This window comes from Falco biarmicus, chromosome 12 (genome assembly GCF_023638135.1).
Source record: "Falco biarmicus isolate bFalBia1 chromosome 12, bFalBia1.pri, whole genome shotgun sequence".
NCBI classification, from domain to species: domain Eukaryota; kingdom Metazoa; phylum Chordata; class Aves; order Falconiformes; family Falconidae; genus Falco; species Falco biarmicus.
In genome coordinates, this window is record NC_079299.1 from 4,244,655 (window position 1) to 4,313,237 (window position 68,583).

The 68,583-nt window shown below is 45.8% G+C and overlaps 4 protein-coding genes and 4 non-coding genes across 8 annotated transcripts in view; 7 read left to right on the top strand and 1 right to left on the bottom strand.

Moving 5' to 3' along the window:
• The first annotated feature begins 365 nt into the window (after nucleotides 1-365).
• Nucleotides 366-7,821, top strand: SPDYA (speedy/RINGO cell cycle regulator family member A). The gene is made up of 6 exons (XM_056357133.1): nucleotides 366-1,229; nucleotides 2,263-2,321; nucleotides 2,576-2,661; nucleotides 4,178-4,349; nucleotides 5,451-5,748; nucleotides 7,255-7,821. The coding sequence occupies exons 1-6, from the start codon at nucleotides 1,001-1,003 to the stop codon at nucleotides 7,341-7,343; spliced, it is 933 nt and encodes a 310-aa protein (XP_056213108.1). The 5' UTR covers nucleotides 366-1,000; the 3' UTR covers nucleotides 7,344-7,821.
• Nucleotides 7,526-14,203, bottom strand: TRMT61B (tRNA methyltransferase 61B). Its single transcript, XM_056357131.1, has 7 exons — nucleotides 13,647-14,203; nucleotides 13,450-13,552; nucleotides 10,325-10,515; nucleotides 9,195-9,286; nucleotides 8,545-8,780; nucleotides 7,828-7,908; nucleotides 7,526-7,642 (listed from the first exon to the last, which is right to left on the bottom strand). The coding sequence occupies exons 1-7, from the start codon at nucleotides 14,157-14,159 to the stop codon at nucleotides 7,599-7,601; spliced, it is 1,260 nt and encodes a 419-aa protein (XP_056213106.1). The 5' UTR covers nucleotides 14,160-14,203; the 3' UTR covers nucleotides 7,526-7,598.
• A 73-nt stretch (nucleotides 14,204-14,276) lies between these two features.
• WDR43 (WD repeat domain 43) lies at nucleotides 14,277-38,723 on the top strand. The gene is made up of 18 exons (XM_056357297.1): nucleotides 14,277-14,528; nucleotides 19,033-19,167; nucleotides 20,826-20,947; nucleotides 26,054-26,174; nucleotides 27,385-27,524; nucleotides 28,036-28,138; nucleotides 29,201-29,265; nucleotides 29,636-29,807; nucleotides 30,284-30,370; nucleotides 32,162-32,293; nucleotides 32,748-32,885; nucleotides 33,705-33,791; nucleotides 35,116-35,147; nucleotides 35,953-36,016; nucleotides 36,920-37,033; nucleotides 37,482-37,551; nucleotides 38,138-38,193; nucleotides 38,286-38,723. The coding sequence occupies exons 1-18, from the start codon at nucleotides 14,322-14,324 to the stop codon at nucleotides 38,403-38,405; spliced, it is 1,965 nt and encodes a 654-aa protein (XP_056213272.1). The 5' UTR covers nucleotides 14,277-14,321; the 3' UTR covers nucleotides 38,406-38,723.
• On the top strand, nucleotides 21,375-21,451 carry LOC130157867 (small nucleolar RNA SNORD53/SNORD92). The gene has a single exon (XR_008825073.1). It is a non-coding gene; the product is annotated as a small nucleolar RNA SNORD53/SNORD92 (small nucleolar RNA).
• On the top strand, nucleotides 26,314-26,397 carry LOC130157868 (small nucleolar RNA SNORD53/SNORD92). The gene has a single exon (XR_008825074.1). It is a non-coding gene; the product is annotated as a small nucleolar RNA SNORD53/SNORD92 (small nucleolar RNA).
• On the top strand, nucleotides 27,644-27,727 carry LOC130157864 (small nucleolar RNA SNORD53/SNORD92). The gene has a single exon (XR_008825070.1). It is a non-coding gene; the product is annotated as a small nucleolar RNA SNORD53/SNORD92 (small nucleolar RNA).
• On the top strand, nucleotides 31,152-31,230 carry LOC130157866 (small nucleolar RNA SNORD53/SNORD92). The gene has a single exon (XR_008825072.1). It is a non-coding gene; the product is annotated as a small nucleolar RNA SNORD53/SNORD92 (small nucleolar RNA).
• Nucleotides 38,724-67,352: 28,629 nt separating the features above from the next.
• Nucleotides 67,353-68,583, top strand: part of LOC130157654 (ribosome-binding protein 1-like) — a 4,207-nt gene continuing 2,976 nt past the window's right edge. The window contains exons 1-2 of the mRNA XM_056357534.1: nucleotides 67,353-67,751; nucleotides 68,300-68,448. Of these exons, the coding sequence (XP_056213509.1) occupies nucleotides 67,367-67,751; nucleotides 68,300-68,448 (534 nt within the window). The 5' untranslated portion in view covers nucleotides 67,353-67,366. The remainder of the gene's footprint in view (nucleotides 67,752-68,299; nucleotides 68,449-68,583) is intronic.

The window sequence follows — 68,583 nt, forward strand, 5'->3', positions numbered from 1 at the left end:
GTCGGGAGGGTAGGGGAGGTAAGAGGGTCCTGCCGCCTGATTGGCTGGGGTGGCTACCTCGCGCTCTGATTGGCTGCGAGGGGCGCCATGTCGCCCTGCGCGGCAAGGGCTGAGGCGTGAGGGAGAGGCTGCTGAGGAGAGTGCGGGGCGGTGCTGCGCCGTGCTGGGTCACCGCGGCGGGCCACCGCGGCCCTGCCGGCTTACCTGCGGGGGGCCAACACAGCGGAACCGTACCCACCAGGGAAGGGCTGTTTTGTTGTTTGTATGGCAGCAGGCTAAAAGCTGGAGAGTTAGGGAGGCTGCGGTGAGCTGGTCTCCGGCAGCCCCGTGCTCTGTGGAGGGACCTACTGGTGAAGTAAGTGCATTTGCTCCTGTCTCAAAATACCTTTCCTCGTGCTCCATTTGGTATCTCTTGATTTTTACAGTTACAAACACCTCAGGTTTGTTTCCTTGGTTATACCTTCAGGGTATGTCCTACTTGAGGGGTAAGTTTTATTCCCAACGGCTATAATCAAGCGTTAGAAAAATTAAGAGCTTGATGATTTTAATTTTCATCTTATGTGCCTTAATTATGGTTCTGTGCTTCTTAATGATCTTTTTAAAAATACACAATCACAAATTGGAGGGGAGGAATGAAGATTTTTTGGTAAATCTAAGTAAAGTATGTAGGACTATGAGGATCTGACAAATGGCTTTTTCCGGAGAGGATTTTTCCCCCATTTTTCAAAATTCTGAATGGAAAAAGGAGGGCTGAAGGCTCCTTCCACTGAAAACAAGAGATTGATCAAATTATCAAATTAGAACTAAATTAAGTTTACATAGCTATCTTAGGGCACAAGGCTTAGGACACTGGTACTGAGAGAATTTTTTTTTACCACCTGACATACAAGCTCTACTGAAATGCTTCATTTAAACAAAAGAAATACAGAGGGCTGCTGCTGAAATTGACTATTTTTGTAATTGATTTCTTCTTTTTTAACAGGAATCTTTACTTACCAAAATGAGACATAATCCGGTGTGTCAGACACCTGCCACTGTCACTGTTCATGTAAAATCCAGTGCATCCAGATCATATCAGCAAAAAAAGCTAATTAGACTAAAGCGGCCTACTTTTAAAGACCATGAAGAAAACTGTGAAAACAAGACTTCTAGACATAAATATAAATGTCCAAAGGGACCATGTCTAGTTATTCAGCGTCAGGAAATGACAGCTTTCTTTAAATTATTTGGTAGGTTAATAATGACAGATATCAATGTATTGACCGAACAACAGAAAACTATTTAAGCAAGTATATTTTCTAAACTCTGTAATTTTGGGAGTGCTTTTTATATTGATACTGATGGCCATGTCTTTGTCTAAATGTATTTTGGTGTTATGTTTTAGTGTATAAATGTTTAATGGATAAACTAAAAATACAAGAAGGGCTACCAAACTGATGAAAAGTGTATTTTTAAATTACAAATGAAACCAAGGTGGTATGATACTTCCTTTTATGATTATTTCTCTTTCCTTTCTATTTGCTCTTATATTTCAACAAATACTTGTAAAACAATGTACTTCTTTTTACATAAAGCTTAAAAAAGGCTGGAATCCCAGTCTTATAAACATGTTACTTACTATGGGAATAAACATTTAGGGTGAGAAGTGGAATGTGAAGAGAATCAGAGGAGTTGTAGCGTATCTTTTGCATCTGCGTCTCTTTTGTATAAGGTTTTGTATTTATTTTAGTGAAGAGAGTAAGTAATAGTAGAAGATTACACATTGTTTTTATTTGAACCTTGAATACAGAAGTGAATCAGAGTCTGCAGTAGTCCTATTGTAGTACATGTTCACAGAGACTGAAATGCCAACCACAAAATAAAGTATTGCCTTATAAAGGCTGTCAGGTAATCAAGGTGCAGAGATCTTAACGTTCTGCAGTTCACTAGAAGTAATAGTGTGCTATTAGATGGAACAACTTAACGCAGGAAGAAGTTACATAAATAGAAAAAATAGTGGTGATTTTTCATCTTCAGTTGTTATTCCTGAGAGTGAAATGCAGTCACCAGATTTTCCACCTTGCCTTTCTGGTAGTTTGTCTTCTTTTGTCACTTTTCACACCTAATCTCTTTCGCCCCTCAGTTTTTCTGTTCTCTGCTGGTGGGTCTTGTTTCTTTCCTTCTGTTTGGTTTAATAAAAGGACTACTTGTTATTTATTTACAAATAGTTTCTAACAAAACCAATTTTGGCCTTTGAAATGCTATAGCTTGCTTTTGTTGCAGATGATGATCTAATCCAAGACTTCCTTTGGATGGACAGTTGTTGCAAAATCGCAGACAAGGTAAGAGTATTTCCATCTTAGTTAACGGCGTATCAGTTGAGTGGAAAGTCTGCCCATAATCACTTGATACTGTAATGCAAATACAGACCATAATTTCTTTCTAATGTGTTTATATTAGAAGCTTCGAGAAACCCAATTCATGCTTTCTTCATTGATAAAAGTGATCCAAATATCTTGATACAAGATTAATGTGCATTTTTTGAAATTATATACTGAGACAATACATTGATACTTCATTTTATGTTTTAAAACAGTATCTCTTGGCAATGACTTTCGTTTATTTCAAGAGGGCTAACCTCACGATAAATGAGCATACCAGAATCAATTTCTTTGTCGCTTTGTAAGTACTTTTAAATCATCTGGTTTTATTAGCATAAACATTGTATTATTTTATTCCTTGGTTCATGCCACTGATAATTATGATATATGATGAGACTTCTTTTACTCTCTGTGTAGTGGTTTGGGTTCTATCTGAAGTATAGAAACATAATCTACATACTATGTACAAATAGTGCAAATTTGGCATTCCTCCCCTGATGACCGCTTGTGCGGAACAAGCTTGAGCAGCAGTGAGGGTACGTTTGTATTGGTGTAGTGATCCATAGTGTGGCATTCTGCCTACCCAACTAAATCTGTGAACTTTTTTTAGTGTTACAAGAAATATGTGCAGGACAATACATGGCAACATATACGTGGCTTACACTCCTTGTTTTAAGACCCTATTTTATATCTTTGTCAGCATTTAAGTAATTTGTACTGAAATGTTTCATCATGATACGCACCTCAGGAGTAAGTTTTTATGATGATTTAAGTCAACAGTAAAAATGTAGCTAGAGAATTTTTGAGAACTTTTTTGAGCAGTTCTGAGATTTCTGTACCTTGAAACAGAGGTGCAATCGGTAGTCTGTTTTTACCAAGCCTGTATACTCTCTCAGTATTTGGCTATAACAACAGAGTGTTTTCTTTCATAGTGTTACGGTGCCCAGGTCACCGTTCTCCGTAATAGCGCTTCTCAGATACTCTGATTTACCCATTAGTGCGGGGAGAAAGATGGCTGTTCTGCTCTAAATGGTATTCTGGGTAGCATCCATAAGAGCACAGAGGAGGAAGCCAGGCCAGAAGAGTGAGAGGATTAGAAGGGGACAAAGGGTCTGGTGTGACTGGGACTAGAGGGAATACTGGTGAGTTAGGAGCAAGTGAGAAAAAGGGGGAGGAGACTTAAAAGTCATAGCATTTTCAGGTATGATTTACAGGAGTTTAGGTGGATCCAGAGGAGGTATTTTCCTGCTGTGTGAAAAGACAACCCAGAAGCCAAAGTAGCACATGGTGAGGGAAGGGAGAAATATGGACATGAAAAATTAAGGTTTTCATTTATATATGAAAGTAGACCTGTATTTAGTTGTTTGCTACTAATTTAATGTGAGCAACATAATTTTCCAAGAATAGCTAAAATCCATAAAGTAGAAAATGTGAAGTTTAAGATTTCGTAAGATAGGTTTTAACCTTTATTTAGAGATGCCACTCAGAAACTGTTCATTTTAGTGCAAGGCTATCTTGCCAGTTTGGAGAAGGCTATCAGGATATGTTACGTCTTGCGTTATCAACTCATTTAGGAGACTCTAGGTTAAAGCAGTTTTTATAAGAGCTGAAGTTAAATTTTTATTTACCCAAATGATGCATATGGAAATTTCTGATTAAGAAAATGCTGTGCTCCAGGCTGTATTTGGCTAATTTTTCTCACAATACTAGGAAAAAACCCTACTTCAGTATTATGCCTTTTAACATTAGAAATAATACTAATACAGTGATTTAAGTTTGAATAATACTTACGAACAGGAGCATATGTATGTTTGAAGGTATCTGGCAAATACAGTGGAAGAAGACGATGAAGAATCAAAGTATGACATTTTCCCATGGGCTTTGGGAAAAGCCTGGAGAAAGCTCTTCCCTGATTTCTTAAAATTAAGAGATCAACTGTGGAGCAGAATTGACTACAGGGCTATTGTAAGCAGACGCTGCTGTGAAGAGGTAGGGAGGGTTTTATTATTGTAGATGCTGAAACTAGCTGAAAACGGCAATTAATACCAGCTAGCGATTTCTTCCCTGAAGTACATAGGCAAGCCATAGCAAAGAAAAGATGCAGCTAAAATGTAATGGTTCATTTGCCCTCCGTGATTATTTTTTTCTTCTGCATTCTAAATACATTCTTTGAAACTATGCTTTTAAGGTAGACTAGAATATTTTACACTGCACTACTGTTAAAAGTGAAGTTTTTATTGACACAAATCTTTCTGCTTTATGCAGATACTTTTCTTTAAAATTTACCACATTGGTTGTGCACTTCATTTACCTTAGAAATATTTTTTTGTGTTTGCTTTACAGATTATAAGTTTCTACACAAGAAAAACCTTTAAATAAAATTGAGCACCTCAGGTGAAATTTTAATCCCTTCAAAATTAATAACTTCAGTTGGCTTTTTCAGTTAACGGTTTTTCACTGCATTTTAAAAAAAAATCTCCAAAGGACACACTTTTAACATTCTCTACTATTAATGCAGTGTTACAACCTACATTTTTCAAACATATACTAAGAGGGAAAACAGACATTCCTCACTTTTCAGGTGGAATGTATCTGGAAAAAGCCCTGTCATCTTCTAAGAACATGTTTACTACAGCTGGTGGAAAAGAAAATCTCATTTATTCTAGAATCCCATCTCTGAGGATGGGATTAGATACTTACGGGAAAAGTACAAGAAGCCAGGCAAATGTATACTGGTTTTCCCAGCTTCCAACGATCATTAGTTCAGTCATGGTGTGAACCAAGACTATCCATCTACTTGATCTTCAGTAGTTGGTAAATGTCCAACATACGAAGCATAAGCTGGTATTTGTGATGATTGACGTGAATATACTAAGCTGTAAACTGTTGTTTCCACATCTGATTCATAACTGATTTACTTACTCATTCCTAAGGCAGCAAACTTCCTAGTGAGCAGCAGATGAATCACAGGTGATGCCCGTTCCACCTACATAGTATTAATTTTCTGCTGTACATGAATTGGATCCCTTGTTTTCAGCTGCATGTCTTCCCGTTATTTTTACAGTTTCTGATCTAATGGCTGTTTGACAGGTGATGGCTATTGCTCCAACACATTACATATGGCAGCGAGAACGTTCGCCGCACCACAGCGGAGCTTTGAGAAGCTACAATGATGACGAAGTACAGCTCCCCCGAGGACCTAATGCTACTCCTACAGACTGCCTGCTTTGTGGTAAGAAAGGAAGATCTGTACGACTAGGATTGTCATCATCTTCTTCCTCATCTACCAGCACTTTGGAGATGATGGAATTACATTCATCGCAGAGTTCAAAGGACAGCTTTCCAAATGAAGAAATGCTTGTTGACTCTCCTTTTTATGATGCTCAAGGTATGGTTCAATATTGCAAATAATTTTCAGTTAGGGCCATATTTGCCCTTTGGACTGCTGTGGGGACTACTGTGTCCTTCTTGGTCTGGCAAGAGACGACTTCTCTGTGTGGGCAGACATCCCCATTACAAATACAGAACTTGGCAGCACTCTGCTTCCAGTGTGAAAATGAACCATGGTTTCATTTTCGTTTTCCCATCTTGTCTCTTGACTTCCTGGAACGACCAACTGCTTTATTTGGAGTCTCTTCAGATTGCTACTACAGTAGATTTTGGGCTGTGTTTCAGTCTACTTAGGCATTTATTACTATTCTGGCATTATAAATTAAATTGAGAATCCAATTTTAAACACTTGGGATTGGTTAGAAGAAACAATTAAAAACACTGGTGTGTGTCATGTCAGTTAAAAAGAGTGTGTGTTACACTAAAAGCGTTTAAGAGTTAAAAGTGTTCCTGTTGAGAGCACTGTTTTTAGAAAGGACAGACTGCTCAGCTGCTGTCATCAGTTTGGACATACATTAAAGCACAATTCACATTTTCCTTTAAGTGTATCTCAATTGTTGACAGAATTTATAAAAAATTTCCTTTGGGATACAAGTAGAAAACAATACATGAGTCTGCTGTGAAAATTGTTTTATGTAATTGAACCTTTGCACGATAATCTACTCAAAACAGTGTCCTGAGCCTTTGTATGAGAAGCCTGCATTACAGCAGTTAAGGGGCAAAGGCTTATCATTTAATGTACCGAGTGGAACACACTTGAGATGCAGACTGCCTGGGGGAACTGTGTAAGGTCTGTTCCACAAAGACACCTTCATGTGCTCAACCACTGCAGTTTTTAGTATACTTTAAATTTAGAGTTATTATAGCTCTGTTTTTTATTTGCATATGTTCTCACTAATATCCAAAATTTCACTATTATAGCAGGATTATATTACTCCTTTTGACAACTTCAGAACAACTGTGATTCTCAAAGGATCCCATAACTTTGAAAAATTTGGCAATTGAATCTTCCTTGAGATACAGAACAAATCAGGTGTCTACAATATGTCATTTATTAAAATTGAATGTGTTAAACATCACCACATGCTTATGTGTAAACCTTAAATGAGACCCAAAAAGACTTAATTCTAAATCTATTTTTACTTGAGAGGTCTTCCTTTTCATATCTGACTGTCAGATCGGACAGGTCAGAAAAAACTCTGGTTATTTTGACCTTTTGAGAACACTTTATATACAGCAAACTCCACAGGCAACTTTCAGCATGGGTGCTAAAAATGAACCTAAGCTATACATGTCAGCAACTGGTCTTTTTCTTTATCAAGAGAACAAATTCAGTGAATTTCAGTTTCTTTAAGAACAGTATTCTTAAAGCACAACTGTAAGATAAAGCGATAGCCACCTGTTGGTAGTCAGTGAAGTCAGAAGCTGCTGCACTTGCATTTGGAAGGGCAGACATCAATCCATTATTTTCTTACTATATTTTTTTCCTCTTTATTTCTGGTAGACTGTCAGACCCTGTCCAGCAATAGGAGACCAGATGGCACCTTGAACCAAGACAAATCCATGGACTGGTTTACCAGCAATGAAGAATGAAATACACCCCATGAGACAGAAGCAGACACTGTGCTTTGCGGACCAGTCTGTGATGCATCGCACCACCACACCCAATGATTCTGTTAAGGATTTTCCCTTCAAATAGTAGGTGGGATTTCAAATTTTATATGCAGAAGAAATCAAAGCAGTCCTTACTTAAAAGTTACACAACTTGCAAAATGTGGCAGCTACTTTGTAACATTTTATTTTATTGTGATACCCATACTCAAATTAGCAGCTAACATCTCAGTAGCATCAAGAAAGCAGTGGTTGAATCTTTCTCAGCTTGGTAAGGAATGCTAATTAAAAAAAACAAAACAAGGTATTACTTTAGTATTTCAATATGCAATAGTTATTTTATTATTACAAGTTGTATGATTTCATGATATAGTAACATGCCAAATGCTAGTAAAAAAAATGGTATTTTTGAAAATAAAACACTACTAAACATTTAAGGTAAAAGAACATTTTCCAGGTGTCTTACCTGAGTGAGCATCCTGCCAATAAGATGGTCTAGCAACATAAGGCACAGAGCAGTATGTTTCAGCATTGTCAGAAAGTGATTCTGTGAGAAATAATTTCTTTTAATTCTTTCCCACAATTTTAAGACATACACACAGACCAGAGTTGCCAATGCACATTGATTATTTTTCCTTGACATATTTTTACTTTCTTTTTGGTTCTGTTAAAGTGCTCTGCTGTCACCTATCAGTATATTCAGACCTCTTTGCTTTACTATGGATTTTGCAAATCTATACCAGCATGAGGCATCTTTTTTGGATTTGCCAGAACAGCATGACTGAAAAACAGAGCACACTGGTAACGTTTCTTCTACAGAATCCTTAAGCCCATGAGGGTCCTTTAAAGCAGCTACAGCACTAGTATAAAGGACTGAATTTTATTAAAAAGTAAAAATTTGAAAGCAGTAGTACAAGGGCAGTCATTCTTTACGTTTGAAGACTGCAATTTATTTTCTAGTTAGTCTAGATTTCCAAAAAGATACTTAAACTTAAATCTTTAATATATCCTTTTTCAAACCTGCCAAGGTCTAGGCTGTCCTAACAGCTTGTCTGTTCTTCATAACTATCTCAGCTGATCTAAGAAAAAAAAAAAAGTGCCTCTTCCTACAAACTTTGCCTTCATTATATCCTTGGATTATCAAATTGCAGTAACAGGATATCTCATCAGCAATAATTCTTACCATAGTCTTCACGTTCTTTAAGAACTACTTGATCCTGAGTGTGGATTTCTTCATATTCCTTTTGAGGTGGTTCTTCAGAATTTTCCTGCATTTCAACTGTTTGGCTTGATTTGCAATTCTTGATTTTAGCAGGGAGTACCAACCAATTTCTATGAGTTACCTCAATGATCCTTTCACACAAAAAAGGGATTTTGCAGGTCCGTATTCTGTCTAAAAGGTCAATAACCTGTGTGATGCTTTTGAAGAAATGCAAAGGATAAAGTAGTATTTTGAAAACTCAAATCCTACACTGTTAGTCTCAATTCTACTGCCTTTGTCACATTCTTTACCTTTGAGGTCCTTCAGGTTTAGGGTAAATGAGCTAACAGCCTGACTACTGAATTGGGAAACAGTACAGTTATTCTGAGGATGTCATTAAGTAGAAACTTCTGCTGTGCATAATGAGAACATTCCCAAACTAAAGGCGAAGGTATTTGGCCAACTTTAATTTATACTGCATGCAACTCCCCCCAAAAAATTACATGAGGGAAAAAAAATAATTTCATTAAACATTTCATTAATGGTGGATGTGTATTTTAAAAGATGTTTGGTTTCGTAATGATGTTGATGATACCTGTGTGAATGCCTGAGTACCAGAAGTAAATACTTACTTTGCTAAATAGACAGCACACACCCCACCCTGTTTCAGTCTTGGGTGTACAACAGGCAGAGCAGACTGAGGGTTAAGCATATCCAGAACTACCTGCAAGACAAAGATATATATATGTTCTCCCAGTAAATATTAATATATATGATTTGTTTCCTATAGCAACAATGCTTGAAAAAACAAGGTTTATCTATGGAAAACAAATGCATACAACAGCATTTTGTAATCACAAGCCAGTTTTGTTACTGCCTCTCAAAGTCTTAGAGAAACCCAAGGTTTTTACATTTACAAAACCCAGTCCTTGCTACTTCTAGATGAATTTCTATTAAAACAGCGAGTAGCGTTTCACAAATAAAGTAGTCTTGTATTAACATTAAACCTCCTACTAATTATATTCCATAATGTTGACGTTAATAAAAACTTTTAGACAACTACTTTTACTAACACCTTTGGGTATCTAGTTTTCAAATGTAAAAAACCCCACAAACGTTGAAGTGCATCTTTATCATGAAAAGATCCTACTACAGTCTCGATGTCTTAGCTTGCTGTTTGTTACAAGATTTAGAAAACTGTTTAAAGTGTTAATGCAAGTAGTTTGCTTTACGTGGAAGAGTGATTACCATCTAGCTCTCTTCCCCAGCACAGCTCCCTTTACAAAAATCTGGCTACAAAAAGCAGGCCAGGAGAGCAAGCAATAGCATTCCTTACTCTGACTTAGGCCTTAGTTACATGGTGCATTCTGTATAGCTGATAGCAAAGTGTTTATCTATTTGTATTTTCAATAAGCTTACGTATTTTTCTTAAGTTTAATGTTTGAAGTACATGCCTTAGATGCAAATATATCCCTTTTTCCAAAATACAAGAAAGTAAGTTTGCCTTTCCTGCAAGACAGCAGTGCTTAAGTGTAATGTTTCTGTACTACAGTGTATCACCTTTCATTTGGGAACCTGTAATGAAAACCTTGAAAATACTTGTAATCTGACCAAAAAAATCACAATGTTTTTCATTGATGAAGGTCTAACTTTTTTTTTCATGTTAAACTAGATATGGGAATCCTATTGTGTGTGTGAGCGCTAGAGGCTTTAATATATGCCGAAAAGGTAAATGTCAAATGGGATGATTTTTTTGACTTACTGCATCAAGTGTTACAGATTTCATATCCGCAGCAGCTGTTGAAATGTCTTTAAGAATGAATTCTACATTATCTGGCCACTCTTCCATATGCCCTATTTTCCATGCAGCACGCCAGTGGTTATAATTCTTCTTAGCTAAATTATGATGATCATCTCTGATTTCATAACTTATAACATGTCCTTTGGGCCCAACTGAAAACAAACAAAAGACACTAGACTTACCGCTTTTCCCCCTGCAATAAACAATTTTTAAAAAAGTGGTGTAGTAAATAACAGAAGTACACCTTTAAGTCTCAACTTCACTTCAGGATATAATCCCATATGATCTAATCAATTGCCATTTTTTTTCCTTTTACCTTTAAAATAAACATATTCAGATAAAAGGGCAGAGTTAGTTCTTTTACAGACTGAAATTCATCAATCCACAGATGAAACTAAGCATGTTTATAGTAGTACAAACTGTTCCTAGCATCCTCCTGAAGTAACTCCTGCAGCAAGGGAGGACCTGAGCATCCGTGGCCCTGTCCACCTACGATTCTCCTGCTAAAGCTACCAGCTGAGAAAGCTGCAACACCGGTCACTACTCACAGGTGCTATAAAGCTGACAGACTGTGACTGCTTCTGTTGTAAGATTTGAAACTGTTGGGTTTGAGTGTTTTTGACAGTACTGGTTTTTTACAAGAGTTTGTTGTTTTCCTTGTGTAGTTCTTTCTTCACTTGTTCTTCTTGGGGTTGGGGAAATCCAAATTCTTCTTGGGGTTGGGCTTAGGAAATCCCCAGACATGCTCACTGATCTCAGCCCCACAGACAAGTTTTAAAGTGTACTCTTCGATTGACACAGGCTTGTGTTAGTCTCCTGTTCTTGTTTGTAACTAATAAATAATTGTATTACTTGTTTTAAGTATAAATTTACTATCCTGAAATTTACCATGAGTCCAATACACAGTGTTCTTCATAACAGAAGTGCTACCAGGATACTCAAGCCATGCCAAGGATTTTGCTGACTTGGTAGTTACAGCTAAATTAATCAGAAAGAAACCATTGGACAAGATTGAAAGAGAATAGGAATGATCAGTAAGTTCAGGTGCGTTTGTATGAAACTGCCACAGTGGACTAAATACCCAAGGCAGAAAATAATTTGCTGTATTTAGCAAAAGCTAACTTTTGCCTTAGCCAACATCAGGTATTCAACCTTTCTTCAGGTTGAAGGTCTGCTTGCGCAGGGGGATGAGGAAAGCTAGGGACCCTTACTTTCCCTCTCTCCAAATGCATCTCTGGAATGGGAAGCTCAGAGTTTCATCTCTTTTGTCAGCTTCCGCAGCAGCAATGGTTGCTTTGATTTTGCATACTGTCTTCAAAATCCTGTCATGGCACTACAAAGAAACCTGGTTGATTGTAGAATGATCGGAAGGAACTAAAGAATAGCAGCAGGAGGCAGAAAGGGGGGGAGCAGAGATACAACCACTGACCTCAAAACCTGAGCCCACTGTGTATCAAGACCATCTGCAGCTGAGGGGTCTTAGGGCAGCATTTAATGGCTGATCATTAAATTGAGCATTTTCAACTGAACTAGTGTGTCAGATGGAGACTACTGTGGCTAAACAAAGAACTAAGAAGAACAAACTGCTCTGTTTGTCTCAGTAGGGGGCCCTCCAGATTCCCTTTGGTGCTGCTTACATGCCTTTGCCTGTTTTAAGCTCCTGATGCACTCCAGTCTGTACCATTCCCTGCGTAACCACTCTTAGGTCCTCGTGATCTCAGCAGTGTGACCTCGCATCCCAGCACAGGGCTGGATCGATGGCACTGGTAACATACTTGCGGAATACTAAAGCTCCTCAGAAAAACTCATGCTTCTAAAAAGCCCTGTTACCCTGACACAGATGCCAAGGGACAGCAGATAAGACAGTGCAGTTATGTGGAGAGAAAAAGAAAACAGATTTGCTAGTTCTGAGGTTATTTAATGGTCTTGAAACAAGAGAGCAGCAGATTTGTTCAGTTTGCCTCCCTCACATCACCTACCACTGATATGGGCTGCCTCTAAGCAGGATTGAAATGTTCTGTGTCTTCAACTGTTGAATGATATGGAACATAACTGCAAAGGCAGCTCAAACTGTAAACATTTTACAAAGACAACAAAGTCTATAATACTGCTCTTTAACCACCATTGGGAAATAGTGAAAAAGAAATGCTGGGGTTTCACAGCAGCTCAGGATACATGGGTGTTTCTCAGGTTTAGTGACCGCTGCTGGCACCCTCAGGTACGCAGTTAAAAATGCTGACTTAGAACATAAGCCTTCAGGATACGAACTCGTATTTTTCTGCTGTATCAGGTCAAGGTGATCCATGATGAAGTTCCTGTCTTTACCCTCAAAAGTCTTTTAACATTGCAGAGAAGGGAAGTATTCTGCAATAGCAGAAACACACTTAAAAATTTGGAAAGCAAATTGAAATGGCCCTTTGTTTTTCAGGTGTGTGAAGCAATTACAGCAAACTATGGGGGTTTTGTTTCTTTTTGTTTGCTTTCCTCAAGGAAGTTGTTCTATCAGGAGCCCATAAATCAAATTACTCTGAAATGGGGCCCGCTAACAGGATGCCTACAGATAACATGAAGTTTATGGGTGAGGTTTTGGTCTCACTTACGCTGCTGAGTGCAAAGGCTCTCTACCTTTCTGAGCATGGAGACCCAGATCAAACCAGGCTAGCTGTAACATGAAAAAAATAACAGCATGTGTTCACATAAGCTTTTTCACTGGTACCCAGCAATCTGATTACTCATGCGATCCATCAAAATGAGGAAAAGGAAACTGAGAAAGACAAGAGATTGGAGAAAGAGTCTAGTACAGTTAAGGCAAAGCCAGTAACAATGACTGAAACTCAGCTTTCTGCAGGGCCTTTGGTAAACCTTGGTGCTACAGCCCTTGAAATACAGCTAAAACAGTTTGCAGCCCCTGCACTGGCTTTGGCACTGATGTAACATTCCTTTAAGTCAACAAACTATATATATATGTGAACATCTGAAATACAGCAACACTTTTAAGAACCGGTCATAAGTATTTGGTCAAAAGAAAGGCAACGTGTGACAAGGGAATTGCACTGCCTTGACATTTCCCAAAACCAGGTTCTCACCTGCTCTTGACAGAAACAAGCTCATAGCGCCAGACCCGCTGCCACTTTCCAAAACAGTGTCTCCCGGGTGGATATCCATCATCATCAACATAGCGCTGATATCCTGTGGGTGACAAAACCATGGCCCTTTATCAGCCTCGGAAACTAAGAGTCAGATTTGACCTGCCACCTCCCGGCCACAGTCAAACAAGTAGCACCTTGGGGTAAGCGATGGTGGGCCCCCGCGGCATCAGCAGCACGTACTCCTCCAGCGAGGGCCGCCTCAGCAGCAGCTGCCGGCCAGCCGACGTGCGCAGCAGCTGCCCGGGGAGCTGCCCGATGATGTGGCGATGGGGCAGGAGGCCACCGGAGCTAGCCAACACCGCCCCCGCCGCCAGCCGGCACATCAGCTTCACCGTCGTGTTGTGCTTCCTCCACATCTCCGCCAGCGCCAGCTCCCCAGCGCGGAAAGGGCTGGGACGCGCTCCTGCCGCTTCGGGGCCGGCCGCCTCCATCATCTCCTGAGGGCCGTCCGTCCTCATCTCCTGAGGGGCGGCCGCACACCGCCCCACAGACGCCGCTTCCTCTGGCGGCAGCAGCCGCCTCACCCGCTCCAGCGGCGACAGCGACGTCTCCCACGCCCGCCTCCGAGGCCTGCCGCCGGGGACCGCCCCATTCCCGGAGGAGAAGGCGGAGGAGGCGGCCCGCCTCATCCCGCGCCAGGCCCTCATGAGGGACAAGGCGGGAAAACGAGATCAGCCGTCGCCCCGCGCGCCTGCGCCGCGCGCCTCAATGACGCACCCTGTGGCGTGCTCGGGCCGCGCGGCGCAGGCGCGCGGGGTGAGCACGCGGCCCGTGCATGCGCCGGCGCGGAGGGCCGGGCAGGCAGCGCCATGGCGGCGGCAGCGGCGGGGGCCCTGTGCGCTTTCTCCCCCTGCGACCGGCGTTATTTCGCCATCTCCGGTTCCGATGGGCGCCTGCGGGTGTGGGAGACGGCGAATAGCCGCTTGCAGCACGAGTACGTGCCCTCAGCTCACCTCAGCGCTGCCTGTACTTGCCTGGCCTGGGCCCCGCCGGGGGGTAGGCCGCCCCCCAGCAAGGTACAGGCGGTGTGTGAGGGAAGGGGCCGGGGGGAGGGGGGCACCGGAGGGGTGGAAGGGGTGGGATGGCGGCCCCGGCGCCCCCAGCAGCTCCGACGCGTGGCCGCGGCCCGCTTGGCTTCACCCCGCCCTCCCGGCGCCATGTGGCGGGGGTCGGCGTGGCCGGGCGGGCCGGGGAGCGGGAGCAGCCGCGGGCGGGGGGGGCCCGCAGCGTCGCCGGCTTTAGCTACCGTCCTCCCCGCGGTATTCGGGCCGTGCCCCTGCCGCGGGGTGGGGGGATCCGCGCCTCTCAGAGGAGCATCGCCAGGCAAGCTTTAACGTGGTGGTGGTGGAAGCGGCGCTGGAGCTTTTATCGTTGGGTTTTATTAAAAAAAAAAAGCAACGGGGGGCTATCAAGAGAAGCGCTGATCGTATAAAATCATTTGTCTTTCTTATAACCTGCATGGAAGAAGCTTTTCGTGAAGGAGCAAGGTACGTTACTTGATGGCACATCTCACCGTAGGGAAAAAGTGATGCTACAGCGCAGGTTGGCTGCTGTGCACCCACATAGCTTGCGTACGGTTCACATCCCGGTAAAGGCCGTATCTCTCCACACTTCCTTCCCCTTGGCTTGGAAGCAGTTCCATGCCGTGCAAGCTGCTGTGCTGTGACATGTCTTCTCGGCAATCCTGAAAGAAGGTGTTCACTAGTTTTATCCAGAGCATAGATCTGAGGGCTCGGATGTTCTCCATCTTGAATTTGTTTTATTTAACTTCACCATGGTGAACACTCGATCTGAAAATATCTGGAGTATATACAGTAAGGTACCTATTCAGCCTCTTCATGTTGAAGTAATCCTATTTTCTTTAGCTAGAACATAGCATTTTGTGAGGAAAAAAATGTATCCCTTCGATAAAGTATGTGAAATCCACCCCCTTTATTATAAGAAGTAGGGAGGGGGCATTTTAAAATGCGTTTTAGTACATAAATAATTTAACATGTTTGAAATGCCTTAAGAGGTGTTTCAAAACACTTAATACATGCATTATCAATCCAAAGGAAGATGATACTGTCACATTTTTTCAGTTGAGCGGCTTAGTGTGTGAACTATGAAAACTCCCAGAACATCTGAGGAATGCGGCAGAAAGGGTTAGTTTAGGTTGTCCTTAACCTGTTCATTTGTTACAATTGCAGAGCTGTGTAGGTCCTTCTTCACTCTTAAATAAATTGAAACTGGCATGTGAAAACGGGTTTACTCTAACCTGTGTGAAATAAATCTAAGCACAGGAGGTTTTTGAGTGGCTTTTAAAATTAGCCCTTTTCTAGAGACTCTAAAACCCACAGATGCCTCAGTTTAACCTGGTTTAGGGTTGTATGGAAAATGGACTTAATCAGACAGCATTTGGTTACCTCTCAGCGCTTTCTAATTATTGCAGTAGTTCAAATGCTTTCCCCTGCTTGAAAGTTGGTATGTTTTCAAGTGGAGCTGGAAAACATGCTGTTTATCAGAATAGTTATGCCATAAACTTTTGTAATTCATTGGTTTGTCCTTAGACTGAACTGAAGAACTAAAGCTGTGAAGGTTCTGCCAAATATATTTTACTGAATGTGGGGTTTCTGACATTATTTAGTCTTTTAATTCCTGAAGAGTTGACATCTCTGTAGGTAGTGCTAGTATCTGAGGTTCAGGAGTAAAACTGTGCCAGCAGGTATCTATAAATCGTGTTTGGCCAAGTTACGCCTAAACTAAGTATATTTTGGACTCCTGCCATGTTAATGAAGGCCATGTGTTACAGGGGAATATTAGAAATGAAGTTTGGAAATGCAGGCCCTGGAACTGCTGATGCAGTGGTGGCTTATTGGGATGTCGCCTGCACACGTGCTTTTACAGTGTTAGTGCTTCCTGCTTGTGGTGTTGATCTCCTCCTCCACCGTGAAGCGGTGCCTTGTGCAAGAGTATGTGGGCCACCGACTTCTAAAATACTTTCTTCCACTTTCTTCCTAATAAGCTGCAACTACTCTGTCATCTTCAGCTCTCAAGACTCTTCAGGCTTCCCCTCATTTCAGTGTTTGAAGTGCCTTAGTTCACACATGAGCAGCAGAAATTGGATTTCTGTTTTGTTTTGGTTTTCTTATTAAGAAAAAAAAAAAGGTGGTGGCTGACTCAAGTAAGAGTGTTATGGGAAAATAGGTATGCAGTTGCTTTTCAGATAAGTTCTTTTAACTGTTTCTGCCAATTAAGCCATTGTGCTTTTTCAGGCAGAGTTGGAGGATTTCTAAATAGGATTGAGTTTCCATAAACCTGCGCGGGGGGAAAGAAACTGGTGTTTGGTGTAGTTCAGCTGCCCTGCCCTGTCCTGTCTTATCCATGAAAACTGGCTGCTCTTATATTTAAGACCCTGATCCACAAGTGAATCCCACATGGATCTCTACTGCAGTTGACAGTCTGTATGCACTAATGCGTACAATATGCCCTAATAATATGCATTAATCTAATGCAGGCTAGAGAGGTTTGATTATTTTTTTTAAAAACTTTTTTTTAGCTCTTGGAATGTTCTCTCAAATAATCTCCAACATTAACTGGTGTCTGAATTTTCCATTGGTATTTCTTGCAAAAAATTCAGACAAAATACCCCAATGATAATGCTGATAAAGAGTGGTCCCTAAAGAAATAAATGTGAAAAAGTAATTGGAAAAACCTTCACTGCCTTTAGCTTTCTTCTTGACTCTGGAAGTAACTGTGGACGTTGGTGGGGGATTTTGTTGTGCTGTTGGGTTGTTTCACAGGAAATCTCCCATAACAAACTGAAATGGAGGGTGAACAAATTTTAGTTAGAAGATTTATGCAAGGAAAGAGAATAAAATCTGTTCTTAATTGTAGTTTTGCTTTGCCATGGGAGTGGGGGGGGTAATTTGTAAAACTACAGAGAGATCAGAACGTACCAGAAAACACATCAACTGTACTTGCATCTCCACTGGCTATGTGGTCCTTGTCTTTGCATGTCAGACAGCAGTTTCAAGATGGCTTAGTTGGCATAGCTGCCACAAATTTAACTATTTGAGTATTTTCTCATATATTGTCTTAAAACCTGCTTGATTTACTTGATAGTACGTTGTCACTGTGATGGTTTCTCAGCACCTATGTTTTCATAATATTTTGTAAGCACTTTTCTTTACCAGGAGAGATGAAGTCTAAATGAATGCTTGCAAAAAACCCAATGTGATCTCTTTTGTTAAAATATGTAAAAGTATCTATATAGCATTTTGGTATTTACTAGCCTAAACCTAAACCCTTTTTCTTGTGGAAGGTGTTGTCTTTGTTAATACACACAAAGAACCAAAGTACTTATCCTGCACTGTTAAACCTTTAAATCTTAGTTGTGATGAAAACTATCAAATTCTGATTGTCATTGTATCTCTGGACCTGATTAAAAATTATTTACATCTGCTGGGTGGTGTCGATTGTATGAGAGATTAGCTTCACCACATGGAGCTTGCACAGAGCTTATTGCTCACATTTTATCAGAGTCTCCTTTGGCTTCTGGCTGCTCGTCAGTGCAGATATATCTGTTAGGTAGAGGAAGCATTAGCTTTTGTATAATTTTGGTCTTTTTTGAATTGGAGAGAATGCTTTGCTGTGACATAACAATGTAAAGAGCCTTACCAAAGTCCAATTTAAAAACTAATCAGTATCATTAGGTATGGGTACTTTTTTCCTTTGAAAGTCCTTGAAAAGTTTTTTTTTTTCCTTTTGTGTGTGTGTAATGAGTTATGTGGGATTAACCCAATGAGAATAAATGTAGTGGCTGTTTTGCCCTCTTTTATTTTAGTTTGACATGCTCAAGAGCCAGTTTTATTCCTTCTCCCCTTCCCAGTGATGTGCCACACTCACCTGTTTTTGGTTGAGAGATGAAGTGAAATCCCTCCTTGAAGTGGTTGATAGCACTTGCAAAGCAAGAGAGCGAAGACTTAAGAATTGCCTGATCCTACGAGGACCTCTGGTACTGCCAACAGGGCTTGGACGGAGCACTCAGCTTCCAGTCCTGGTTGTTACCCTCTGCAAAGTGGGGTAGCACTTTCTTTTTAAGAGACATTATGAATACTTCATATTTGCAAGACTCTTCTGAACAGCTTTTGAGAAGAAAATACATGTCAGTTCTTGGACAATCTGTTCTATTTTGTGAAGTATTCTGATCGTGTTAATCTTTACCTGTGCCTCTGGGACAAAAACCGTGAATGAAAACGTCATTTTTTTCCCCTCTTGTATGTGGTCATTAGGCTAGCAAAATGGCCTCCACCAAATGTTTCCAGGTGACTCATAGCAACTTAGTTACCTCGTACATGGAGGTACAAGATGAATTTCTAGCTTGCTGTGCACTTCAGTGTCTTCATCTTACATCTTAGCAGAGTCTGTGCTGGCTGACTGGGTCTCAAACTTACAGAAGTTTTTTCCCCCTCTTCTTTAACGCTGAGATTATCTGGTGAGAATGATTTATTTGATGTTTTCTCTTTTTCAATTTTCCAGGATGGCCCGCAGAGGAAAAAACGGAAGTCGGAAGTTGCAGAAGTGGACAAGCAGTTAGATATCCTGGCCATTGGTACAGCAGTTGGTAGCATTTTGTTGTACAGCACAGTAAAGGGAGAGTTACAGAGCAAGCTAGTAAGTAACGCACTCTTCATCACATGCTACTAAACACTGGTGGTTTCAGTCAGTTTATGCTGTTCTTTCTGCTGCTGACAAATAAACTAATTATTCAGATATATTTTTTTCTTAATAGCTGTGTATATGGATAGAGGTGCAATAATTCAGGTGCTTGGGAATCTTTGTATTGTTATATATATGTTATATGTATTTTATATAGTTTTATATATATTTTATATATAGTTTTTGTATTGGGGGCGGTATGTATACACTAAGAAATCTTGGTTTCAGAGTTAATGCAATACCTTAACATTATGCATGGGTTTGTTGTTTTACATGAAAAATAACAGTAATGATGAAGTGCCTAACTGGAGAGTTAAGTCCTCTGTGGGAGTGTTGCAGCCTTGGTGCCTGCACAGTATTGTGGGAGGGGAGGACAGGACTGAAGTAGTCATTGACTCTTGGGAAGGTGTTGTGTTGGTGGACTCTTCTGTAAACTTACCTCCCTTGTGGAAGCTTTTGAGCTCTTTCAGCACATGGTCTTTATCGAATAAGAGATGCTGATTTTCGTTTTGCCTTTCTTATTTGTAACTTGCCTGTTACTCCTGACTTTGGTTTTAGTCTTGAGTTACATAACAGGCAAAATAAATCTGTATGAATGACTGCATTGCTTTGAGATACTTGGGCATACTTTTGCTTCTAAAATGTTAATTGTATGTAGGATGATAAATGTACATGAATTTAGAGAAAGCAGTGACTTCTTATAATCATGATACATGCAAGTCACACTAGCTAACAAATCTCACCTCTGTTTTATGGAAAAGCTGTATTTATGCTTGAAAACTGAACAAAATAAAGGACTTTAAGGTTAAAATTTACAGTTTCAGTCAGTTTGAAAACACTGGCCGCTCTTCTTTATGAGTGGGGTAGCAGATGTTATTTGGTGAGCATTTTGCTTTTACAGACAGGTTGAATGAAAAGATATTCCTGCTAGAGTAAGAGCTGTCACTTTTAGCTGTTCTTATTGAACAGAATGTCTTGCTGTGATGTATTTTGTTTTGCTCAAAGCTGATTTGCAGTGACACTTTACAGAGTAGTCTGAACTGGCTGGTGCTGATTCAAATAGTGACATTTTATAAACCTCAGGAAATATTTTCATAAACAGTTAAAGAGGGTGTATTTGAGCTGCCGAAATTTTGGTTGTTGAGAGGTGAATGATGCCCCTTTGGTAGGGTCTTCTGGTCTACTGATAGCACGCCCTTGAATACTGAGCGTAAAAGGAAGGCAACTCATCTCTGAATGTACTTGAGCAAGCAGGCACTTGGGTGGCTGTCAGCAAGACATCTGTGCTAGGCTTTCCTGTGAGCAAATTTCATGCTGTTACACAGCCTTGTTTGGCTGTGTGTATAAACATAGCGGGCAAGACCATTTTTTTTGTTTACTCTGAAGTGCTGGAACAAGAATTAATTAAAATACTTATGTGTACCTATCAAAATAGGAAATATCTTTTGCTTATGTAATTGTGTATCTACACTGAGCTTTAAAACCACACTCTCTTCAAGTTACCAGTGTTGAATTAAACTCTCAAGAGAGTAGCTTGTTCTCGTTGGTGTGGGGAAGACTCAGTAGTCAAGACTTCATTTATTAATGAGTTGACCCTCTCTTACCTTTTGTAGGATGGTGGTCATGACAATAGAGTAAACTGTGTGAAATGGCATCAGGACAACTGCTGCTTATATAGCTGTTCAGAGGACAAACACATCGTGGAATGGAACACACAGACCTGCAAAGTAAAGTGGTAAGTGACGTCTGTTTTCAGCCAAATTTGTTTGCGCTTGCTTTTGTGTATTTTCATCCCTCACAGGTTTTAGTGAGGCCTTGTTGGAAATGCTGCACTCTGCTATCCAGGCTTACATGCCCACTGTACAAAGCTGACTGTTGGGTATTACTTTTCTGAGATTGGAAGTGGTTTTATTAAGGGGTAAGAGAGTAATTCTCATAGTTTGGTTTCTTCCTCAGTGTATTGAAAAGATTGGATGAAAGTAGTGACTGCACTGAGAGGGATTTGGGTCCCTCCATGCTAACACTTAGTGGGACTTGGGCTTCCAGTCCCTTTTGTGACACTGAAAAATCTAAATTCTAGAAAATGTCCTTGAAAATATGGGGAGCAGGTACTGGAACACCTCATCCCAATTAAATCGGTTCCTGACTTTGCTCAAAGGGCCTTGCTGTGATGATAACCCACTTGGTTTCGCTAACTGCTGATGTGCAGTGCGGACATTCCACTTGGCTGTCTGAGCAGGCTACTACTATTTAAAGTACTGTTGTGCAAAATAGAGCCGAGTGCAGAGTAACAAGATACCTGGTGTAGGCATTTATTTTCTTTCATAATAAAGTCAAACTGTTTTTAAACTTCAAGAAACAGAGATTTCTATTAATGACCGCGGTTATATTACTTCAGTAAAAGCCTAACGTGTGATGGCACCTTCACCTTCCTCTTATGCTGTTGTTTGGTTTTCGTAACATTTCCCACTGCTGTGTTATCCTTCCTGCAACTCTGTTGGTTTTGTTAAAGTTGGCATGGGCACTGCAGACAGCCCATTGTCAAATAGCCTCTTTGATTTCCCTAGAAAAGAGGTGCATCCTTAGGTTGTATTACATTGAGACCCTGATGCCAAGTAGCAGAAGATGGCTGTAAAATCTCCCTCTAGCCTTCTCTTCTTCGGATTGAACGCATCTACCCTCACCTGTTCCACTTAAATTACGTGCTCTAGTCCCTAAGCTGCCTTCGTGGCCCTCCACTGGGTTTACTCTGCTTATGTCCATGACTGACTTGTACTGTCCCAAACTGGACACAGTGCTCAGATGCAGTTTCAAAAGTGTTGCACAGAGGACAGGAATCACTTTTCCTTGGCTTGCTGACTGCGCTGTAGCTAATGCAGATCACTAGGCAGTTGACCTCCTTGCCACAAGGACTCCCTGCTTACTCATGTTCAACTTGACCATGAGGACTGCAAGCTGCTTTCTGTGGAGCTACTTTCTAGCCGTTTGTCCCCAGTCTGTATTGGGATTTTTCCATCCCATGTGCAGGACTTTACATTTTTCTTTTAGCTTTGGAATTCTGACAGCCTGCTTCTCAAGTCTGCTGAGATGCCCCTGAGTAGCAGCCCTGCCCTCCAGCATGTCAACTGCTCTCCTTAATTTGGTATGAATGTGAACTTGTTATGTGTGCATTCTGTCCTGTTTTGAGGTCATTAATGAAGACCTGGGCAATTACTGGGGATATTAAACAATACTGGGATGTCCTTTGGGAGTGATGCCAGTAACTGGCCACCACCTGGATCATACCAGTGATCACAACTGTTTGAATTCAGTGATGCAGCCAGATCTTATCCCTCCCTAGAGTCCGTCGGTTCAGTCTGTATATCTTCAGTTTGGCTGCAAGGATACTATGTGAGACATTGTCACAAGTGTTGCCAAAGTAAAGTTAAGTGGCATATGTGGCTCTCCTTTCATCTGCTGAGAGACTTCTCTCATCAAGAAGGTTGGTTAGGCACGATTTGCCGTTTGTACATCTATGCTGGATGTTCCCAGTCACTTTTTTGATCTTTGTGTGCTTGGAGGTGGCTTCCAGGTGGATTTGTTGTATAATCTTCCCTGTTTCCTGGATTCTCCTTGTGGATATATTTTGTCTCTGTCTTCCACCCCCCCACCTCGTGTCATCAGAATTTTTTTCTGAGCTATGTAGCTGCCTACAATGATAGTGTGATCTTGTAATAACACTGGCCTTAGCAGTTCTGGATACATCCCATTCAGTCTGAAGGAGCTGCATATCTTGGATTTGCTGTTGTGATCCCTAATTTGATCTCCATTTGCTATGGGGAGTGCTGTGCTCCCTCTGACTCTGGCATTAGGTTCTGGATCATGGGAGGCCTCAGAGGTATTGCTCTTTAGTGCTTTAGCCTTTTCTGTGTACTGAATGGGTCCCTACAACAACCAGCAGCAGGCCCACACTTTACTTGGTCATCATCTTACTGTTCCTGATGTGCTGTATCCAGATGTCCTTTCGTTGGCCTTCATATGCCCTGCTGGCTTGGAACACCAGCTAAGCTTTGGCTTATTCTGTCCCTGCATACCTGGACAATATTTTTATATTCCTCTGTGTAACCTATCTCCACTTTCACCTTCTCTGTGTTTCTTTTTTGTGTTTTTGAGTTGAGCCTGGAGTTACCCACTTAGCCTTCTGCAATAGCTGGTGATTTTCTGGCCTTTGGAATGGACCATTTTTTGCTTTGAGGAAGTTATCCTAGGAGAGCAAGCAGCTTTCCTGGAGGGCAGCCTCCGGTGAGATTCTGCCAATCAGTTCTCTGAACAAGTTGCAGTCCGCCCTTTTAAAAGGCCAGGGTTGTAATTCTGCTGTTTATACTGCTATTGTTTTTCTTAGGGTCTTAAATTCCATTGTCGTGTGGTTGCTATAGCTGGAGATTGTCAGCAACCATCACATTCCTGATTAATTCTTCCCTTTTGTTTCTTCTTTTTTTTCCTTCTTTTTTTTTTTTTTTTCTTTGAGTACCTGATCCAGTAAACCACTTTTCATAGTATGATTGTAAAACACGTGCATCAAGAAAAGGTCTTCAGCACTTGCCAGGAATCTCTGGGACTGCTTGTGCCCTTCTATGCTGCTTTTCCAGCAGTTGCTGGGGTGGTTAAGGCCCCTTAGAAGAACCAGGGCATGGAATTATGAAAACTTACCTATTTATTTATTTTAACTGGACAATCTGTAGCAGATGCCCACCACATCGCCCTTGTTGGTCTCCTCTCATACTTAACTGTAAGTTCTCCACTGGCCCTTTGCCTGTGTGAAAGGAAAATTCCATGCATTCAAGCTACCCTTTTGTGTGGAGAAACCTCTCTCCTTTTTGCCTTCCTAAAGGTCCATTTATTGCAGCATTCCTGTCTTGCAAGTTACCCACTGTTTTTCTGTGATCCCAGCATGATCAAAGCTCTGAAGCTGCCTGTGTGCATCTAATTCATCCTGTTTGTATCCCATAGCACATATGTTCATGTACAAATACTTGAGATAGGTCCCAGTCATGCTGCTTCCTCAGGAAATGTGGGAACTTTTCCTGTCAAGCTTCATCTTGGGTGTTTCCCTCTGCCCCCCATCCCATACTGCTGTTTTTTAGGGGGCTCTGGTTATAAAAGTTAGTTAGAGGCGTTGTATTCTTTAAAGATGGCAACAAAAAAAATCATTCCTGGAGTGTATACATTAAAAGTACACCAGGAATATAATATGCTTTTTACCTGAAATTTGTCTCTGGTGCTATTACAAGTCATACCCAAGGTAAATTAAATTGGAAAGAGTCAAGGAAAACAGTTCTCTAAAATTTTACCTAAATCAATGAGACTAGATGGAAAAAATCATCCTAAATAATTGCTCGTGCCCGATACGTACATGTGAAATTGCCTGCAGTCTTTAACACTTGACAGGACCTGGAAATGAATCCTTACATACCCCACAGAGTTCAGAATGGTTGCTCCTGGGTTTGATTTGCAGGCTTCTGGACATGTTAGTATAGAGGTATGGACTGCTAGATAGGGAACTGAAACCACATGGCTTTAGGCTTGAATTTCTTAATGACGTGGAAGTCCATAGAACCACTTCAGGAGGTGTGTGCAGCACACATTGAAACCTCTGGAAGAGGGACAGGCTGCTGGGGAAGAGTTTCTGAAGAAGCAAGATGAGGTGTTGGAGAGAGGTAGTTTAAAACAGTCAGGGTGACTTCTTGTTTCTCTGGTTGTAGCTTTTTCATGTCTTAAATACTCTGAATACTCAGAGGCATTCTGTACATCTTCTTATGCAGCTTCTTGTTTTGTGATACCCTGTTTAAAACTTTACTGTAATAAGAGTATCCAAAGTAAAAACTAATGAATTTTTTGCCTTTTTTTATATTCTGCAGTATAGTTTAGACTAGTCTTTTTAGTACTTTTAATAATACCTTCTTGGCTTACGTTATGAAATGGTTTGAAATTCTTAGTCCTGACCTTTTCTCTGGAAGAGAATATAAAACCTTGTCACACTGTCCATAAGGTGTAATATTGTTTGTCAAGTTTGTAGGCAGTAAAACTTCCTGCTTCTATGAAATGTAATCAGAAGTGATACAGTAAATGAGCTCTGTTTTGGGAGATGGGAGAGGAACTGCTTGGACTTGTGAAAGTGACTTGGAACTATTTCCAGAGCAGCTGTTTACAATCAGAATGTGGTGGCTTGCGGCCCACTTCCTAATGTAAAGGGTTTGTGTTAATGCTTACCTTGCAGTTTTGTCTGTGAGGGATGCAAGCTTTTCATGACAGCATTTTTTTTATTTTTTTTTTTTTTTTAATACTGCTTTGAACCATAGACCTTTAAGGTGAAGTTGATTATTATCAGTGTCATTGACAGACCTGAGAGATGGGCCAGGAACTGAATGGGCCTTGAAACTCTGAATTTTAGTGTTGAGAAGGCCTTTCTGAATGGGTTGGTATCAGCTTTTTGGATTGTGGTACAAAGAGAAATCTTCAAATGGTATGGCTTCTCTTACCCTGTTTTGAGTAGTGGAGAACTTTGAGAGAGGAATTCAGGACAGAATAAGCAAATATTTAAAAAAAACAACTAAACAGTTCAGTGTTCAATAGCTTTATGTTTCTGAGTTGCTGTATTTTGTGTAAACTAATTTGAAGGAGAGGAGCAGAAGCAGAATAGCTTCGGTGTCATCTTTGACTACTTAAATTCTCTTTTTAAAAATAATTTTTACCTTAAATTTTCCAGCATATTGATGTGTGTCCTGATTATGCTAATTAATACTGGTTTTTCTATTTCTCCATCTTTCTCCCTTTGTACAAACCCTCTCCACCTGAATTCTAGCAAGTGGAAAGGTGACAATAGGAGTGTCACCTCTCTATGCATCAGTCCAGATGGGAAAATGCTGCTGTCAGCCGGTAGAACTATAAAACTGTGGGACCTGGAGACCAAAGAAGTCTACAGAGTAAGTAACTTCGTTAAATTAGATGCCAAAAAATACCCTTCTTGGTTGGTGACAGTAGGTACCTTGTGTGTCCTGACAGGACATCTGGAAATTTCACTGGGCTTGAGACAATTGGCAGTTTTGGGATTGCTGGAAGCTGTTGCTGTGATGATACCCTCAACTGTGGTTTCAACTTGCTGAGAGTTGAATGAAGACGTTAAATTCCTTGGCTGTGTCTGAGCATGCTACCAGCACCTTTTCTCAAACCTGTAGCAGAAAGCTGGCTGCTGATCTTTTTCATTGGGTCTTTTTCTCATACCCTTCTAGCAGGACAACTCCATTCACCGCAGTCTTAGTTACTGCTGGCACAGGTTTGTGTGTGAGCTCCCTGACTTTCAGCATGAGTCCCTCCTTCAAGCCTTCAGGTTTCTTTGCTAAACTTCATGTGCCTGGTGGCATTATCCATTTTGCTGTTGGAACAGTTGGAAGGCATAGGAGTAAACCCCTTGGTGTTCACTGAGCAGGGCTCAGACCCGAGCTAATTACCATGTTTTAGCTGTTCCGTGAGTGCAGCGGTGTTCTCTTGTCTGCTAGCAGATAGGACACAGCTAGCCTCTGAATCCTCTAGTAATGACTATCAGGTAAGTGTGTACACTGTGCTGTTACTGTGGACGTGCTGCTGGCATGTGTCAGCTACCATGTATGTCTGCATCCTATGCTGACCAAAACCATTATTTATGAAAGTAGATTGAAAAACTGGTTTTTCTGGGGGTGGGGAGGGTATTGAACAGCCTTTGTGTATCAGCAGACCTGTGCGTTCATCTTACAGTTGAGAATAAAACTGGGAATCTAGTTTCATTGTAGAAGTTGAAGTGTAAAATTGTGTATGTGTAGAAATGCTTTCTGACAATAACAGCAGTACAGGTGGATGTGATTTGTTTTGCATGAGCTTAGTTCCAGTGAATTTGCCTTTGATTCCCTGTTTAATTTTTAAAATTCTGATAAATATCTAGAGAGTTAGAAGAACTTGTTAGAAAAGATCTGTTTCCTTGAAATACAGAAATGCAAGGAAGCTGATCACTAGTTAAAAAAAGAAAATAATCACTGAAATGTCCTTGTTGAGTTGATAATATTAGGAAAGACTGAAGTGTACTTTGTTAACGAATGTTTTAATTTTTTACCCTATGACTGTTTATGGCAATCACTGGAAGATTCTTCTTTTTCCTCTTAGCATTTCACAGGCCATGCTACATCAGTGTCATCATTAATGTTTACCGCAGTGAAACCTACGAATGACAATAAGCCCTTTGATGGAATTACAGGGCTTTATTTCTTGTCTGGAGCTATACATGACCGATTACTGAGTGTATGGTATGTAAGCTTTTCCTCATTTGTACCTTTAATTATGATCAGTGTGGAAGATAGATTCAACAAGTGTTTTCTGAGCTCTGATTAAACAGAAGGTTAAGCACAGGGGGCACTCTGGAGGAATGCAGTGGTGATCTCTTAAATGGTGGTTTCAACTCGCTGATTGTTGAATGAAGACTTGAATTTCCTTGGCTGTGTCTGAGCTGCTTCCAGTTGCCATTTGAATCACTAATGTACGCCAAGAACACACTGTGTAATAGGCTTCCTTGTTCTTTGTACTTAATGTAAGGTTTATGCTAAGTTTTCTTTCTTGCTGAATTTCACTTGGGATTTACTTTGCATTTGGAATTTAGAGTACTTTCTAAGCCGAAAGATGAAATTACAGCATGAGTAATGTTGGGTAGGGTAGATACTACCACAGTTGCTGGTCATTTCTAGGCTTTATAATGCTTTTCAGCTTCAAAGGGTGCCGCTTGTACTATGGTAAATAATGTGCACTGTTTGTGTCTTCCAGGCAGATCAGATCAGTTAGGAAAGAAAATAATGCTGTGATGTCTTTCACAGTAACAGAAGAACCAACTTTTATTGACCTGTCTGTATCAGAAGTCAAAGAGGAGGTAGGAGCAAGAGTCTGTTATGAAATACATTAACACTTCTCAGTTGTCACATCAGTTTCCTTTTAAGGGTGTAAGGAAAAAAGCTTCGTTTGCATTTGGGTTCTGTTACGCAGAGATGAGATCTGAATGCCAGTTCATGGCTGTAAGGATATTTATTACAGGTGCATTTTTCAAGCTGATAATTTGAAATAGTAATTTTCAAAGCTAAGTGCAAATTCAGTGTTTTCTTCAGAAATTTTGCTTGTGATAATGGAAATGTCAGTTGTGCCCTATTTAGAACAAGTTAGTAATCAAAATAGTTGTTAGAACTTGGCAGCAAAAAGCACTAAAAAAATTCTTTCTAAAAGTCCAGTTTGGGTATGGTCCTTTTTCTTCTGATCTTGAGTGGCTTTGGTGATGTAACTGCATTTTTAATTCATTGAAGGCTAGTTAATTCAGAGTAGCAGTGAGCATTCCCCAGGTCTCTCAGTTTCCGCAAGTACAAGTAAGAGTCTTTCAAAGTAGTCTTGTGGAAAATGTCTGCATGTAAAACATGCTCAGAAACTGTTTCCATGCCTTTTCTACAAACAGTGTTTCATGCTATATTTTCTAGTGTTTCCAGTTATTCCCTCTTACTGTGTGTACTGGAGATAAGAGTATTCTGTAATGTACATCTGGCATTTCATTGCTCAAAGGACTCATCTCAGTTTTTTCCTCTAAGCATATTTACTATGTCAGCGCCTTTGTAGACCTGTGCTTCTAGACATGTTGGGTACCATATTTCTGGAGCTTTGCTGTTTGTAGTGACATATGTCTGCTGCTGTGCAAAATGTTCGAATTTGGATATATCAGTAGAGATACAGTGAAGTACAGTTAAGAGTTGTTTTTTTGTCTCTTGATAGTTGTACTAAATGTTCCTGAGATGTAAGTAAATCTGTAAGGAAGATCAAAGACACATCTTTAATGTGTTTAGTTACTGAAAAAAGTCAAATCATAGCCTTGCCAACTGTCTCTTGATATCCTGTACTTATGGGATATTTGTCCTTTGATCTAATTAAAATCTTTTATTGTGCCTTCTTTCAGCCTGTGAAGTTAGCAGTTGTGTGCAGAGATGGGCAGTTGCATTTATTTGAACATATCTTAAATGGGTAAGTTAGTATTCATCTTGAGGCTGTCTTTGGGAAAGGTCTGGGATTACTGTAAGGCAAAACGCAGTCTTGTCATGCTGTTGCCTTTTAAGCTCTTGTATCTGTTCGCAGACCAGCTTCTAGCTGATTCTTTGTCTTGAGCTCCTGGACATATTTTTGGAGAACTTAATTGTTGGGGACTGTGCTGTATTTGGCATTTTGTGGCTTTAAGCAACATTTTGTGTGTCAGTACCTCATCTTAGCCATCTGTAAAAGGTGTAAACTGGCTGAGTTTGCTGGGGAGCTGCTAATGAAAGGTGCTTGGATATGCAAGATATTGACGTGTTTAAGCTAAATGTCTTGGAATTTTTTCATTCCCTTTTTTTTTCAGTTATTGCAAAAAACCCTTAACATCAAACTGTACTATCCAGATAGCGACGCCTGGAAATGATGGGGACTCCACACCAAAACCAGTCCCTATTCTAGCAGCTGCATTTTGCACAGACAAACAGTCTCTGCTGCTCGTGTATGGAAACATCTTACAGCCCATCATAGAGAAAGTGGTATGTAAAACTTAATGAGTAGGTTTTGGATTTTGTAATAAGGACTGCATACTGCACTCAGCTGGAGGGATTTATTTTTTTTTTCTTTTTTGTATAACAAGACAAAGCTTATCCCTTCCCCCTTTCCTGGGAGCTATAGCTATTGCCCCTGAGCTGTTTTGAAAGGCAATTTCTGTTCTTCCATTCTTTCAGTTAAAATATGACTTGACATTATTGCTGTCTGTTTCTTGCCATTTCAGCTGTTACTGAGTTAGGCCATTGAAACTTTTTAATACAATTTCAGTTTAGCTTTGTGAGCATCTTTGGAGAGCGTACAGATCTGGTACCAAAAGGCAGATGTGCAAAGCAGCTGCTGTTCTAGAGTGGAAGAAAGTTCTTTCTACTTTATACCTTGGGAATTTGTTCTCTTCAGTAGCATAATGAATCACAGGGGTGAGTCTCAATTGTATTAACTAGTTTTGTTCCTGTCCTTCTAGTCTTTGAACACCGCTGAATCTCATGTATGTTTGGTAAGGGACATCCAGAAAGTGTTGTCACTTAAAACAGATGTTGCTCTAACAAAGGTGAGCTTTGCATGGAATGCGATTTTGTTGCTCCGCTTGTTTTACTTCGGAAATGGTAGAATTTGCTGCTGCTGTTTAAAATGAGGTTGGTTTGCTAGGTGGACCTGCTCAGAGCTGCAGTGGTAGTTACAAATGTCCACAGCACTTGGGCAGGTGTGGGTAAAGTGTGCTTCATGGCTGCTGCGTGTCCTGGTATGCTCTCACCCAGAGTTACCCTCCTGTAGCTCATAGCAGGTCCTGTTCTCAGCAGGTCTGCTTGGTAGACAGGGCTGGCGGATGGTTTTTCTGCTTGAGATCAGCCCTTCCCCGGGGGTCTCTCAGTTTGCACAGCCTCTTTGGCCCTCATGGTTTGGGGTGAGGTTGGGATGGTTTTGTTTTAGAGTCTAAATAAGGTGTAATGGAGCCTTAGAGGGCATCCTTTGCGTTCTTTCTTGAGGTGGCCTTCATGCGTTCCTACTCACAGGGGAACCTGGGAATGTGAGCCCGAGACTTGTATGGCAACAGGGTCCACTGAGGCCACTTGCCACCACTTTGTCATGCAGGATCCTTTGGGCGTTTAGAGATGGGCTGTGAAGTTCTTAATCAGTGTGTATATTCAAGGCCTTGAAGATTTGAAATGCAGTATCAGTGAAGTGAGCAGACAGCGTTGTTTTTCTAACCCTCAAGTTACCTACTGGATCTGCTGTTCATCAGCCAGGCGGGGTTTTGTGCTGATTCCTCAGTCTTGGAGCTGGTGGGCAACAGAGCTGAAGTGCAGTGAGAGGTGTAGGAGCTCCCTGGCATGCAGTGATGATACCCATTTTGGTTTCGCTTTTTGCTGAATTCCAGTGAAGACTCATTTCTCTTGGCTGTCTGAGCATGCCTTGTGGGGAGCAGGTCAGTGATTAGTGTTGTGGGCAAAGGGGGTAGCATTTTAACACTGCTGCTGTTTGACAGTAAAAATTTTCAGCTACAAAAGCAAGGGTTTTTTTACTTTTACACACAGCACATGGAAGTTGCTTTGCTTACTGTAGTAGATTGTATCACTTCAGTGGGCACCCAGCAGGGCTCCTACAAGTATGGAAGTTTGGGAAGGTACTTTAAAAAAAGGCCTGCATTTTTTTTAAAAAAGAAGCACTGTTGTTTAAGAAGTGTTCTGGAGGTAGCATTCTGGCATACTCCCTGACATCCTCTGTGGGGCAAGGGAGCGCTTAGTTATATTCCCTTCAAAATTTTATCTCCTTCGTGTGTTCATTGAGGATGGATACCATAGCTTGTGTTGGTGTCCTGATCATAGCGTAATTCAGACTACTGAATTCTGAGTCTGAGCAATCTCTGGAAGAAAATTGGTGGGATCAAAGTGAATAGTAACTACCTTTTACTGTAACATTGTGCCTCTGTTCACGATCAGTCCTTACCTGCCCGTGGAAGCTGAATTAATCTGCATGCGGTTTATGGGCCTGACTTCCTACACGTCATGTCTATTGCTAGCAAACATCCAAATAGTTGTTGCTGGATACAATCACTTAGTTTGATGAGTGCTATGGAACAAACTTCTAAGAAAAATTAATCACAAGTGATTCCAAAGAGACCATTTCTTTAGTTAATTATGAAAATTAGCTGACTGTTGCTTGAGGTTATTAATTGCTTTTAAAAATGTGTGACTTTCCTAATACATACGTCTAGAAAATGGGTTGTGGCTGGCTTGTTTTACCTTGTACGTGAGAGTCTTGGAATAAAATCAGTATTTTAAATTGGAAGAAAGCTTGAGATATTATTAATTCAGGCAAATGTGGTTATCTCTTTCACTAGGTAAAGACACCTGTTGTGAACTCAGACACCAAAGTTCTAGTGCCTGGCATTCCAGGACATAGTACAGCTGTCAAAACTCCATCCTCGGGAAAGGAGAAGAAGAAAAAGAAGAGGAAACCGGGAGAGGCAGCGGTAAAGTTCTTCCTCTTTTAAACACATCAATAATGGAGAAACTAGACTCATAAATCATTGTTAAAACTTCTTTAGGTGAACTTGAACTTGCTTTGTTTGGCATGGAAGCAAGGTTAATGATACCATCTTTTTGTATCAAAGAGGCTTCCCTCTGCTCAAAACCTTCCCCTCTTTCAGGCTCTGTGTGCCTTACCTGTAGTTTTGCCATGTTCCTGCAGAACTTTGTCACAAGCGTATGTCTGTCTCTCTGTATAAGCTGGATTACTGCTTTTTAGTCAAAACTTCTCTTCTGTGCTCAGGCCGTTCTTTTTCATTGCATTTAAAAGAATATGCAAGATTTATGTTGTTTTCCAGCAGAATCAAGGGGGAATGCTGTAGGTTAGGTACTTGGCTTTCAGCTGATGTTTCTGAGAAACTGCACTGAAACAGCACTGCCCTTGTTTACCGTCTGCAGGAGAGCATTGAAGAGCGCCTAGAGGCACTGGATATTGATGTGAGCAAAGTAAAAACTCCAGGTGGCCTTCCACAAACAGATAGCTTCGCAGTACTTTTGGTTCAGGGCTTGGAAAGCAACGATGCAGAAATCTTAAATGTAAGTGTTACACGATCATTGTACGCTGTTTAATCTGTTCACTGAGGCTTGTGGGGAGCCTTCCTGAAAGCTGGGGAGGCTCAACAATCAAGAACCTGTTGCTTCTTCCCCAGCTTTTTGCTGATTTGCTGCTCAAGGCAGCAGTATTATAAATGATAGGAGCAGTATTAGCTTTCTGTGTCAGTCCATAAACTTTGAGGCACTTCTGCTTACGATAAATTTGTTATGTCACAGTTCAGATGTTTTACAAGGGATGCTACTAATGCAGCCAACTTGCCTTTAGCTTGAGCAGGAGCATAATCTGTGCTTGGTCTCCTGAGTGTACCATTTCCAGGTTTGGAAAACCTGGAAATACTGCTTGAAAAATGCATGATGACAACAGTTTCACTTGAAAAGCTTACTGTTGCACTTGGACTAGGAGGAAATAATATTTCTGGGGCAGGGAAATGAAATCTTAAGAATTTGATGCTGATTAGAAATTACTTGTCACAAATAGTGGAGAAGAGCATTTATTCACAGAAGTCAAGCACACAAGATAGTGAGGGAGGTTTTAATGTGCCTGTGATGCTTCATTTCTAACGTGGCCTGGGTGGACTAGAGGCAATGCTAGATTGTTTTAAATGGGTTAATTAAGTGTCTTATTTTGTTAATGGTAGCTGACTTGAAAACTCCTAACTCCTTTTCATGGTAAATCTTTTAGTGTACAACAGTAGTGGAGTAGAAAAAAGATTTTAAAGCCAGCAATTTTGGATTGTGCTTATTGTTCATACACATATTAAAACTGATTGATTCTCTGATCATATTTTTTCATTTTAACAGAGAGTGCTTAACACAAGAAAAGAAAATGTAATAAAGAACACAGTAGCCAGAATGCCTATACATGCTGTCATTCCACTGCTGCATGAGGTAGGAGAGACTGTATTTCTTTTACTGTCATACAAGCCACGTTTGGTTTCTGTTCTAGCTGGGGAAAATCCAGGGTAGCCTCTTTATTTTTACCATTGAAATTTGGTAGTTTTACAGGACAGAGGTTGCTCTTAATTTATCTCTGCTACACTCACATCTTCTCTGGCTGAAACTTAGCCAAAGGACAAAACGCCACTCTCAAAGCTAGGAAGAGCATTTGATCATGTAATATTTTCTTAAGTGATTATGTGGGAAAAAGAACTGAAAGAGGTTAAGCTAAAGCTTGTTTAGTCCATGGCAATTCCAATTACATCTTTTTTTTTAAAAATATCAGTGCTAGCTAGAGAAGTTATATGAGCATAAATATGCTAGATACTCGCATGAGAGCAAGAACATTAGAGTATGCACTTAGAGCAGTGATTTTAGATAGCACTTGGAAATTGAGTGGCAATTTCTTTCCTCTTTTGAAGATAGCTCAGAAGCCCAGTTACTATATTTAAGCTGTATGACATCACTTAGTAATAACTTTAAAAGAGATCTGGCTTCTGAACTGCTTGTTCAGTGATATTAAATAAAACCTGTATTCGGGCAGAAATATTTTAATCAGACATTACTTTTATTAATTGAACTTTGATTAGCTGCTCTTATGTGTATGACATTCTGTAACATAAGAAGAATCTAACTATTAACTTGTGTTTTGATGTGCTGGCCACAAGTAAGATTGAATTTTTACTTGTGGTACCAGTCTTAACTGAATTATGCAGATGGTCTGGTTTTGAATATTTTGACTTCCCTGAAGCATGTGTTGTGACGCCTCCTTAGACTTAGTTAATGAGGTGCAGTGTTTCTTTGGGACATTTTTCAGAGGGTCTACGTGCAAGTGTTTGACTGTGTAATCTCAGTGGATGGACAGATCTACATGTAACTTGTCTTCTCCAGAGCTCGATATTTATTCTGTGAAATAGCCTTTACCTTGTTCCCCAGCTCATTCACCCTGTAATGGCTGCTCTACTAAGCAGATACACAGAGACATAAATAAAGGGATTTCCTTCTATTTATTCCTGCCAGCTTTAAGTTTCACTAGATACATTGCCTGTTAAGAGTTCCAGTTTTATTTTAATAATGAAACAGCCTCTGCAGGTTATCAGCCTGTGAATAGAGCCAGCAATGTAATGTTCTGGAGCCTGGCAATGGTTAATCCTCTCAAACTTCAAATGTCTGGAGATCTTTCTGCCCCAGTATTGGGACTGTCACATGGATGTTATGTTGCTTTTTAAAGTTCATTATGTTTGCTATTCATTGCTGACTGTTTTTGTCCTTTTAGCTAACGAAGAGATTGCAGGGCAACCCATACAGGTAAGAGAGAACTCAACTACAGTTTAATTCACCTGAAACTTTTCTAGCTTGTGCATTATGGTCCCTCCCTCCACTTATGTGATTGATCTCCATAGGAACTGTAATTAAACTACAGTATCTTAAAGTAAAAAATCTCAGCTGATTGTGGGTGCAAAAAGGAGCTTTTATCAAGGCAGTACTTTGCCAGGATGGCTGAAGTGAAATTACAAAGGGAAAAGGATACTTGCAGTAAGTGTATAACCCTGAGAATGTATCTTGGGTCCCAGAATATCAACACTGTGGACCTGATCAATGTGTAAAATAACTATCAGATATATAGCTTGTGTGGTTTAATTATCAAATATATTATCAAATATATTTAGAGATCTCCTGATGTTGTGTTTAATAACAAAAACAGCTCTTGTCTCCCCCTCTCCCATCTCGGTATATTGCTATAAGGATAGCTTTGCTGAGACTAGCTGTCCTTCAGTCGTGATGTGTGTTTTTAAATAAAATTTCCCTCATGGTGGGTGGAGAAAAAAGTAGCATGCTTTGATCTTTTATTCACTGAAGCCTCCCCTAAAAGATGTCAGAAACACAGACCCCTGAACATGCCTACTTTAATCCCTCACTTAGACGTCTGTTTCCTAACAAATATCTTATGTAGGTGTCTCATCTGGATAGCCAGACTGTTGTATTTCCATCTGCATTTATCTTTCTATGTAATGAAAGAGGAGCATTTTCTATAGAACCTACTTAGCATCTAGAATGCAAAATGGGTGCTTCTCAGCCAGTATCTCTGACAAAATTAATTTTTCTTTTCCAGTGCCTCACTAATGGTTCGATGGCTGAAATCTGTTTTTACTCTACATGCATCCTACCTTTCCACGGTAAGTATTTTGCATTACTGCTAACGCACGTAACTAAACGTAGATCTAAATGTTTAAATATATGTATGTTCTGCCTTCAGGAAACTGTCTTCTGCTCTCCACATATGGCAGTGCCCAAATCAATGCATAGAGGGCTATATTTCTGCTACTTTTGCCAAATAGCTGCATATTGGTTATAAATTGTTTTAGTCATTTGTGATATAATTATAGTCATCCCAAAGTCAAACCAAGATAAGTTATGTCATACCTGTGAGAGTTAGGGAACAAAATTATTGTCAAAAGTAATCTAGCCTGTGTCGCTGAATCTTACAGAACTAAATTTGCCTTGCTGTTTTAATGCTCATCTTGAGACTGTCTTGGGCATGGCCAGATTTATAGGGTAAAGATGTGCCAAAGCTGGCAGGGTAGTAAGCAAAGTCATAGCTTCTGGACTGAAGTCTAGCCTTGCCTTACAAGTGATGGATAAAGCACTCTTGCTCAGTTAAGAAACCAGCATTTTGGCACTGTTAGTCCTTTCTCCCATTTATTATAGGATTGCCGTGTGTCAGAACTTGCACATGTTGCTGAAGCTGCCTCTGTACACTGGTGTATGTGCAGTTCCCATTTACACTGCTTTCCGACTAGTGCTTTTGACACCTGCTTTTGGCAGTGACTGTGGAAAGCAAAAGTAGTGTAAGAATTGCCATGTTTTGAACGTAGAAGGTGTTTCTAAACATGGCTAAGTGTTAACCGGTCAGGCTGCGGGTGGTTTCTGTGAGCTCTCAGCTCTGCCTTCTGTCAGAGTAACGTGACAAGGGTTTTTTTGTCCCAGACATACAAAGATAGTTTAAAAATTTAAAAATAAGACATCTGTGATGTGTTGATTAACAGCTTCATTTTTCCTCATCCTTCTTTTCTCTCAAGTTGCCAGACCTTATTCCTCAGCTGGGGATGCTGTACCAGTTAATGGAGAGCAGAGTAAAAACTTTGCAAAAGCTTTCCCGTCTGCATGGAAGACTCTTCATTCTTGTCACCCAGGTGAGTTCCAGTTCCAACCAAGTAACATGGATGTGCAGAAGTATGGGTTGCAGACTTAACCTCCTGTTGTGATTACATCTGATGGGACCTATCATTGGGAACTTAATGCAGCTGCTGTACAGCTACGCTGATAATGCTCAGAGCGGTACACTTAACTGTCTGTCTAGTCAGTCTGTGCTCACTGGAAGCGTGACATGTTTTTTCCTGCCAAATGTGTATACTAACTCATAGAGTTTTAAAGTGGAAAAAATAGGAAGTACTGGGCCACTTCAGAACAGATGCCTCTAAAATTTCGCTTTGTACTTTTTTGGCTGTTAAACTACTACTATAAATGAATTAATGTGTGCTAAATTTGATGTAGATTTCATTTACATTGTTATGAGTTTTATTGCCTTTTAAGGTTGGAATATGTGATTGCATCTAAAGCTAACCTGCAAATTCCATTCAGGTTGCAGCATCAGAAACAGTTCAGGATGTATCCGAGGTTAATCAGACTGCAAAGCTGGTATATGAAGATGGTAAGTGTTATATGTTGGGTGTAGCTCAGCTCCTGAATTCCCGTGACAGTTGATACTTGATGGCTGTTTATCATACTCCTGTGCTTACCTATTAGTGTACAATCACAAGTAGGGAGTTTTTGTGGGAAGTCCATGGCAGGAAAGTCAGTGGTTAGTGATGCAGATGTCTTGTAGTTGGTTGGTCCTTCCTTCTTTCTCTGCTTCCAAATTAAGGAATCTGTTAATTGGAATTTCAGTACACTGCTTAACTGGCAATCTCACCTTTCTTGCTACTTTGCTATGGTAGATATAACCGAGGCAGTTTTGTGTTTGAGTCAGCAGGACATCAAGGTAGCCTACGTGTGTCAGTGTATGCGCATGTACACTTCCAATTTGACCTTGTTTTCCTACTGCAGCTTCATACTGTATAATCATAACGGAAGTGATTTGTTCCTAATTCATGTTGATCAGCCTAATCTTCAGGTATAATTAGTTTTGGAATTGAAATAGCACAATTTGGAGACTTAGCAGCATGTGGGGTTGGGCTTTGTTTGTACAGTGATGTTTTAAAGTCAGTTCTCCAAACTGAGGGGTTTTCTCTTTGCAGAGTCCTCGGAGGAGGAAGGCTCAGATGATGAGATGATTGCAGATAAAGACTCTGATGTAAGTGGAGATGGATCAGTTCTTCTGTTTGCTTGTAACACAAATTGTGTGACTGTCAAAGGTTGAAACATTCCTGTTTATTTTTTCCCCAGGAAAACTGGGATGAAGATGAGGAAAAAGAGGAGCAATCTGATGAACAAGACATGACTGTTGAAAAGGAAATGAATGGTGATTCTGATTTGGAACTGGGAAATGAAAGTGAAGAAGAATAACAGCACGAAAGAGTAATCTTAACAGTTTAAACAAGTGGGCCACCAAACTCTTAATTCTGGATCATCTTGCTGAAAGGTGCCATATTTGCATATGGGGAGTGCAGACTCATGCACGGCCTGTGTGCAGAGGCACATGTGGGGCACTGCATTTCTGAATCCAGAATGTTTAACCATGCCAGCCTTCTCTCTCCCTATTTCCCTGCGCTTACTTATACAAACATTTCTTCCACCTCATGGTCAGATTATGCTTGTCATGTGGACATGCATTTGTATCTCAAGTGAAATAAATCTGCCACCGCTGTTCGTGTGGTAAACTTGGTTCAGCTTTACACTGAATTTGTTTCAAATATCCAAGGATCAAAGACAACTGGTCTCTACCTTCTTTCCATGCTTCAGTTAGCAATAGCAAGTGGGCATCCTGCTGCATTTTAAAAAAAGGAAACAGAAAACAGGAAAAAAAAAAAGATATTTTTGTAATATTTAAATTCTCTACTGAAATTCTTTTCTTCCCCCCCCTCCTCCATTGGTTTCGCCATGCCTTGGCAATGTCTAAATGCCAACCTGACTTAAAAATGGCTTTTTCTTTTTTTTTAACAAATTTGAACTCAAGACTTTTATATGTACAAAATCAATGACTTTTCTTGTGCTTCAAAAGGACGTTAGAACTGTCACTGGCTCCTAATTCTGTTTTAATGGAGGCTGTATATAAGTTTAATGCTAACCCAGAGGATAGACTGTGTTGGGTTGGGGAGAGGGGAGTAACACAGGGAAATGAGAAGGTGAATGCTTGTGAATACGTAGCGCACAGCTATACCTTTATTATGGTTTTTTAATCTCTCAGTGGCAGAACAAGGACAGCTATTTGCTCAGCTAATGGAAGCTGAAGTGGTGCAAACACATTTTTAAGAGCAAAACAAGGTAAAGATTTGAGCCATTCACCACTATAATGTACAATAATCTATTTGTCTATAAATGGACCTGTTGCAACTAAATACCACCCTCTTTGTAAAGTGAATAAATATACATCTCCTTTACCAAATACCTGTCCTGTGGTGTTTGTTGAGAGAGACCTTAGGTAGCTACAGGTGGTGGTTAAGGATGAAATGCTGTTTGTAGAAAGCAGATTTCTGGTGGATGAAAAAGCCAACCTAAAAGGTTAAGATACTCTGCAAAGCACCTATTGTTACTCATTTCTTGGCTCCCTGCATTTTGGTCCTATCCATTGTGTTGGGGTTGCAGTATTGTCTGGAGATGCTGGGGACTGAGCTGCATCATTGACAAAGCTGGAGTAGACATGGTCTGTCTTTGGAGAGCTGGAGGTAGAAGGGCAGCACTTGGAGGCTTCTAGTTGGAGGGTTTTTAACTGATAGTAAATCAGTGTCTTAATTTGTAAAGTTGGACTTTTTTTTTTCTTTTTTTTTTTTTCCCCATTTCTGAGATGCTGTGAAAATAAATGCCAACACTTGTGCACTGTACTCACACAACCCACCAAATCACGCTGGACTGACACCTAAGTTTTTAACCAGTACTTGTGTTACTATATGCAGACAGTCTTAAAATCAGGCAAAGGAGGGTTGTGAGTGAAGGTCTGTTGCATCTCAGGTGAGTGCTGGTCTGCTGAGCTGTTGGGGTGTGGAGTAACTAAAGGAGCAGCAGTGTTTCGTCGTGCAAGGTCCTGCATGTATCTGTGTCCCAGGCTTAACAGAAGTTGAAGCAGGCGACCTGGGTTGGGGTCAGAGAGCAGCCTGAGTGTCGTGTTGGCACTTTTTGGGTCTGGAGAGTGGTGGCACTGGAAGCGCCACTGCTCCCCATTGCACTTGTAAAGTTGGCATTACCCATGTCCTTTGTTGCAGCGCACCAGAAACCTGTTCCAGGAGTGGAGCTGTGGGAGAACCTGGCAGCAGGAAGAGGAGGGGGCTTTCAAGAATGTTTTGTTCGTTCTTCGGTCTTGTCGACATTGAGATCCAGTGAATCTGTTTCAGCATCAGACAGCAAGCTGGTAGCAGGGGTGTGAGTTCTGGTCTCCTCCTCTGGCGTTACGACAGCTGGGTCACACTGTCCTCTCAGCCCTCTGCCTGCATCGTCTTCAGGCAGCTGTTCTGTGTGAAACTGGGTGTGGCAGCTGCAAGAAATTGGGCTGGCTGTTCCAAGAATATCTGTCGCCATAGCACTGATAACTGGCAATTCTGTGCACTTCCTAATCCTTGGAACTATTTATCTGCAAAGCCAAGGTCTCAGCCAGCTGACAACTAAACTGTTGCTGTCTTTGTTTTTCCAAAGATGCGGCATCGTGTGGAGAAAGAGGCTGGAAATGGGGTAGGTCCTCTCTTGCAGCCCTAATCCTGGTAGTTCTGGAGCAATGAAGAGTGTAAGGAGGACAGACCAGCTGCTTATCTGAAGCAGGGGAGGTTGGATGAGGGTTTGTGTAAAGAGTCCAAAGTGCGTCCAGAGCAAACCTCTGTTGACTGAGCAGTCAACAAATCAGTGGGGTGGAAACTCTGAGGTTTGCTTTTATTTGCCTAACTCCTATTGTGCCCTATTTACACGTGTGTGTTTTAACGTTCGTCCTGGCACCACTGCGTAGAGGAAGGCATTTTTGCCGCTTTTCGTCTGGTGGTGGCCCTATTTCCAGGTGACGGATTACGCTGTGATAAGGAGCAATACCACAGGTGGCCAGCGCGTGTCCCAGCGCCACAAAAAGTCCTTCCCCGTCCGTCGCCTGTGGCTTCCAGGCATAATCGCGTTGCTGCTAATTGCATCCCGCTGCAAGGGCAGCTCCCGTTCTCTCCTTATTGCCCTACTTCCAAAGGGGTTTAGTACCAGGACTTGGCGCGAGAAGTGCTTCTTGTGTCTTTTGCTAAACGTTTCAGTATTTCGTCTGCTTCTTGGAAGACTGGTAGGGGAATAAGAGCTGTCCATGTGGGATGTGGATCTTTGTCTGTTAGAGGTTCTGCTTCTGCTGCCTAAGGACTTGGAGTATGGATGTTTTGCTTTTGGTCTCCCTGCGTGCTATGGGAAGTGATTCAATTGGGTTTAAAATAACAAAACTTTTTTTGTTCATCCTTCAAATTACTTTTGCTAATGGCTTCTCTGTCCCAAAATATCTCAATGACCTTGGTCAAGCAAACAAAAGCAAAACATGCTGTTGGAGACAGAATGGAGGGAGGAGGGCATGGAAAGGGAGAAAAGAAGGAAAGATTTAGGATGTGCAACTAGTTCTTAGAAAATTCCTCATTACTGGGAAGGTCAGCATGTAGGCATTTGGAAACTGCACATGAAAACTACAGAGATGGCACACAGCTTGACAGCCAAGTTGTAGTTTTCACTGTCTTGTGATAAAACAAGGGCTTGGTACTGTATTCACCCTTCTTTGCATGGGAAGCAACTGTTCGGTGCTAAGGAAAATTATGCTGTGCACAGTTTTGCCCTTCGCCCCTTTAACCTGTGCCTAAACCAAGATTAAGTCTCCTAGAAACTATAACCTGTGGCGTTTGGGATGTTGGTTCCCTGCTGCCTGGAAGGAGGGGCCTGGAGAGAGGTGATTGTGGCAGACAGTCTGTTTCCTTGCAGGTGTGTACAGATTCACCGCTGTGGGACCTTGGTGAACCACCCAGGAGACTCTCCAGGAAGACAAATATTTTGCAAGTTAATTTATGGTGGGCAGCTGAAAACTTCCAATTTTGCTTTTGAGAGCAGTATGGTTGACCCTGGAAGGAAAAACTGCTCTTACATTTCCTGTCTGCTAAAAGTGGACGACTGCTGCTTCAGCTGGTTGCTAGGTGGCTGTACCCTTCCAGTCGGGATTGGGTTTGGGATCAGTCTTGCCATCTCCCTTCTGGCATAGAGGTCCCTAAGCTGCCTAAGTGGGTGTGCAGAGCATCTGGAGTCACTGGGAGGGCTGCTGGAGCTGTAGTTTGGAGGTGATCTTGTGAAGCAGGTAATGCATAATATTCAGTTACAGTGTCTGGATGCCTCAGCTCTTACGTTCTAACAGCTGTGGTGTTTTCCAGTTCATTTAAACATTTATAAAGGCTTGTTTTGAACTGGAGAGTGATCCACTTCCTGTTGGAGTTGCAGAAATAATGTGTGGGAAGTCACGGCACTTGAGCAGAGGGCAATAACTTGCCAAAACGTGTTTTGGTTTTGCCAGCATGATTGTTTTTGACTCAGCTGCTGCCTAAAACATAATCTCTCTTTTGGCTCTTTTCTCCCAAACTACCTTATCCCTGGCCTTTGCAAAATCAAGAAGATCATAAAGAAAATCCTGCTTGGAAGAGAGCCTGGGCCTCTGCACAAGGAAAATTGTGTATAAGTGTCTTCATCTCTGCTTCTGTTTTGGGAGCAAGACACAAAATTGCTCAGCAAGGAGGTATGAGAGATAAATCAGATTTGTGTGAGTGAATCTGATGTTATCTATGAGGGGAAGTGAAGTCATGGTCAGACCTGGAGCCTATCCAAAGCTGTTCTAATCATGGAGATAGGGTTAACTAGGTTATTTCAAATACCTTTTCTTAGTAATGAGCACTCTTAAGTTATTTAGGAATAACTTAAGGAATTAATGGTGCATTTTGTCCTTGGAAGTATTTCCCTTAAGCTGCATGGGGGCTTGGAAGGAGAGCGTTGTCTGTAGGTTCCTCCCTCCCGTAGTGGTGACTTGCACACACAAGCTTAGGACTCCTTTGATCTCTGCATCTGTGAACTGGAGGACTTTGCTTTCAACACTAGAGAGCACTTGTTTGTTGGTTATTTTAGTGGTTTCCCAAAGCCCCTGCAATAAAACAGTCAACAGTATTTCGGTGCCTGATGGCACGTTTCGGAAGGAGAGGGCTTGTGTATTTGTCATGCTCTTGCACATAGTAAACTCATTCTTTATATTCAGCTGTAGGGCGATGGGGGGCAATAAAGGATTTATAACCATGGCAACAGTTGCCGGGGGAAACTGGCATCAAGAATCTTTTTCATGTCCACATCAATGAAAGTATTAAAAATCTTCCCACTCTGAATCAGGGGAGACCATTTGCAACACTTCCCAAAAAGGTGGTGTAGAGGTAAGTCAGGTTGAAATGATACCACCCTGACTGTCTGGTACAGACCCTTTCAGCTGCCTCGGGTGGGAAGTTCCTGTAATCAGATCAAAGAAATGTTTTCTGTCCTCGGTTGAAAATGGATTTTCTGGGAAGGGGAGTTGATTGTAAAGGTTGGTAGAATCTGCTTTTGCTGGAGTTGCACTGTGACTTCTGTAATGCAAAAAATCTCATGGTGAGAACTTGGGGAATGTAGGAACACACGTATTTGTAGTGCTGTTTCAGCTGACTGGCTTCCAGCACTTGTAGGTTGGAAGAAGCTTGGGTCCTCTCCAAACCTGTGGTTCCCTGAAGCTTTATCATGTAGTTGGGCTCCTCAAAGCAAGGTGTATAGCTGAAATAGAATTTGTAGATACAAGGAAAGGTTTGGAAAATGGGTACATTTAGCAAAGGAAACTCATAGGATGCAGGGAAGGCTGTTCTGGAAAACATGAACTCTGGATGCTTCAAACTGAATGACTTTACCTTTAAATAAAGGGAGTTTCACAGTGTCAATTCCTTTTCTAGTCCTCTAATTTCCAGTGAAATATTTTCGTGTTTATATGAAGAGGTTTCCCCTTTACCTGTAAATAAATTGCTCTCTAACTAAGGTAATTCCATAGAAGACTCCCTTTGGAAGGCACCGAAACCTATGCTTGCTGCTGCTTCCTGAAGGGGTCTGATAACAATTTTGGAGCTTTGTAGGTGCTTCCAGGGGTTGTCACCCCCACTACCCTCCCCCCCCCCCCCCCCCAAGTTCCACAAATTCTGATTAAGTTTGCCAATCTTTGCTTATTCTAGATGATTCTCTTCTGATGTGTATTAATGCCATGAATGGCCACTGCTAGAAACTGTAGGCAGAACCGCAGCTGTCTGCTCAGCACCCAGCATGTTTATGAATGCGCAGGGGGCTTTCGCTGCACATCCCTGGATCTTCCAAAGGCACCTGCTGGAGGAATGGTAGGCCAGCCTGATGGACAATGTGCTGAACCTTTGAAAGATGAGAAAAATTAGTGTTTGCGTTTCTACACAAATAAAGCCTGAGTGGAACAGCACTAGGTGGCATCCACGTCCTTCTTGGTGCTTGCAAAATCTTGCAAGTAGGAAATGACACATGCTGGTGGGCTGATTAATATCCTCCTCTTGTACAGGTCAGAACTGGGGTCCTCACTGCTTTGCATTGATTTTAGTCTGACTGTCTTTTAGAAGTGTATCTTGTTATTGATGTAAAGTTGCTCTTAGCTCTGAAGTGGTATTTTAATTTTTATTTTAATATTTTAATATTTTGCTTTTCTAGAAACTTGAAGTTAGAAGTGAGATTCCAATCCAACTTGGAAATGGTGCATTTTGCAGAAGAAGAAAATGAATTTTCAGCAGACTAATAGTTTGATGCACAAAAAAGGGAGGTGGTGAAGTGAATGACAAGGGAGGGAAAAATGGAAAAGAAATGTTGAAGGTTTTCGGCTGTTTTTATTGGGGAGAGGCTGAAGCATTTTATTTTAGTATTCAAACAGAGCTACTGTTTTTTTTTAATTGATTGGTTTTAAACTGACTTCAATATTTTCATTTAATCTCCTTCAGGTATGCATAAAACAGGCCCCAATTATGTCAGCTTTGGGGGTTTTGTATGGATTTTTTGTTGTTTTATTGGTTGATTGATTTTGTTTTTAAATTCAAGTCCATTGAATTCATCCATCTTGAATTCAGATTTCAACCTGAAAATTTTGTTTCCCGCTTGGTCCTAGAGAGGAGAGCTGCTGAGGGCTAGTACAGTGGGCAGCAGTGCAAGTGAAATCCCGCTCCAGAGCCTCTTACCAGGTGCGAGATGCTCTCAGTTCTTTGTGGTGTTCAGAAGTGCTCTGGGAAGCAGTGGTGTTCCTGGGACATGTCGTAGTCCAGCATTTGAAAGTGGATGTGTTGATAATGGTGCTGTAATCCAAACTGTTTTGGAAAGGCAACCAAATGTCGGATTGCTTCTGTTGCTGGGCCAGGCGGTGAAACACCTAAAATACCCATAGAAGGGGTAATACAGTTTCTGGGGATTGGAAGAGACAAAATAATCATCAAGGCAGGTTTTTCTGCTTGGCTTTCAGTCCGCAGCTCCAGGCTGTTACTGGTTTGCAGAATGGTGGGGAAAATGCAGCTAACACACAACCACTGCAGTACTCTGCTTCCACCTGTGCTGCCTGTGGTCTGTCCCCAGGCCTTTGAGGGGCTTCAAATGTGCCTTTTTGGCTCTTTGTCTCACATGGCATCAGTCTTGTCTTTGTTGGGAAGGCTGTAGCAATGTTTTTAAAATGTTGGAATGACAGAAAAAAAGACAGAACTTGATCACTTTTTAAGTAAAGCAGTGATAGCACTTTTGGAAATATGCAGAACTTAAGTGTGCTCAGTGACCATAAAGAATGCCAATCCAGTCCTTCTCAGAAGATATCTGTAGAAAAGTTTGTTAAATAAGCATGGTCTGTGTGTCCAAATTAATTTGCACAGTGTGTTCCTCTGGTGCATGAAGCTTTGCTAGTGTGCACAGAAGCTCAGCGTTCTTTGATTTTTAAGTGTACTTCTAGCTCCTGTGGCTTCAAAAAGCACCTCCCAAGAGAGCCAAGCCTAATTTATTGGTGAACAGGCTGAGCATGCAGATGGTCTGAAACAGCAAGTCCTTGCTCTTTGCCAGCTGGTGTTCCTTTGCTGTCCACACTTAGTCCTTTTGCTGCTGATAGGGGCTAGTGTGAAAAGGGGAGGGGATCAGAGCAAAACACAGAGGTTGGGGCAGGGTTAGCCATATTTCTGGGATGTTGATATGTTCCTCAGAGGGTGACTGCATAAAGACTGTTTTAAATAAATGCCTCCATCAGTTCCTCTTTAAAGGCCATATTCCCTCCTCGATCTCTCCACAAATCTGTTGAAGGCAGTGTGGCACTTGTCACAGTTGAAACTTCTGCTCTAGACTGAAGTATGTGGTTAAATACATTGCAGAGGCTGCCCTTTTGAGAGGGTCTGATACTGAGATGTCACTGATGTGTGCTAGAAGGAGAGAAGAAACTGGTGGAGAGAGCAGCTGAGGTCCTGGAGGCCTAGGAGAGCTGTAGGTGCCATCTGCTGAGGCTGTTGAGACCTAGTGAACTGCTGGAGGGAGTTCAGCATACAACTCTGAGGCCGAGTACAGGAGCCGATGTCACTGTGTCACCCAGAAGAGGAAATGGCTGATTAGACAATACCTCTAAATTTAAGGCCAAAGATTTATTTTCTCCTGAAGATTTAAGATTAGAGCCTTAATTGTATCTGCTAAGAAGTGCCCTGAACGTCAAAAATAAGGCTGGCTGAGTGGTGCTCCACGTGTCACTGCATTATGGCTGTTGAAGGATTAGATCGGATTAGGTTAGAGTAGACTCTCCTGTACAAATCTTCCTCCTGTTAACCTCCCCAGTTAGCTTGATGCTTTTGGTTGCTGGATTAGCATTTCCGAAGAATGCCTGCTCTTGTTCCTCATGGCATCCCTCCATCTGTCACTCCTTATCACCTCTTACTTGCCAGGGCCAAGTAAACGATGACATTTAAAACCCCCAACCCCCCAGCACTTAATGCTGTTTTGTATGATAGTGCTCTAATATCTTGAACAGCTTCATCTGCTCCAGCTATCTGAACTGCAGCATTCTGCATTTCTGTAGTCTGCAAGGGTTTGAAGTATGACTTCATGGGGACCGATTCCAGCTCAGTATATGAAGAGAGGAAAGGCTGACAGAGCAGAAGGGAGGTATATCTGTGTGCAAGAATTCCTGGTTCATTAGAGGCTGGGGGGAAACAAAAATGAGTGACTATGCAAGTTCAACTCTGATGCAAGCCTTGAGGGAAGAACTCAAGTGAAAGCCTGTAATTTCCTTTTAGAAATATGAATACAGCTGCAAGCAACAAGAAGCCTTAAAACAGCTGCAGGTATCTTCCCTTCCTTTCCAGACCTTGCCAAAGGAGGCCTCTAGGACTTGTAGTGTTTTATGCTGGTACTTCTTGCCTTTGTATCCGAGTTATCTTGCAGCAATTAGAGTGGTATTTGTGGAGTCTGGTCCCCCCACGTTTCTCTTGGAGCTTACATGGAGATCCTATGTTTTTCATCTCTTGCCACTGCAGTGCAGATGCAGCAATGTCCCCTGGGGTGGGCTGATGCTGGCAGGCTGCCAGACACCCACCTAGCTGCTCCCCCTCCTCAGTGGGACAGGATGGGAGGAGATTGGATGGAAAAAAGCTCACGGGCTGAGCTAAAGACAGGGAGATCGCATACCAGTTACCATGTGGGCAAAACAGGACCCGACTTGGGGAAAATGAATCTAATTTACTGCCTGTTTAAAGAGATTGGGATGGTGAGAAACATAGGCAAAAGTAAAGCAGCACCTTTCCCTCCCCTGTGTCCCAGACCGAGCTGCAGCCCTAGGTTCCTGACACCCATGACATGAGGAATTAAACTATAATTCCGGGTAAGTTACAACGCAGGTATGTTTATTGCAGTGCCGGGTGCAAAGGGGATTGCTCCTCCTAACTTGCACACCTACTTGTACTCACAATACGTATTTATACAGTGAAGTTGTTTAGTTCTGCACAAAGTCTACACCTACTAAGTATTGGTCAGCTGCTTTCTCACTTCAATTCAAAGGTATGGTTCATTTTAAATTTACTGGGCATGCTCCCCGAGCGGGGGATTCACTGTCTTCAGGGGGGCCATGTGAGTAGAAGGTCGTGATCTCCCACTGCCACAATTATTTTATCCTAGTGTTGTCCTTGACTCTTGAGTAGTTTTCCTTTCAGCAATTAGCACATCCCTGTCAGAAGGCTACCGATTGCCCTTCTTGTGGAGCTAGCTCCTCTGCACCAGTACTGACTGTCCCTTCTGAAGAGCTGAGCGGGCCGAGCCCCAGGCCTTCTCTCGCAGCCACTGAGGCTCCTGCCTGCCTCTCGGTGGTTCCTGTCAGCTGTGCAACTGCTGCCTGTCGGCTTTTAGGTGTTTTACTAGACACCTACAGACACCTCGGCAAGGACGAGCCCTGGATGAGGACGACGACGAGCCGCTTTTGGGTGAGCTCAGAGCTGACTGAAACACAGGCGAAAAGCCCCAGCACAAACCAGGCCGCTTTGCTTTTCTCAAAAGTCACAAAGCTTCGCTCCGGTGGATCTCTTTGCATCGGAAACCCTTGTGCTCCCAGCGCGGTGACCCGCACGGGCGCCAGGTCAGAGCAGTCCGTCACCGCCTGCCTTTGAATTCAAGGTTTGAACCGCGCAGCGTGGCCAGAGAGGGCACATGCTGCGTGAGGTCATGGACCACCATTTCCCTGGCCCTGCGGCTGAGCCAGCGCAGCCTGCTGCTGTGCCGGGAGCGGCGGGGACAGTGCCGCTTCTGTCTCGCAGAAGCATCTGACCCGCTAGTAAGTGCGTATGAGAGAAACGAAGGTAGTTCTAAATTCAACTATGCCAACAAAAAGCCGTTTTTATAGAATCCCTCAGGCTGAAAGGGAACTCAAGGCACTTCACAACAAGAACACTGACCCTCTAGAACGAGTGAACCTTTAACTCTTGTTTCCTGCACCGCGAGTTTACAAGAGTGGATTAGGACGATTTCTCCAGAAAAGTGTGTCTATTTTATCGCTATTTCGCTTCAGAATTAGCCTTTATAAGTACTGCTCTGCAACTGCAAGCACGAAGAATTTAACCCAGTTTTTGTGCCTAAAACAGGTCGTTTTAGCCTAACTTTCACTAGAGGTTTTCACTTTTGTATTTAATGGTTACAGGGGAAACGGGTTCTGAGCTTGGCAATTTGACCAGTAGCCTCCAAAAGACTGACTGAATTTTGCTTTTTACAGTTTAGAAAATTAAGAGCAGGAACCAGATTGTTCTCACCCCACCCACCCACCCACCCACCCACCGCCCTTTCATCCCGTGATACACTGACACGTTGCAGCACTGGACCAACAATTTTGGGAGACCTTTAGTGTTAATCCATCGGGGACAGTGTTGGGCTGCCGGGCAACCCATGCAAATATTAATACACCAAGAGGAATCCTTAGATGGGATTTATTGAGGGTCATTTGTACATACGAGCTACATCTCCAAAACCTACTCTACCAGACAGCTTCCCTACAGTTAGGGAAACCCTTGCCTAGAATGGTTGCTTTACATGACTGATCTATTGAAACATGGAATGCCTGTAGAGTTGTGGCACTCCATGACATCTACACGGGACTTGCTTCAAGAGCTACGACCAGGGAGCCTCCTGGCTTCTCAGCCATGCAAGCTCGGTCAGGTCCTCTGGCCCGTTTGCTTGGCATTCATGCTTTCTGCCTAAAAAAAGAGGCAAAACGCACAATAATGCGGCATTCCAACATGCTAGTAATCAATCAAACACACTTGGTAGTAACATTAGAAGAGGCAATCGGGTCACCCAAGCAGGTAAGTCCTGCCTTAGCTTAGGCATTTGGATGGTTTTCCCCGACGGGTGTCAGAGGAGACATCTGGCTACACGCCAAGTAGCAATGTAGAAACACCAGGGAGAACGTTTTCACTACATGCGTGCTCAGACCGTCCCCTTGTCACCGCAGGCTCTCTCAGGAGCGGATCTCTCCTTTCTAGGGCTACCCTGGATACGGCGGGTGAGGAGGCTACACGCAAGCAGGCTCCAATGGCTGACTCTGCTCCCGCTGGCTCTGGAGAGGTGGGTGAAAGAATCAGAGTGAGAATCTGGGCTGTAGAGACCAGAAAGGCTTTGCTGCTCCAAGGCACCAACAATGGATTCTTTTCTTGGAGGGCGGGGAGCCCAACCCAAGCCTGTCTGATGCGGAGAGAAGCTGCATTTTGTCAGGAGTTCTTTCTTTAACTTCCGCATGTGCAGCACAGCCTCCCTGGGTAGTTCCAGTCCACTGGCCAGCTGTCCTGTGAAGGCTGGCACTGCTGCACAACGATGCTGTCTGTCTTGCAGGCTGCAAGATTGTGGCCCAGTGCAGCAGGAGGAAGCGAGGGGGGGGCAGCGCTCTCTGGCTACAAGCCAGGCCGGCTTAGCGTGACATTTCTGAATGCTGCAGCAAGGTGTTGACTCCTTGGTTAGCGGTGTCTGACAGGCTGACTAGAACTTTGCTTCTCCACGTGGAGACGCAGTGCCTTTTCAAATGAGAAATCACAACCACACCTCTAAATCAAGCGCATTGCTAATTACTACCATTGCACAGTATGTTTGAGATCGTGTCTTTCAACAGACACGGGGCTGAACGTCCTCTGCCACAGCAGCAGCTCTGGAAGGAATCTAACGGTTTCCAGCCTGTGTGGTGCAGATGTGCTGCTCTGCATGGCACAGCTATGGTGTCACAGACATTGCAAAACCTGCTCTTGTCCTGAGCACAGTTCTACTGCCTCCAAAATTCAGTCACACCTTGTAAGTTTTAGCCAGAGCTCATCTGAGCTCCGTCACAGGGCATTTCACTTGCGAAGTTCTCATCTCTCACTAGTATCCCAAAAGAAACCCCAACCAAAACCCAAAGCCCAAACCAGCATCCAGCTGCTTTGGGAGGTGGCGGGAGCAGCTGGTGGGGTTGGAGGGCGTTTGCCATCAGTCAGCGATGCCCTTGCCCTAAGCTGGAGCTGCAAATTTTGGCCTAAGTCTGCCACGGTGGCATTGGGAGGTCAGGAGTTCTACTGGTGGTGGCAGTGTGAGGTCAGCAGCTCTGTTGGCGGTGGCAGCAGCAGGTCAGCAGCTCTGTTGGCGATGGCATTGTGAGGTCAGCAGCTCTGTTGGTACCGGCACATTGGGGTTGCCAGGTGAGGAATGCAGGGCGCTCAGTTCCGCCCCGGAACAGCTCCGGGGAGCATTGGTCTGGCCCTAAAGCCAGCAGAAGGACGTGGGTACATGTTCTCTGGACCCTCGCTTCTATTTCCTGCCAGGAAGAGGAAACGCAGCCCTTTTCACCCTGCAGGTTAGGAATAATCCCTCTGCCCGATGGGGACCATCCCAAAGTGATGCTGCGTTGTCAGGAGGGAGGGAGCTGGCACCAGCTGTGCTGGGATGGAGCCGGCTGAGGCCGTTGAAATCGAAACGGCCTGGGCGGACCTGGGGTAGCGATGCCTGTAGTATCAGCTGGGATCCCGAGCGGTGCCCTGGGGTAGGAAGGTGGCCCTGCCGGGGGAGGCTGGTTCCAGCTGGCGTTGGCAGCGTGCCCGCCTGCCAGCTCTCTGCTGCTTCGGCTGGGGTGCTTGGAGAGGCGGGCAGGGAGAGCTGGGCTGCTGGTTGAAACATCCCTCAACAACCCCCCTGGGGGCTGCAGGTGACACTTTCCTTGCACTGTGTCCCCCTGGCTGCACCGGTGCGGATTCGGCTGGGAGTGAGTTTGCCGCTGTCGGCTGTTAGAAAGGGAAAGGCTCTGAGGTCTCTCCCTGCGAGCACCGAGGTTTTGAAAAGGTGCTGATCTCCTTAGTTATAGCCTTAATTTTGCCTCCTCCCTTTGCAGCCCCTCCCTCCCTCCTCAACCTGCAGCCTCTTCAAGAGGAAATTTGAAAATGTTTTCAGTTAGGTGCGGGGTGGGAACTTCTGATAGCCGAGGGCTTGATGCGTTGGTCACGAGAAAGCGCAGCCGGGCACCTCCTGGGAAGTGCCCCTGCGCCGATGAACTGCCTGACTGCAGCATCTGGGGGGTTGTGAGCCACGTGGAGGTGATGCCCCCACGGGGGAAACGCGCGAGTGGGACAGCGCGGAAGAGACTGGCTTCCAGACTCGGGACGGGCTTCGGTTAGCGGTTAAGAAGAGTGGAGGCAGCAGCATCTTCCTCCGCGTGGGGCTGCACCCCGCCTGCCAGGTCTCAGACCAGGCAGTACGGTCTCCGCTGCTGCTCCGTGTGTCATGGGTGGAGAACCTGAGCGTGGAGAGGAGGGTGGGAAAGGACCCTGTGCCCGGTTTGCCCGCCAGTTAATGGCAGAGGTGGAAAGAGAAGTGCCACATCCAGCACTCCCTTTGCAAGTCTCGTTTCTTCCTGCGGGCATCTGCCGGGGAGATGAGACGGTTAATGGCCATGCTCTGCTTTTCTTTGGCTTGAACTTAGGCCTTTTCTTGGTGTTTGCATCTCAAGGAGGTGGTAGCATCTTGGTTCTCTGTGTGCTGTCTGTAGCATCATTGCTGGGCTGGTTCTCATCACTGGCCGCTGGGAGCCGCTACCCAGTGGGATGCGGTCACCGCGCATCCTCCCTGCCAGGCTGGGCAGAGGCCAGCAGTGCCGCAGGGCGCGGGTGGCAAAGGGAGGCGGCCAGGGCTGTTGCAAAGCTGGGGAAAGCTCTCCCGTGCATGCTTTCCCCTGCCAGGGGGGTGTTTTATTCCAAAGCTGAGACCCTGGATGCACTTCCACCTGCGCCTGGGTGCAGAGAAAAGGCCAGGTGCCCCAGGGAGAGCCCAGGTCTTGGCCAGACTGCACCAGGCAGTCTGAAAACGGGCTCTCTTACTGCCACAGGGCTGCAGGTATCGCCCAGGGTCGTGCAAAAGCGTCCCATTGGACATGTCATGGGCACTGTGCTCATGGCTCTCTCTGGTTGCACCCCTGCTTTTTTCTTCCCCCTCTTTGGTTGTTCTGGAGATTGCTGCAGCCAGCACAGGCGGTCCCTGTGGTGCGGATGGAGCACTGTGCGCTGGCTGTGCTGCGCAGGAGCACAAACCTGGGGTGGGGGGATGGGGTGTCGTCAGGTTGCCCTCATTAGAGGTGTGTGAATCCTGAGCACTTTTTGGAGCGTGGTGCCATTTGAAAACACAGATGGACATAGGAGACTCCCTGCTCCCAGAGAGGCCGTTGCACCTCCTTGTTGTCCCCACTAACTGTTGTCCTGGTGTCTTGCAGGCACAGAAGAGTAAGGCATGATGGATGCCTATGACCCTCAGACGCTGGGTGTTATGGTCTTTGGAGGTCTGATGGTGGTATGGGCCATTAGGATCTTCCTGTTTTTCTCCTTCCTGGAGAAGGTCCTCCTTCCTTCTGAGGAAGCCTTGGCCAAGCAAGGCAAATACATTAATAAGACCAAGCAGCAGAAAAAAGTGGCAAAGAAGAAAAAGAAAGCTGTTGGGAAAAAAGGAAAAGGAAAGAAAATGGAAGAGAAACGAAACGGAAATATCCCAGAGCAGCACCAAAGTGCTCCGGTCGACAGCTCCGTCACCATCAAGAAAACCAGTGCTCTTCCAGCCCATGAGGGGCAGAGGCATAATGGACCTGTCAAGAAGGCAGCTGCATCCAACAAGAGCGAGTCAGGTAAGGCCAAGTTCCTCTGCGTATATCCCCGTTGAGTAAGCCAGCAGAGGGATAGGAGAAGGGCTGGAGTCATCTCGTTCCCTTAGCAAAGAAAGAGCTGGAACGAACCTGCCTAGTGAAAGGCAGGAGACGACCTTGCTGCTCTGCGCCACCGGCACCGCTGCGTGGAGCGATGTCCCCTAGGGAGGCTGTGTCACGATGGAGTCCAGCTTCTGATGCCCACCATGTCTCTGCTCCCTGGCATTAGCAAAGCGTGCCCAGCTCTGGCTGGAAACGCTCAGTGTGATGGAGGGCGGTGGCAGGGCGGCAGGAGCAGGAGCAGAGCCAGGCAGAGGTGGCAGCTGGCTCAGGGAACGCTTGTCTGTGGTGAGCGCCGTCCCCAGCGCTCGTCACATTGCTTTCGGTTAGAGAGGTATCAAACTTGGCTGTGGACATCTGGGCGGTTGCTGGCGTGAAATGGCACTTACGGGGTTGAAGTCAACTGAGGTGATGCTACTCAGCCCTGCCGTTGGCTCGAGCGCTCCCAACCCCTCCTCTCTCCTCCCCAGCACCTGCGGACTCGGATGGGCCCCTCTACCTGCCCTACAAGACGCTTGTGTCCACGGTCAGCAGCACGGCGTTCAGCGAGGGGGAGGCCCAGCGGCTCATCGAGATCCTGAGGGAGAAAGTGGGCATCGTCCAGGACACCTGGCACACGGTAGGGCTGCCAGCACCGCCGTGGCCGCCAGGGCCGGGCCGAGCCTCGGGGGGTGCGGAGGGGTGAAGGCAGCCCGTTTTCAGGCAGGCTGTCCCCCGAGGGTCAGCCTTAGAGACGGGAGCTGAATTTTCCCTGGGGCAGAGGGCATGATCCTGTGCGTGTGGGGGGAGGGGTTGGATCGGTCGGTGGCGGTCCCCGCTGATGTGCCACCCTGTGCCGGCAGGCCATGCAGACGGGTTACCTGGTCGCTGTCCTGGAACGCCAGCTGGAGGAGAAGGAGAAGCAGCTCGCCACTGAGCAGGAGGCTGCAGCCGCTGCCAGAAACAAGATGTGGGAGCTGAGCGAGGTAAGTGCCGCGCAGCCCTCCCGGCACCCCTGGCACGGGCCCTGCCCTTCACGGCTCGCCGTATGCTTCCCAGTGCCCGCATTTAACCCACCCTTGGAGGTGAAGCCTAGGGGCTCTCTGGGTCCTTCATCCATTTGCTGTTTTCTCCCCAAAAAGGGGAGGACATGCCCACCTGAGCTCCTCTCCTGGGCCTAATGCAGCGTGGGGAGGTACCGGCCCAAAGAGCTGCCTGGTAGCCCCTGTTGGCAGCCGCAGCAGGAGCGGGCTGAAGCCATGCCCGTAAGAGACTGCAGCTTTCTGCTGCTTTACGGAGGACAATAAAGCCCTTCTCACCACTGCCCAGAGCCCCTGAGCTGAGAAGGTGTTGATCAGTCCCTTTTTAAGGAGCCTGGTGCTATTTACAGCCCCTTGCCTGACTCAGCCCCTTGCCTCCACCTCTTGTTGGGTGTTGAAGTCAGAACGAATCCCCGGCGCGTCGTGCTCAGCACCTTCTGCCCTGCAGCCGCCAGGACCCTGCTGCAGCAGGTCCATCTGCCTGCAGGCAGGAGAGGAGAGGGCGAAGCCACCCTGTGCACTGAGTGCTGTGCTAAACCCCGGCCTGTGCAGGCAGCCCAGGGCAGCGGCACGGCATCACCCAGCCAGCCAACAGGCCTTGGCAGGGGGCGGAGGGGGGTGTGTGTTTGGTTTGTGGGGGTGTTTTGTTTTTTTAATTTTCCTGCTTTGCCCCAAACTTGATGTGATGTTATTGATCCTGGGTGAAGGGAATAAAATTCCAGGCTCTTATTTCTTTGTCTTGGCTGGCCCATTGTGGCATCCAGTGGCCACTGAGCCCAAAGCATAATGCAGGAGGAAATGGAAGTGTGAAACGGTGTAGCTGGGCATGGGGGCACCTCCGAAAGGGTTACACTTTTTAAAGCCGCCTGAGCTCGGAGGCCACTTGTTTCGAGAACCCTTAAAGCAGGGAAATTCCTACGCTCAGGACTGACCGGGTGGCTTCTCTCCTCAAAGGAGCTGGTGGCTGAGTGGATCAAGGCGATGGACATGCAGAGCAAGCTGAAGAGGCAGCTGCTGGCCCGTGAGAAGGAGATGGCAGCGGTGCAGGCACGCACGCAGGCCATCAACCAGGACCATGCCCAGAAAACGCAGCAGCTCCAGGACAAGGTGAGCCCCACGCGGTGCTCTGCAGCTTCCTCCGCTGGCTGCCGGCTGGCCTTCGGTGGCAGGTGCTGGTCTTTTGGAGAAGACCGAGGTGGACAAGGGGACCAGAGCCTCAGGGAGGGGCGAGTGCCCCGCAGTGCTCCTGCCCCGTGGTGCTCAAGCTAGAAGAGGGAGGTGGGAGCATCCTCATGGGATGCGGCAGCCCCGGGGCTCTCAGCATCAGCAGACACCTCGCTGTGGCTTCCTTGCCAGTCCCTCTTGCTCATGGGGTGGGCTTCTCAGGAGGGAGCAGAGGGACCGGCGGTGGCGGCATTAACCCCTGTTGGGCTCTCCCTAGATCCGGACCCTGCAGGACCAGCTGGAGAACAGACCCAACATGCAGCTGGCTCACCTGCAGCAGGAGAATTCCATGCTGAGGGATGCCTTCTACCAGGCCACCAGCTGGCTGGAGAGCAAGTAAGACTGGGGCGGGGGGCAGAGCCTGGGGCCGCCCTCTGGCAAGCCCTGGGGGTGGCTGTCCATCAGGCTTGGCCACCCGCTTTCTGGAGGGTGCTTCTACAGGCACCCCAGCTAGCTGGAGGTAGAGGAGGGAGTGAGGAAGAGATTGCCAAATGGCTTTTGGGGGCCTGGCAGGGGAAACAAGGATGTTTTTCCCAAGTGGAAGGGCAGGGGAAACCCTCTCTGCTTTGGGGTCACCTGTGCTGATGCCAGCGGAGGGGGGCAGAGGGGACCAGAAGGCGCTGCAGCATTGATCCCCACTTCGGGGAGCTTGTGCTCACCAACTTCAGAAGAAACGTAGCTGGCTCCTTGATGGGAGCGGTGCTGCAGAGAACCGAGACCTGCCTGGTGCATACAGAACAAACAGGAGCTAGGGAGAAGAATGTCACGCTCCTTTCTATAGAAGGTCTGAAATGGCTGGTGATTAACAGCGCCCAGCTAATTACAGAGCAGACTCCAGCTGCCTAGAGTGCTTTCTGCTGTGTCTGGGAACACAGATCCTTGCGACTTCTCCTTCATGAGAAAGGAATGCCTCCTGTGATGGAAACGCAGCTTTTGAAAAGTGATGTGTCAGCTCTCTGCACCCCGTCCCTGAAGGACCAGGCGTGTCCCAGAAACAGGCGAACGCCACCGCTGAGATGTTTCAAGCCCTGTTACCAGGCCCACAGGGGGATGTGTTCCCCCTGGGTAATGCCAGGGATGCTTGACTGGCCTGCGGGCTGGAATAACGCTGCTTCTCTTGGTGCAGGCAAAACGATAAGATGGCCAGGTTACAGGAGAGCTGTGGCAAGCTGTTGAACGTGCTGTCTGAGAAGTCAAAGGTGCTGCAGCAAGAGGAGCAGCAGAGGAAGAGCCTGGAGCTCAAAGCAGCAGCCTTGCAGATGCAGATGGAGCAGCTGCAGGTCAGGCAAGCGCCTGCAAACCTGCTCCCCTCAGAGAGATGGGGCGGGTGGCTGAATTGTGTGGGATCCGTGGGGTTGGCCATGGGGAGAGCTCGGGGGGAGATGAGCGTCCGCATTTGGAAAGCGAGCTGCCTGGCGGACCCCCTGTCAGTTTGTCACATGCCAGGAGCTCTATTGCGCATCGCCGGCAAAGCCCAGGGGGCACGCTGCCCTGGTGGGAGCCGTTCTCGCTCACCTGTGAAGCTCACCAGCCGGCTGTGAGGGTGGGGGGAAGCCTAGATGCTGCACCCTGATGAGTGGTAGCCTCAGGTGAGAGAGGAAACCCAGTGGCCCCTGCCAGCGGGTGCTCACGAGGACGTGGGTGCTCCCTCTCGACTCTGAAGCCCTTGGTGCACAAGGTAGAGCTTGTGGCTTGTTTGTTGTCACCAGGGGGTGCCTGGATTTGGGGGTTTAGGGGTGTTTAAAGGACACCTCCCAGGTAGGGCCTCTGAGCACGCCGCTGGAGCAGTGGCGCATCGCTGGCTTGTGGCCACCGCGGCGGCTCAGTGCAGACCTGAGGTGACCTGAGATGTTCTGGAGGGGGGAAGGTCACCAGAGGGCCAAGGGAGGCTCAGGCAGATGCCTTCTTTTGACTCCTGTGCAGGAAGAACTTGAACAAAAACTAAGCCATATCCGGATCCAGACAGCAACCAAACTCCAGGAGCTACTGAAGGTTACCAGGACCAACTGGCCAGAGGGGCAGAAACAATAAAGAAGTGAATGAACAGCTTCAGGAAACGGTACTGGTGGTGGCCACAGCCATCCCTCCCCTTGGTGCTGGCGGAGGGCAGGGGGAAGCGCGTGTCAGGCAGCGGTTGAAAACCAGAGACAAGGTGGCACTTGCTGCCAGAAGCCATCTGGGTGGCTTTGGGGAAGCTCGGGGAGCATAGGAGATGGTGGTCATGGTTCTCCCTGCTCAAAAGGCAGGACCTGGCCCACCTGTGAAATGCTTTGATGCTTGAGCTGCCACGAGGATAAGGTTGAGACCCAGCTGAGTAACCCACCTCTGTTTTCCTTCTCCAGGGGGAAGAGGAAGGTTTGAAGAAAGGGACTTCAGCCTGACCAGTCTATGAGCTAGACCTTACCGCTCCTAAAAATAAAAACATATACTGACTTTACTGTAGATAAAAGTTACAAGCCAGTAGGGACCTAAACCCTAGGTTTGAAACTAGGTTTAGTAACATTTTTATTATTACATATTATATAATATATTTATTATTGGAAAATAAAATTGCAGAAAACCCCAACCAGTAAACACTGCAGGCATGTGTTTGTAAGAAAATCTTCATAGTGTTTTGTACAACCAACAGTTTGTTCCCCAGGGAGACGCTCCGGCCACGTCGGGGCAGGCAGAACCCACGCATGTGTGAAAAGGGAAGACTGTGCTTGTACATCAACTGCTGCAATTATTTTTTCCCTTTCTATTGTTTCTATTTTTTTCTTTTTATTTTCCTTTTTTTTTGTTGGTTGGAGTGAAAGAAGTGTGAAAGTGAGAGCCACCACGGAAGGAAGCCTCTCTTTGATGGGTGGCTCTTGGCACGTATCCTTTTGTGTACTTCTGGGTGTCGGTGCAATTATAATGACGTAGTGAAAAGAGCTTATCCTTGCTTCATTTTCCCGGTTATTGTTTGTTAATTTTTATTAAGTTTGCAAGCCAGCCAGGTGTTTGGGGTCACTGAAGAAGGACCCAGCTGTGGCCGGGAGCAGATCCTTTATTCCCCGCCTTGCTCGCTGTGCTGCAAACAGCCATACCTTCTGTTTTTCCTCCAAGACACGCAAAGGAGAGAACCCTTCCCTTCCAGCCACGTGTGTTTTCACGCTGGCGGTGCACCCCGAGGTCCCCTGCCATGGGGTCAGGCTGAGCGTGGGGACAGGGCAGAGCAGCGTGAGCGTGGGGACAGGGCACAGCAGCACAGCCACGCCAGCCCGGCGCAGGCTGCTCCTGCTCGCTTAAGCCTCAGCGCACCCCTGTAATTCTGACCCTGCGGGTGCTGCGTGGTGGTGGTCCTTGGGCACTGCCGGGCTCTCCAGCCTTCTCTCTCCCCTTCTTGTGGCTTTTAGTTTTTTTTTAATTTTTCCTTTTTGTTTTATTTCAAGTTGGTTTCTTAGGGAATGGCAGAGACCATGTCACAGCTCGGTGCCTGTCTCCTCACAATAAAGCTGCTGAGCGCAGCGCTGACATCAGCGGCATTTGAGGAGCTGGTGGGGGGAAAAGGCCCCCAAAGTACTTGGTACCTGCTGGGTGTGTGAAGAACCAAGGCCAGGACGGGGATGAAAGCCAGACGCGCCTCCGTTTTGCTCCCAGAGAAGTCAGCATGTGCTCAGCCTCTATATCAGACACAGCAGAGACTCCACGCAGGCAGGACTGGGTAGACACGTGTCCTGTCCCCCCAGCACTGCAGCTTTCTGGGTCATGATGGAGAAGGGATGTGCAAGTCACACTTGGGCTGTGGGGTCTTTGATCAGGCAAGAAGATGGGGTCCTGCTGAATTCAGGCTGAGGGAATGGCAAGCTGAGAGCCCCCACGCAGCCCCCCACTGCCCCCCAGACCTGCCTCCCACCCTTGTCCAGAGGCACCGAGCTAGCTGGGGCTTCGCTGACTGAGCAAGGGCTGCCGCCCCCAGAAGCCGGGGCACCCATCAGTGCTGAGCTCGTCAATGCTCATTGCAGAAATGGGCTGAGCACCTTTGGGGGGTCACGCTGAGCCGCGAGAAGGACCACCCCCGCCTCCCCAGATCCGGTGGGTGGCTCGGTGACACCCCTCCATCACTGCCTGCAGTGCCTCTCAGGATGGGAGGTGATGGAGCGCCGCACCTGGCCAGAGGGCTGTGTGTCCCCGGGAGGTGGTGGCCCCAGCCCCTTGCGCGGCAGCTGAGACCCCACGCACTCACTACAAGCCTTGCTGCCGCTGCAACCCCCAGCCCTGTTGTACGTGCATAGGCTGCATACCCGACAAGTACCCCGGGCTCTGGCAGGTCCATCTCCCCGCACCGGAGGGACAAACCCGGTGAGCAGAGCTTTTCCCCGCAGCCACCATTAGCCTTCAGTTTCTCTACCTGGGCTTTGCGGCGCATGGGAAGGACCTCATGAACCAAGGACGGCCAGTGACAGCACTGTCATGTCTGCAGCATGCCTGGCCTGATACCTTTTGCCTTTGAGATCCTCAAAAAGTCAGGGAACGCCTGGATTTTACCAGCATTGCAAACTGAGCTGGAGCAAGCTGTTGGGCGTAGCGGGGTGGCCATCACCCTCGGAGAGCCCCCAGTAGCGAGAGCCCCCCAGCAGCAGGTGCAGCAAAGTGATGCGATCTTTCCGCTTTTCAGCTTTTTCTTTTTTGCTTTTGCAGCAGCGATTCCCTTGATTGTGAGCTCTTGGGCAAAACAGGGCAGATGGTACCCAGGCGTTAACACAGAAGCAGCAACAAAGCCCCCAAACCAGCCAATGCAAGGAGGGCAGCCGGTGTCCCAAGTACACTAAGGGCTCTGATGATGCTCCAGAAACTGTGTGAGAGCAGATTTGGTGTCCCCAGCATGGGGGGACATTGATGCCCTTCCAGGACACGTCGCCGAGCTGGCTCTTTTAGGAGGAAAGATGGGCAGATTCTTGCTAAGCAAAGCTGAAAAACCTCCCATCTCTTTGGGGAAAGAGGTTCAGCTTAATTTTCCACACCTGAAGTGGTACTGCTGGGATTTTTTTCTTCCCGCGGCACCTTGGTGGAAGGGGAAGTCCACCCTGAGGGGGTAGGGAAAGCCAAGCCTTGCCCACCAGCACAGGGCTGAGCACTGGCCAGCCCCTGCTCTCCTGGGAGCCCGTGGCGTTTTGCAACATGCCTGCTTTGCTGGGGGCACTCGCGCTGTCGGCTGGGCACCTGTCAGCCTGTGACTCAGGGCAGGCCGATCGGCTGCTGGGATCCGCAGGTAGATGGGCTGCTGGGATCCGCAGGCAGGCACCTAATTGGTAAAGATGAAGCAACTGCCCAGCTGGGGGGATTTTGGATGGGAATGCTGGATCCTTCTGCCCGATTCCGGCCACGGCAGGAGTTACCTTTCAGCCTGGCTATGTGACGGGCTTATCAAGCCACAGCTTAGACACCCAAGGTCACCTTTGCTGGAGCCGCTAAACTGTGTTTGCAGCACCTGCTGCTCACGCTCAGGCCTCAATTACCAGTCTCCATCTCCCATCCCAATCCTCTCCCCAGGGTCATGGACAAAAATGGCTGTTGGGAAACCCTTGCCCGCACGTGGACTTGAAAGGGTTTCTACCCGCTGTGCTCTTGCTGCAGCCAAGCTGCCCTACCTGGGCTGCAGTCCTGCTGAGCTGGCGTGGCTCTGAGCTGGGTCCGTCACCTGAACCCCTTCGCCTTTTTCTTCTTCGTGTAGTCCTGCCGGGAAGCCGTTTCCTCCTCAGCAAGTGGCCAGGCTACAGCAAGCGTTCCTCATGTTCTCTCTCCCTGCTCGCCTTGCCTTTTCAAAAGGTCTGGGTGACCTGGGAGAAACCGTAACGGAAAGGATTTCAACAGCCACAGGAAGAAACATTTTGCTTGCCACAGAGTCTCCAGCGGCAGCAGGATAAACAGCCTTGGGAGATAATAAAATTGGGCCCACTGACTCCATGGCGGGGACAAGCCTGAAGCATTATAGCTCTGAAGGTTGCCAGCTACTGCCAGCCGTGGCACGCAGGAGTATTCCAGAGGCCAGTACAACACCTGGGCACTTCCTGCGAGCGCCCCAAAGCCCCTTAGCCCAGACTAAGCTGCGGGAGCGCACCTAGCCAAGGCCTGAAGTGCCACCTCAGGCTTCTCATCCCTCAAAAGATCCCTGGGACTAAGGCACTTTGGAGGCGAGTCCCTGATGCGAGCGAGGGCTTTCCCGTTGTGCAGACTGCACTCCTGCCTGCCAGGTCTGACATCCTTCCCCCTTTGCAGGGTTTCTCCTGCTCCCTTTCCTAACCGAGGGAGGAAATCCCAGGCAGAAGTCCCCCACGGCGTCACCTGGGCTGGCTGTCTCTTGGAAGATGCCTGCAGTCTGGAGGCGCGTCATCAGGTGGATCTGGGGCTGGGAGTTCCCGTGGTTTGTCAGGCAGCACCAGTCCCACTGTGTCACCACATTTCCTTCTCAACCTGCACTTTGGACAGAGACCAGTCCTGCAGACACCTCGGCAAGGACGAGCCCTTGATGAGGACGACGACGAGCCGCTTTTGGGTGAGCTCAGAGCTGACTGAAACACAGGCGAAAAGCCCCGGCACAAACCAGGCCGCTTTGCTTTTCTCAAAAGTCACAAAGCTTCGCTCCGGTGGATCTCTTTGCATCGGAAACCCTTGTGCTCCCAGCGCAGTGACCCGCACGGGCGCCAGGTCAGAGCAGTCCGTCACCGCCTGCCTTTGAATTCAAGGTTTGAACCGCGCAGCGTGGCCAGAGAGGGCACATGCTGCGTGAGGTCATGGACCACCATTTCCCTGGCCCTGCGGCTGAGCCAGCGCAGCCTGCTGCTGTGCCGGGAGCGGCGGGGACAGTGCCGCTTCTGTCTCGCAGAAGCATCTGACCCGCTAGTAAGTGCGTATGAGAGAAACGAAGGTAGTTCTAAATTCAACTATGCCAACAAAAAGCCGTTTTTATAGAATCCCTCAGGCTGAAAGGGAACTCAAGGCACTTCACAACAAGAACACTGACCCTCTAGAACGAGTGAACCTTTAACTCTTGTTTCCTGCACCGCGAGTTTACAAGAGTGGATTAGGACGATTTCTCCAGAAAAGTGTGTCTATTTTATTGCTATTTCGCTTCAGAATTAGCCTTTATAAGTACTGCTCTGCAACTGCAAGCACGAAGAATTTAACCCAGTTTTTGTGCCAACAGGTCGTTTTAGCCTAACTTTCACTAGAGGTTTTCACTTTTGTATTTAATGGTTACAGGGGAAACGGGTTCTGAGCTTGGCAATTTGACCAGTAGCCTCCAAAAGACTGACTGAATTTTGCCTTTTACAGTTTAGAAAATTAAGAGCAGGAACCAGATTTTTCTCACCCCACCCACCCACCCACCCACCCACCGCCCTTTCATCCCGTGATACACTGACACGTTGCAGCACTGGACCAACAATTTTGGGAGACCTTTAGTGTTAATCCATCGGGGACAGTGTTGGGCTGCCGGGCAACCCATGCAAATATTAATACACCAAGAGGAATCCTTAGATGGGATTTATTGAGGGTCATTTGTACATACGAGCTACATCTCCAAAACCTACTCTACCAGACAGCTTCCCTACAGTTAGGGAAACCCTTGCCTAGAATGGTTGCTTTACATGACTGATCTATTGAAACATGGAATGCCTGTAGAGTTGTGGCACTCCATGACATCTACACGGGACTTGCTTCAAGAGCTACGACCAGGGAGCCTCCTGGCTTCTCAGCCATGCAAGCTCGGTCAGGTCCTCTGGCCCGTTTGCTTGGCATTCATGCTTTCTGCCTAAAAAAAGAGGCAAAACGCACAATAATGCGGCATTCCAACATGCTAGTAATCAATCAAACACACTTGGTAGTAACATTAGAAGAGGCAATCGGGTCACCCAAGCAGGTAAGTCCTGCCTTAGCTTAGGCATTTGGATGGTTTTCCCCGACGGGTGTCAGAGGAGACATCTGGCTACACGCCAAGTAGCAATGTAGAAACACCAGGGAGAACGTTTTCACTACATGCGTGCTCAGACCGTCCCCTTGTCACCGCAGGCTCTCTCAGGAGCGGATCTCTCCTTTCTAGGGCTACCCTGGATACGGCGGGTGAGGAGGCTACACGCAAGCAGGCTCCAATGGCTGACTCTGCTCCCGCTGGCTCTGGAGAGGTGGGTGAAAGAATCAGAGTGAGAATCTGGGCTGTAGAGACCAGAAAGGCTTTGCTGCTCCAAGGCACCAACAATGGATTCTTTTCTTGGAGGGCGGGGAGCCCAACCCAAGCCTGTCTGGTGCGGAGAGAAGCTGCATTTTGTCAGGAGTTCTTTCTTTAACTTCCGCATGTGCAGCACAGCCTCCCTGGGTAGTTCCAGTCCACTGGCCAGCTGTCCTGTGAAGGCTGGCACTGCTGCACAACGATGCTGTCTGTCTTGCAGGCTGCAAGATTGTGGCCCAGTGCAGCAGGAGGAAGCGAGGGGGGGGCAGCGCTCTCTGGCTACAAGCCAGGCCGGCTTAGCGTGACATTTCTGAATGCTGCAGCAAGGTGTTGACTCCTTGGTTAGCGGTGTCTGACAGGCTGACTAGAACTTTGCTTCTCCACGTGGAGACGCAGTGCCTTTTCAAATGAGAAATCACAACCACACCTCTAAATCAAGCGCATTGCTAATTACTACCATTGCACAGTATGTTTGAGATCGTGTCTTTCAACAGACACGGGGCTGAACGTCCTCTGCCACAGCAGCAGCTCTGGAAGGAATCTAACGGTTTCCAGCCTGTGTGGTGCAGATGTGCTGCTCTGCATGGCACAGCTATGGTGTCACAGACATTGCAAAACCTGCTCTTGTCCTGAGCACAGTTCTACTGCCTCCAAAATTCAGTCACACCTTGTAAGTTTTAGCCAGAGCTCATCTGAGCTCCGTCACAGGGCATTTCACTTGCGAAGTTCTCATCTCTCACTAGTATCCCAAAAGAAACCCCAACCAAAACCCAAAGCCCAAACCAGCATCCAGCTGCTTTGGGAGGTGGCGGGAGCAGCTGGTGGGGTTGGAGGGCGTTTGCCATCAGTCAGCGATGCCCTTGCCCTAAGCTGGAGCTGCAAATTTTGGCCTAAGTCTGCCACGGTGGCATTGGGAGGTCAGGAGTTCTACTGGTGGTGGCAGTGTGAGGTCAGCAGCTCTGTTGGCGGTGGCAGCAGCAGGTCAGCAGCTCTGTTGGCGATGGCATTGTGAGGTCAGCAGCTCTGTTGGTACCGGCACATTGGGGTTGCCAGGTGAGGAATGCAGGGCGCTCAGTTCCGCCCCGGAACAGCTCCGGGGAGCATTGGTCTGGCCCTAAAGCCAGCAGAAGGACGTGGGTACATGTTCTCTGGACCCTCGCTTCTATTTCCTGCCAGGAAGAGGAAACGCAGCCCTTTTCACCCTGCAGGTTAGGAATAATCCCTCTGCCCGATGGGGACCATCCCAAAGTGATGCTGCGTTGTCAGGAGGGAGGGAGCTGGCACCAGCTGTGCTGGGATGGAGCCGGCTGAGGCCGTTGAAATCGAAACGGCCTGGGCGGACCTGGGGTAGCGATGCCTGTAGTATCAGCTGGGATCCCGAGCGGTGCCCTGGGGTAGGAAGGTGGCCCTGCCGGGGGAGGCTGGTTCCAGCTGGCGTTGGCAGCGTGCCCGCCTGCCAGCTCTCTGCTGCTTCGGCTGGGGTGCTTGGAGAGGCGGGCAGGGAGAGCTGGGCTGCTGGTTGAAACATCCCTCAACAACCCCCCTGGGGGCTGCAGGTGACACTTTCCTTGCACTGTGTCCCCCTGGCTGCACCGGTGCGGATTCGGCTGGGAGTGAGTTTGCCGCTGTCAGCTGTTAGAAAGGGAAAGGCTCTGAGGTCTCTCCCTGCGAGCACCGAGGTTTTGAAAAGGTGCTGATCTCCTTAGTTATAGCCTTAATTTTGCCTCCTCCCTTTGCAGCCCCTCCCTCCCTCCTCAACCTGCAGCCTCTTCAAGAGGAAATTTGAAAATGTTTTCAGTTAGGTGCGGGGTGGGAACTTCTGATAGACGAGGGCTTGATGCGTTGGTCACGAGAAAGCGCAGCCGGGCACCTCCTGGGAAGTGCCCCTGCGCTGATGAACTGCCTGACTGCAGCATCTGGGGGGTTGTGAGCCGCCCCACGGGGGAAACGCGCGAGTGGGACAGCGCGGAAGAGACTGGCTTCCCAGACTCGGGACGGGCTTCGGTTAGCGGTTAAGAAGAGTGGAGGCAGCAGCATCTTCCTCCGCGTGGGGCTGCACCCCGCCTGCCAGGTCTCAGACCAGGCAGTAACGGTCTCCGCTGCTGCTCCGTGTGTCATGGGTGGTAGAACCTGAGCGTGGAGAGGAGGGTGGGAAAGGACCCTGTGCCCGGTTTTGCCCACCAGTTAATGGCAGAGGTGGAAAGAGAAGTGCCACATCCAGCACTCCCTTTGCAAGTCTCGTTTCTTCCTGCGGGCATCTGCCGGGGAGATGAGACGGTTCAAATGGCCATGCTCTGCTTTTCTTTGGCTTGAACTTAGGCCTTTTCTTGGTGTTTGCATCTCAAGGAGGTGGGTAGCATCTTGGTTCTCTGTGTGCTGTCTGTAGCATCATTGCTGGGCTGGTTCTCATCACTGGCCGCTGGGAGCAGCTACCCAGTGGGGAATGCGGTCACCGCGCATCCTCCCTGCCCAGGCTGGGCAGAGGCCAGCAGTGCCGCAGGGCGCGGGTGGCAAAGGGAGGCGGCCAGGGCTGTTGCAAAGCTGGGGGAAAGCTCTCCCGTGCATGCTTTCCCCTGCCAGGGGGGTGTTTTATTCCAAAGCTGAGACCCCTGGATGCACTTCCACCTGCGCCTGGGTGCAGAGGAAAAGGCCAGGTGCCCCCAGGGAGAGCCCAGGTCTTGGCCAGACTGCACCAGGCAGTCTGAAAACGGGCTCTCTTACTGCCGCAGGGCTGCAGGTATCGCCCAGGGTCGTGCAAAAGCGTCCCATTGGACATGTCATGGGCACCTGTGCTCATGGCTCTCTCTGGTTGCACCCCTGCTTTTTTCTTCCCCCTCTTTGGTTCTTCTGGAGATTTGCTGCAGCCAGCACAGGCGGTCCCTGCAGTGCGGATGGGAGCACTGTGCGCTGGCTGTGCTGCGCAGGAGCACAAACCTGGGGTGGGGGGATGGGGTGTCGTCAGGTTGCCCTCATTAGAGGTGTGTGAATCCTGAGCACTTTTTGGAGCGTGGTGCCATTTGAAAACACAGATGGACATAGGACACTCCCTGCTCCCAGAGAGGCCGTTGCACCTCCTTGTTGTCCCCACTAACTGTTGTTCTGGTGTCTTGCAGGCACAGAAGAATAAGGCACGATGGATGCCTATGAACCTCCAACACTGGATGTTGTAGTCTTTGGAGGTTTGACGGTGGTATTGGCCATTGGGATCTTCCTGTTCTCCTTCCTGGAGAAGGTCCTCCTTCCTTCTGAGGAAGCCTTGGCCAAGCAAGGCAAATACAATGAAACCGCCCAGCTGAAGAAAAAAGAGAAAAAGCAGAAAGAGGAAGCTGTAGAGAAAAAAGCAAAAGGAAAGGAAAAGGAAGAGAAACGAAACGGAAAGATCGCAGAGCAGCACCAAAGTGCTCCAGCTGTCAGCTCCGTCACTATCAAGAAACCAAATGTTCTTCCAACCCATGAGGAGCAGAAGCCTAATGGACCTGTCAAGAAGGCAGGTGCATCCGAGAAGAAACGCGAGCCAGGTAAGGCCAAGTTCCTCTGCGTATATCCCCGTTGAGTAAGCCAGCAGAGGGATAGGAGAAGGGCTGGAGTCATCTCGTTCCCTTAGCAAAGAAAGAGCTGGAACGAACCTGCCTAGTGAAAGGCAGGAGACGACCTTGCTGCTCTGCGCCACCGGCACCGCTGCGTGGAGCGATGTCCCCTAGGGAGGCTGTGTCACGATGGAGTCCAGCTTCTGATGCCCACCATGTCTCTGCTCCCTGGCATTAGCAAAGCGTGCCCAGCTCTGGCTGGAAACGCTCAGTGTGATGGAGGGCGGTGGCAGGGTGGCAGGAGCAGGAGCAGAGCCAGGCAGAGGTGGCAGCTGGCTCAGGGAATGCTTGTCTGTGGTGAGCGCCGTCCCCAGCGCTCGTCACATTGCTTTCGGTTAGAGAGGTATCAAACTTGGCTGTGGACATCTGGGCGGTTGCTGGCGTGAAATGGCACTTACGGGGTTGAAGTCAACTGAGGTGATGCTACTCAGCCCTGCCGTTGGCTCGAGCGCTCCCAACCCCTCCTCTCTCCTCCCCAGCACCTGCGGACTCGGATGGGCCCCTCTACCTGCCCTACAAGACGCTTGTGTCCACGGTCAGCAGCACGGCGTTCAGCGAGGGGGAGGCCCAGCGGCTCATCGAGATCCTGAGGGAGAAAGCGGGCATCGTCCAGGACACCTGGCACACGGTAGGGCTGCCAGCACCGCCGTGGGCCGCCAGGGCCGGGCCGAGCCTCGGGGGGTGCGGAGGGGTGAAGGCAGCCCGTTTTCGGGCAGGCTGTCCCCCGAGGGTCAGCCTTAGAGACGGGAGCTGAATTTTCCCT

Excerpts from the sequence above, each read along its gene's own strand:
- TRMT61B (XM_056357131.1), bottom strand. The coding sequence starts at position 14,159 with ATGAGGGCCTGGCGCGGGATGAGGCGGGCCGCCTCCTCCGCCTTCTCC. Across the intron at positions 8,781-9,194 it reads TGTGCTGTCTATTTAGCAAA|CATCACACAGGTTATTGACC; the intron begins GTAAGTATTTAC and ends TTTCTTCAAAAG. Across the intron at positions 7,643-7,827 it reads TTGGCAGGATGCTCACTCAG|CATTCCTTACCAAGCTGAGA; the intron begins GTAAGACACCTG and ends TTTTTTAATTAG.
- WDR43 (XM_056357297.1), top strand. The coding sequence starts at position 14,322 with ATGGCGGCGGCAGCGGCGGGGGCCCTGTGCGCTTTCTCCCCCTGCGAC. Across the intron at positions 32,294-32,747 it reads GGAAACCGGGAGAGGCAGCG|GAGAGCATTGAAGAGCGCCT; the intron begins GTAAAGTTCTTC and ends TACCGTCTGCAG. Across the intron at positions 33,792-35,115 it reads TCATTCCACTGCTGCATGAG|CTAACGAAGAGATTGCAGGG; the intron begins GTAGGAGAGACT and ends TTGTCCTTTTAG.
- SPDYA (XM_056357133.1), top strand. The coding sequence starts at position 1,001 with ATGAGACATAATCCGGTGTGTCAGACACCTGCCACTGTCACTGTTCAT. Across the intron at positions 1,230-2,262 it reads AGCTTTCTTTAAATTATTTG|ATGATGATCTAATCCAAGAC; the intron begins GTAGGTTAATAA and ends CTTTTGTTGCAG. Across the intron at positions 4,350-5,450 it reads GCAGACGCTGCTGTGAAGAG|GTGATGGCTATTGCTCCAAC; the intron begins GTAGGGAGGGTT and ends GCTGTTTGACAG.